General features: G+C 36.7%; 1 protein-coding gene across 1 annotated transcript; it reads left to right on the top strand.

The window, feature by feature from the left end:
• Positions 1-39647: 39647 nt before the first annotated feature.
• LOC308622043 (ubiquitin carboxyl-terminal hydrolase 14) lies at positions 39648-41707 on the top strand. Its single transcript, XM_081243095.1, has one exon. It carries the CDS (start codon positions 39705-39707, stop codon positions 41109-41111), a length of 1407 nt encoding a protein of 468 aa, XP_081099221.1. The 5' UTR covers positions 39648-39704; the 3' UTR covers positions 41112-41707.
• Positions 41708-72089: the final 30382 nt, after the last annotated feature.

The following is a 72089-nucleotide window of genomic DNA, read 5'->3' as shown; positions in this document are numbered from 1 at the left end:
ATGCAACCGTCTCTCTCTTTGCTCTGCCATCTCCAACCAGCCTTCACCACTACCTGAATCCCCAAATTCAATGTCAAACTCTCTGAGCAGTTCTCTTGATGCTTTTTCTCCCACTGAGCTTAAAGTGAAAGAGATGCACTCCCTCATCTCTTTAGGGTGAGGTTGCACAGCACGATAAAGCCCTTCTCTATAAAGTCCTCATTGCAGGCCACTTCCACCTCTTTTCATTAACTCATCTGAGCTTTGGGTTTTAGTTTGTAAAATGGAGACAATCATATCCTCAAACTTTCAGTAGTGTTCTGAGGATTACATGAGATTAATAATGTGTCAGTGCTTTGAAAAGCATAACCTGCTAGACACATTTCAATTATTACTATAACATTAATTATTTCTCATTGTAGAGTCATCCAAAAATTCAGCTAATTTTTAATCAAATATAGATCCGATATTTGCCCCCAAGCCTCTATCTCTTTACTGACTTCCTTCATTCTTGTTTCTTCCCTAAAATCCAACCCCATTTTAAATGTGCTAGTGGTTAAAGTACAAAGATATGGATGTATTGAAACAGTCTGTAATTTGCAAATCCCCACATAAATCTCCGATTTCAGGGTTTTCTAATTGAGCCAATGAAATTAGGATACTTGTTTGGCACAGTTAAGCTCAGCCTGGGACTAATCATTTTTCCCTTCATTATATAACATTGATGTATTTGGAGAATAGAAAAAAATGTTATTATGATTTCAGTTGTTACAGATGGTGTTTTCTTCATTCTTTCAAAATACTTTTGGTTTTGGAGTAAAAAAAAAAAAAAAAACCAATATAACATTACCCAACATGGCACAATAAAGAAGAAATCTAGTAAGATTCATGTGCTTTCTCACATGAAGTAATGAGGGTTAAGCAAATTGAGGAGGAAAGCCAATAGTTATATAATGCACTGGTATTATGTTTTAAGGAAAACATAAATATATGAGAAATTTGCTTTATATCCACAGACGAATCAGTGTTTAGCTCTACCGAGCCTTTAAAAGATAGATTGGGTGCTTGTAGACTCCATCATATCCACTGAACCCAGAGAATAAATAGCTTGTGCAAAGCAACTTCTATTTATTTCTTGTAGACCATCAGAGCTAGGAAACAAAGTGATTATCATTGACCAGTTGGTGGCAAGCTGAATTCTTTTATCCAGCTTTGGGTGGTGGTTAATAACACAGGCTCTAAAGAAGAACTGCCTGGGACTTCCCTGGTGGTGCAGTGGTTAAGAATCCGACTGTCAGTGCAGGGGACATGGGTTCGATCCCTGGTCTGGGAAGATCCCACATGCTGCAGAGCAACTAAGCCCGTGTGCCACAGCTACTGAGTCTGCGCTCTAGAACCTGCGAGCCACAACTACTGAAGCCCGCATGCCTAGACTCCATGGTGCGCAACAAGAGAAGCCACCACAATGAGAAGCCCACGCACCACAGTGAAGAGTAGCCCCCACTCTCCACAACTAGAGAAAAGCCCATGTGCAGCAACGAAGAGCCAAGATAGCCAAAAATAAATAAATAAATAAATGTATAAGAAGAGAAAAGAACTGCCTGACAAATTCTGCGTTACTACCTATGCGACCTCAGGCAAATACGTTAACCTCCTTGTGTCTCAGCTTTACCTGCAAAAATAGGGCTATAGGGCAGATAACACAAAACAATAGGCTCAGCTCTTTTGGTACTTACAGGTCTGGGAGACAGACACTAAAACATATATAGGGCTTCCCTGGTAGCGCAGTGGTTGAGAGTCCGCCTGCCGATGCAGGGGACACGGGTTTGTGCCCCGGTCCGGGAAGATCCCACATGCCGCGGAGCGGCTGGGCCCATGAGCTATGGCTGCTGAGCCTGCACGTCCGGAGCCTGCGCTCCACAGCGGGAGAGGCCACAACAGTGAGAGGCCCGCGTACCGCAAATACAAACAAAGAAAAAAACCCCACATATATAGAATGTTTAATATGTGTTAAAAAGAGAGATATAAAAGGGAGATAGTCAGAACCAGGAAGTTGGAGAAATGTTTCCTGAGTATGTGCTGACTTGGCTAAGATACGAAAGATAAGTAGGAGATAGAAGGAGAGAATATTCTAGGCAAAGGGAAAAGCCTGCGCACAAGTTCACTTGTAAGAACGTGAGAATGTGCTAGCTCAGGGGAACCATAATGGATTAAGGCTGATGGCAAAAGATATGGAAAGAAGTCAGTAATGGGACAGATACTTAGAGGTAAAATCTCTGGGACTTGGATTGAATAAGGTATACAGGGAGAAGGAAGTATCAGGACTTCTAAGACTCTGGAATATAAACCAGGTTGACTGGTGATAGCATTCACTAAAACGTGAAAGGTGATGCCTGAGATTTTTATTCTATTATTTATTTTTAAAAGGTATATGCTGAGACTATGTCTCATCCATTATATAGCCTTTACTAGTGGTGAAAGGGAATAGGTGATTAACACTATTTGAACCTCTGTACTATGGCCAGGGACCATGTTGGCTCTTTTAACACACAAGAATGCTGCAACTTTGAATAACAAAAAATGTGAGAAACAGTAGCTTTACCAGATAAGGGGCTATTGATTTCACATGATAAATCTTGAGAAAACTACTCTAGGTCAGCTCTAGCTGCTCAAGAGTATCATGAAGGAACCAGACCTTTGCTTGTTTCCTTCTGTGCCAGCCTTAGTGTGTGGTTTTATACTCATGGTTCTGAAATGGCTGCTCCACCTCCAGGCATAAAATCATCCTCCCAAACAGGAAGAAAAAGGTAGGACCAAATTTTTGTTATTTTAGGAGAAGGAAAGAGAGAATTCCATGTACCACCCATTGAAAGGTGAAAGGTGGTTAGAAAGAAGAGGATATTTGAAACAGCAGTGGATTAGCCAACCAACAGTTTCTGACACAGTCCTTTTGCATATTTTAGTTAATTTAATCTTTATATTACCCCAGTACATATTTGGAGGCAGAAGTTTAGAGATTTTAAGTATTTTACTTGAAATTAATCAGCAAAATAAGTCATAAAGCTGGGGTTCAAACTTTGTACTCCTCAACCCTAAGGCCCACGTGCTACCAATCACTCCACACTGTATAAATAGCTTAAAAAAATTCTAGGTCAAGTAAGTTAAAAAACAGAAGCAAATTATTTTATACCATAGTGTATGGAGACTATTTGAAGGTATAATCCTAAGAGTATATGATTTTTTTGTCTGGCCTAAGAACAGACATATATACATTAAGTACAATGTATAATGACATCCTGAAAAGCCCCCAGTGAGGTTAACAAGGTAACTTTGATGGTTTATGTTTTACCAGTTTTATTCCATAGTAAAATCTTAGAGGAAAGACACATTGCTAATACACCTATGTAATAAGAAGAGCTGAAAAATAGCATCTGTGTTTAGAACCGATGGACAACTCCTTGCAAAGCATAAATTGCTAAAAAGTAATAATGATAATTAATGTGGAGATTTAAAAGAAAATGTAAACTTGTAAGTGAAAGAGCAAGTACATATTTATTCCTTGTGTTTTGTGTCCTCTAAGGATATGTGTTTTTCTCTGGTATATAGAAAATGGGGTTTGCATTTAGCTTTTTAATGTAAAACTTGAAATGTGCAAATCACATTGTCAACTTAATGCCTGCTTTGAATGTGTATTTTGAAAGCTAAAATTACCATCAACATTCTCTACCTGACTATATTTGTGGTTTAAATCAGAGGGAATATTTTGTCCAGTTATCCCAGCTGCCAAGTGCTGCCATTCCTGCTGGGGAAAAAAATGTATGTATATATATATATATATATATATATATATATATATATATAATCAGAAATAATCCAATTTGTTTGGCTCCTATTTTTGTAAATGAAAACATTGTTAAGTAAGAGACAGGATAGGAAGGGAGATTTGCTAATTGCTATCCAAAATCAGTTTGATTCAGTTGAGATAGAATAATTCCTTCTACAAATCCGTGGGTGTCTAGAGCACAGTCTACATAGGAGGCTGTCCAAATCTTTACCTCATTAAGACAAAGCTTTTGTAAGTGAAAGTGGAAACTTCTAACATGGGGTAGAAAATACCTATAGGTAAAATTTTGTCACAGCAAGTACCATTTCAAAAAATAATTTTGCCAATAAACATTTTTTCCTTTTTTTTCAAGTTTTATTTCATAAGTGAGGAAGGTGAGAAGAGAGCTACCATTTTTTTTGAGTTCCTTCTATATTCCAGTTATTGCAACTCCTGGTTTATTCCCCTTTTATAGATAAGAAAACTGAGTCTTTGCTTATGTGACTTGTTTAAAGTTATGTGATTCATCAGCAGAAGTACTAAAAATTGAACTGAGGTACGGATGACTTCAAATCATTTTGTATAAGCAAGTCTAACAGATCTCACAACTTTCGTTAGAAGCGGTAGGGAAGTAAAGGTTAAATGTGTGAGAGTGAACAAGGCTATGGTGTAGGAAAAATGGGAATTTACCTAAGGACTAATAGTCAGAGATAGCTAGGCAGAGGTCAGAACTCTGGACAGCTCTAGACTGCATTGGAAGTTCCTTTCTGACTCTTTTCTCTCCCACACAATCGTTTTGTTCTTTTTATAACAATAGCTCTCAGTATTGCTTAAATTCTAATATTATTTGTATATATATACAATTGCAATTGCATATGCAATATAATTGCAACATGGGGATGCAATGTGGTATATTGGATATGGAGTTTGGGTTTGGGCTTGAATTTGTAACTTATAGTGAGATATTAAGCAAATCACATAACATAATTTTGTCTCCTCTATCCTCATAAATAAAGAACATATATTAATTAATGAAATAATAGAGTCTAATTTTAGGCCCAGCACATTGCAATAGGTACTTAGAGCAATATTACTTTCTCTTCCCCTCCCCCACGTACCCTTTTCAAGGAAAAATGTCTATGCAGTAGTCAGGCTTCATTTGGTTACAAGTGACAGAAAAACAGAAAGACAGTTGAAACTAGATTAAGCAAAATAAGGAACTCCATTGGTTCATGTAATTGAAAAATCAAAAGGGAATATTTTCCTTCAGGCATAGCTCAGTCTAGGGGTACATGGCTCTTGTGCTCTCCATCTCTCAACTAGGGTCATTTCACATGAGAAATCTTTCATGATTGCTCCAGCAGAAAAGGCAGGACTGTAATGGGGATCCCTTTGCTTTCTGCATTCCCAAGCCTTGGAGAAGTTGCTGATTAATAGTCATTCATTTACTCATCATCCACCAGTGGTAAAGCTATTTTTACCAAGAAATCTGTTTTTTATGGGAGTACTTATTCCTTTGTGGTAGTACCACAAAGAAAAAATGTGAGGGGGGACTCAGTTACTAGAAAAAGAGGAAAGGGATGCTAAATAGGTAGGAACAACCAATGGCCACTTCAAGGGGTTCCCTGTATATCTCTGATTTGGAGGAATTTGGATTACTTTCAGAAAAATAAGAAAATCAATAACTCTTGAATATCTTAGATTTTTAAAAACTTTACCTTTGATATAATCCATTAATATTTGAATAAGTAAATGAAGTCCTCAGAACCCAAAAGCACACTGTAGTTCCAGTGAAGTGAAGCCCTAGTAGAAGAAGGATGATGTGAACTTGACAGGAACAGCATGGCTAGTGTTATTATCCCTGAAGTCCCAGCTCTCTTTTGATATAAGGACCAGGTCCTGTGAAGAGTCAAGCCCTGATGAACTCTTAACAGATCAGGTTACATCCAGTTCTCAGCAACAGCCTTCTCTGATGCAAGCTCTTTCCCTAAAGGACTTAACACTGTGATGTCATTTTGGTTGTGTTTCATAGCAGTAGAAAGCTCAGGCTAAGAAAATCTGAGATAAACCGTGAAATATTAGGCAAATCACATAACCTAATTTTGTCTCCTCTCCCCTCACAAAAGGCTAAGCTTAGTGTCTGGCATATAGCTAAGAGCTCAATAACCTTTATCTCCTTCTTCCACAAAGCTATGAAGTTATCATCACTTACTCTTGGTGAGAAGTTAGCCTCTATGACATCACAACTAGAGCAGGCTATAAACTGTGCCTTTGCTATCACCATCTGTGAGTGTAAGGTATCATTCTGGTAGAGATGGTCCTGGGAACAGAGCTCTCACCACAAATTCTTAATTTGGTGCTGCACTGCATCCACCCACCCACCCAATAAGTCATTATAGCAAGAACACATTTTTCATTTTTAGTCTTTTTTTCACTTGATAGCATTTTGCAAAGTTTAAAAAATATGTAAACCAGTCAAATAAGGACAAATACTGCATGATTCCACTCATGAGTTACCTAAAATAGTCAAACTCATAGAAGCAAAGAATAGAATGGTGATTACCAGGGGCTGAGAGGAGGGGAAAATGGGGAATCGTTCAATTGGCATAAACTTTCAGTTATGCAAGATGAATAAGTTTAGAGATCTGCTGTAGAGCATAACACCTATCAATACTACTATATTGTGCACTTAACAAATTAAGATGGTAGAGATCTCACATTAAGTGTTCTTATGTCCCTTCCTCAAAACAAACATACTAACACAAAAAACAAAAAACAACAAAGGCACTCAAAACGTTTAGAGGCGTTGGGTATGTCTATTACCTTGATTATGATGATAATTTCGTGAATGTATATAGATGTCCAAACTCATTAAATCATATACATTAAATATGTGCTTGTATACCAATTAGGTTGTTAAAAAAATAAAATAAATGAAAATATCTTAAAAAAAAGAAAAGACAAGTGCATAAGTTTATATCTAGATACCAGGCCTGGACAGCCATTCTTAAAATCTACCATCAATTTGGATATGCTTTCAGGATGAAATTCACTTATATAATTACCTAGTTCCATACTGGACTTGCCCTTTAGTGCATTTCCTAAATACCTAACTGGGAATTCCCTGGTGGTCCAGCAGTTAGGACTCTGTGCTTTCACTGCCGAGGGCATGGTTCAATCTCTGGTCGGGGAACCAAGTCTTGTGGCATGGCCAAGCAAAAAATAAAAACAAAACCCACAAATATTTACCTGTTTTCAGGTAATCTTCTTGCGAGCCCTTGTTCAATTGTCTCTCTACCTGTTAGCCCAGATTCCTGATTCACTCTGGATCCCATTGTTCTCCAATTCTCAGAAATAGAAAATTATGTCCCGTTTTTACCACCGATCAACTTGTCAGCAGTATACCTCTATCCGCTGGAAAAAGTTAATATAATGCACACATAGAGACTAGCATTAGGTATAGGAAGCTGGAGGCAATCCACATATTCTTCAGTGCCCCTTCAGTCTGTTCAGGTTTTTGGCTGGTAGGGAGATATGCCACCCTGTCTCAGAGCCCCCTTTAGCTGTGGGGAGTGTACTCAGCAGACAGTCTCCAGTTGTCAGCTCCTTTAGAGTCTGTCCTGACTTCAGAGAGCCTCTTTGCCCAAAGACAGACTCTTCCCAGAGTCACCTGCGTCTGGCCCAGTGCAGGGCCAAGAATAGTTAATACTTGCTCCAGAGCTCCCCCTCCGATTGCCAAGACTTTGTCAGGCCTGCATCAATGTTCAGCTTCATTGTCTGCCCATTTCTTCTTCCTCTTGTTTCCCTTCTCATGTTTTGATGTCTAATTTTTCACCCCTTACTCACCTCAGTGTATGTTTCTGTTGAGTCCAACTGCCACAAACCTCAGTCCTTTTGACCACCTGACCAAAACATCACACCCAAATAATCCCTGTACTTTCCAATTCTTAATGAAATTCCATTATTTTCTAAAAAGAGTAGTTTAGTAAATCCTATAACATTTGCTATATGGAAATTTTATCCATATTTGGTAGTACGGTTTCTGCTCAGTAAGTCAATTCTAACTTTTCAGTGTAGGGATAACACAACTGGCACTTGTATTTGCATATTGTATAATGCAAAACAAACTAATATTCAAGCCATGGCTGTATCTTTTTAGTGACGATTAGAAACACAGATTCATCATCATCATAATCAACATACGATATTTCAGTCAAATGTCTTAAGAGCCATAACTGCAAAGGAAAGCACAAATATCTTTTTTTGTGTGAAAAAAATGTCTTTTTTTACAGCACACATATTTCTGTAATAATCTTTTTCCAAATATCACCCTGGAGCAACATATTATTTCTGCTAGGAGTCTAATGTATCTTTTCCAGTTTTAGTAATGAATGCAGAAGCAATTATGTTAAAGCTGAACAATTTGGCCCATCATTAGGTAATATAAGCAGAACCCATCACAATAAACATAACTAGAGTAAAAAGAAAATTCTAAGCAAGAGAAAACAGTTTCAAAGCCATGGATTGTCCACTTCTTTAAAAAAAGGAATTAATCATTAAAGCAAATATCCCTGAGATCACAGGCTTCAGCCACTTAAGAATTCCTTTTCAGCTTTTGAATTTGTTTCACCATATCATTTAGCCTCTGCAATTCTCTATGCTTGTTCTGATGGTGTTCTTAAACCCTCATTTAATTGTGATGAACACTGTTAATAATAATAAAGAAATAACACTAGACATTTATATGGGGACTTGCAATTTACATTTTCACAAATATTACCTCATCAAATATTTTTGGACCTGAAAGTCATGAAGCTCTTTGCTTGCCTCAACACAACATGCAAAGAAGTGGTAAAAGTGTTCTTCATGTTCATATAGTTTGTCCAGATCATACTGCTCTGCTTCCTTCTCACAACTATCATAGCACTTATTGAAAGAACTATTTATTTTTTCCTTTAATCATTTATTTTCTGGTATTCCAACTTAAAGGATACACTGAGTATCCTCACCTCGATAAACCTAAAGGGGACAGGAACTATATCACTGGAGACACATTTTTCTTTTCTGTTTATTATTGCTGAGTTCATTGTAGAGCTTGAACTACATTTCCTCTTCTTCTTGACCCAACTGCCTACTTTTTATTCAGGATGCTCTGCTAGGGACTACTTTTATGAAGTTTCTTCAATGCTATACCCCAGAGTGGCCCTGGTATGTTATCAATCCAATTCTCTCATCCAGTGTTCTCATTTAGTGTAGTGAATATTAACTGTCTACACCATTGGCAAAGAGCAAACAATGGTGTCAAAAACATGTTGCTTTTGCCATTCTCTTCCTGAGTGATGTATATTGTAAAGAAACTAATAAGTTCATTACTTGTCATTTAGTGTATTATTAAGGAGAAATACTTCAATAATTTAGTAGACACATATTAAAGAAAAAATCTGTAAATTTTTACCTCCTTTGTGGATTTATTACATTTGGTGAATGATTTTGGGGGACTTAAATTTCAACTGACTTAAGATGGAAAATTATTTAGGAAAATCAAGGTGGTACTCAAAGACAGAAATAAAGAAATGCCCCATAAACACATATAATATACAGTTTAAATAGGAATGATGATTCTCCTCAGTGGCATATCTTGGTTAACTGTTCTTAGCACCTGAGATGAAAGTCCCTTCAGGGGTCTAGACTCTTCCAAACATTCATCCCCATTGAAATTATTTATTTCACTCCTTTAGCCCAACTTTCTTTTTTTATTTTTTTCTTTAACTATGCCCTCTGGAGATCCCATTTCATCATAGCAAACCAAAATTGCACAACCTTATACTCTTCATGATGCAGTCCTCTCATATTCTGCATTAAATGAAACATGGCATGCCTCAGAAGACTCCACCCCCGAAGCTGCCTTCTTCCCTGGAAAGCAACATTCTCACTGCTCATGGTAAGGAAAGGAGTCCACTTTTCTTCTTCTTCAAGATGGCTTCCAGACAATTATTCCTCCATCTTCATATGAAACCCTCTATTCCTTTGATGCTCATGCCACAAACTACCTTAGTTCGAGTCATGGCACCTTGCCAACAGTCTTCCTCCCCCCCCAATTCTTGCCATGATTTGTAAGTTCATTGTAGAAGCTTGAACTACATTTCCTCTTCTTCTTGGCCCAACTGCCTACTTTTTATTCAGGATGCTCTGCTAGGGACTACTTTTATGAAGTTTCTTCAATGCTATACCCCAGAGTGGCCCTGGTATGTTATCAATCCAATTCTCTCATCCAGTGTTCTCATTTAGTGTAGTGAATATTAACTGTCTACACCATTGGCAAAGAGCAAACAATGGTGTCAAAAACATGTTGCTTTTGCCATTCTCTTCCTGAGTGATGTATATTGTAAAGAAACTAATAAGTTCATTACTTGTCATTTAGTGTATTATTAAGGAGAAATACTTCAGTAATTTAGTAGACACATATTAAAGAAAAAATCTGTAAATTTTTACCTCCTTTGTGGATTTATTACATTTGGTGAATGATTTTGGGGGACTTAAATTTCAACTGACTTAAGATGGAAAATTATTTAGGAAAATCAAGGTGGTACTCAAAGACAGAAATAAAGAAATGCCCCATAAACACATATAATATACAGTTTAAATAGGAATGATGATTCTCCTCAGTGGCATATCTTGGTTAACTGTTCTTAGCACCTGAGATGAAAGTCCCTTCAGGGGTCTAGACTCTTCCAAACATTCATCCCCATTGAAATTATTTATTTCACTCCTTTAGCCCAACTTTCTTTTTTTATTTTTTTCTTTAACTATGCCCTCTGGAGATCCCATTTCATCATAGCAAACCAAAATTGCACAACCTTATACTCTTCATGATGCAGTCCTCTCATATTCTGCATTAAATGAAACATGGCATGCCTCAGAAGACTCCACCCCCGAAGCTGCCTTCTTCCCTGGAAAGCAACATTCTCACTGCTCATGGTAAGGAAAGGAGTCCACTTTTCTTCTTCTTCAAGATGGCTTCCAGACAATTATTCCTCCATCTTCATATGAAACCCTCTATTCCTTTGATGCTCATGCCACAAACTACCTTAGTTCGAGTCATGGCACCTTGCCAACAGTCTTCCTCCCCCCCCAATTCTTGCCATGATTTGTAAGTTCATTGTAGAAGCTTGAACTACATTTCCTCTTCTTCTTGACCCAACTGCCTACTTTTTATTCAGCATGCTCTGCTAGGGACTTCTTACATGAAGTTACGTTATCATCATATGATAAATATAAGTTATCATTCTAGATGATTTTATCTGAACTTTCAAGACTCTGAACTTTTAGTTACTTGACTTCTTCACATCTAATGACCTTCTCCTCAATTCTATGTCAACCATTTACTCTCATGGTCATAACCTGGATCCTGTCATCATCCAGAAGTTTCCTCACTCTGAGATTAGAAAAAAAAGACAAAAATTAGTTATTTCCCTCTCTGACAATAGTCAACTCTCTACTCAGCTTTCTCATTCAACTACTCCAAAGATCTTGCTTCTTATCAGAACCTCTAATACATAGACATTTGTTATTCTTTCATATACTTTATTCTATTTCTGCTTTCACTTTCTTTCCTCTGTGGTTTAGAAGGCAAGATCACTGTGTCAATTATGGTATTGGATGCATTCATTTTACAGCTCCAGGTTCATCTTCTATGTTTCTCCATCTTTTTGTATTCCTCAAGCTGTATCAGCCAAATAAGGGATGGCCACGGAAACTGGTAAAAAGACTGGTGATAAACATTAAATTATTTAATGATGGAACTAAATTTTTTTTAAATATGGGATTTAAAGTGACTGACAAGAATAAATGTATTATATGCCCTGACAATATAGAAATTATAACAACTAAAAAAAATGGAGGGAAAGGGGGAAAGACATTGAAGGCAGAATAAATTCGCTGATGTATTATTTGTAAGAGTTGTGTGCAAAAGGATCTTATTTAAAGCCAATAAATCAAGTAATTAAGCTAAAAGAATATTTAATAGTGCAAAATCAAATAGTAAGAAAAACGTTATTGATTAAAACAGGATGGCATTCATACATGAACATACAGCTGACCTATGGACCAGAATAGAAAGCTCAGAAATAGACCCAAATACATGCCAGAATTCAGTGGTAAAGCTGGACCCTCAGATCATTGGCAAAAGTTTAGGTTTCACTCTGATGTTATACATCATTTCACTGTATTTTAAAAATAATTTTTAAACCACATGGATATAATACCTGGTTAAAAATTAAACAAAATAATCCAACATTTAAAATTTTTTTCAAAGTTAAAAAAAATGCTATGAAAGAAAGTAATATAATGCTGTAACATAAAATGAAGGAACCTTAATCAATTTGGGATCAGCAAAGTCTTCCCTAAGGAAATGACTTGTAAGCTGAGCTTCTATGGAGGGAAAGTACATCCAGGATCTGAGATGTACTTTTGCTCCAGCAAAAGCAGTGAGAGCAAGAGTGATCTGTGATGAAACTGCTGAGCTATACATGAGTCAGACAAGGCAGGGCCTCATAGGACCTTGACACATTAAGGACTTTATCTTAGGAAGCTATGGATGAGAACCATGATCAAATTGAAACGATCACACTGACTACAACTTGGAGACAGTTTGGAGGGTACAGGAACAGATGTAAGGCTATTGTAGTCATCGAGGCAAGAGATAATTATAGTTTGTGTTAGACTGATGGCCACAGAGGTAGAGATAAAGTATAGATCTGATAGATGGTCACCTGAATTATTAAAGCTACTGCTTATTGTCTGTTATATTTTCATTTAAGTAGGGAATGGGGAAAAAAATCTTGCCAGACAAACTACTACCATGTTGAACCAAAGAAAACTGGCAATATGTTCTTTGGGAAATTACTGAATCATACCAAACATATAAAAATATCTTATCCCAAAATTTTGTCATTTTTAATCATGTGCCATATCTTGGTCATTTATTTTTTAATGCTATGCATGATATTCCAGCAGAATTACTCAAGCTAATGGGGTCTCTGCTGTCTTCCAGACATAGCTTTCAAGATGGGCCTGAATAAGGACAGACTGAAGAATGAAAGAAGTGAGAAATAAAAGATTGATTGGAAGGTTTATGTGCCAGGCTTGAGAAGGGCATATATCACTTCCACCCCAAGTCCACTGACCAAAACTGAGGCACAATGCCTCATCTTGTTGAAAAAGTGGCTAGGAAGCCTCTTTCATTATAGGAGAGCACAAATCTGGTGAAGTATTATCTATCTCCAAGAAAACATTATTTTTGCATCCTTGGAAAATAAATGTATAAACATCATACTGAAGGGCATAGATATCCATTTCTAATTCAATCTGACTTCAGGAAACTTTCAATTCAAAACCAGCAGCCTGTAGATACATACAATTGTTGGAGATACATACAATTGTTGGAGCTCCTGATAAAATGCTAATTACGTTTCCAGGCATGTCATCTGACATTGTTTATCTTAGGTATAAATTTCCTCTGGCCAGTGTACAACAACAGCAAGTGTCCAACAGTGAATATATTCAAGACTCTCAGCTAGAAATCACAGTACACCCTCTGACCCGAGATTCACATCTCTCCCATATGCAAAATGCCATCATACTGCTCTCAAAAATCACCAAAATCCCATCCTGTTATAGTGTCTGGCTCATGCTTAATATTCAGGATCTCATTACCTAAATCAGCCCAGGTGTAGATGAGACTCTTCAATGCAATTCATCAAATCCAGCTCCTCCTGGAAATTCCCTGGTGGTCTAGTGGTTAGGATTCCATGCTTCCACTGCAGGGGGAACGGGTTCCACCCCTGGCCAAGGAGATCCCACATTCTGGGGGTACGACCAAAGAAAAACAAATACACCTTCTCCAGTAAAGTTCTTCTACATCTGCATCCCTCAGATGTTAGAGACAGGTTATCCACTCTCCACACCCTCAACATGCAACGCTGAAACATGCTGGAACTGCAATGGACATTCTTACTCAAAAGAGAAGAGGAAGACAAGGGGCATGTTGTAGTCACTGGCCCATAGAAATTCTAAAATCTAGCCACACGCACGTTACTGTGTGTTTGATGAGCACTCAGTTCTCCCTCAGAGTGGTTCTTTGTATCTCTTCCCTTTGCCTTCTGGTCTCTTGGCTCTGCTTTGCTGAGTCATCCACCCTTTATTTATAGGAAAGGTCTGTGTTCTTAACTGAGTAGTTTTCTCAGCCTACTGCCTGTCCATAAAAGGGTTGGGGCACTGAAGCCTCTTTTCATCTCGGACTCTTTTTGCCCATGTCAGTCCAAGCTGATAGTGCCAAAAAAAGGTAGGTTGAAAAATAAGATATTTTCAAAAAACGTATTAAATTAGCATGGAGAAATGTGTCTTAGATCTCCAAGCACCTCCTTCAAAGTTTAGTGTTATTTATAATTTGTATTTCATACAAAAGGGAAGACAAAATAATTTACTCTATAAATTATGAATTATTTAGATAATCAAAAATATAAAGTATATTAATGCTTATTTGCTAATCATTTTAATAAATAAAATATTTATACAAATATAGATGAGGCCACTCCATCTATACTTACCCTATTTACCTTTTCCCACTCTAATTTCTTGTTTCCTTCTCCCTCCCTAGGCACCATATAACTTAGTAGTTAAAAACATAGAATGATTTCTTTCCATATTTACCTTTTCCAAGCTGTGTAGTCTTGCACAAAATACTTAACCTCCTTGTGCCTCAGTTCCCTCAGATGCAACATGGAAGTAATAATACTTACTGTATACACTATATATATGGTATTGCATTGGCACTCAGAAAGTACCATATAAGTATAATTTAGTATTATTGTTCAGTGCTTAGGACAACTAAAAGCTTCTAACTGGACCTGTTAGTGAGATAAGAATTCCTTTCCCAAATAGCCAGTGAGGAGTTGGAATGGAGCAAGTCTACCAGTTCTTTACCACCCACTCTTCACAGTTCTACACTTCATGGTCTGCCAATATATGCTAATTGTCTCACTGAATGGTTAGAGTCATTTCAGAAGTAATTCTTAGTATAGAAGGGGAAAATTATAACTCTCACTAACTTGTACTTACCCTGACAACTCAAAGTGAATAGACCCATGACTCTACCCATCCCGTGAGGATGACTCATCCTTCCCCCTAACAGAGAACTTACTACCTAAGGCCATCATCTTCCTTTCATCTCCATGCAATTAATCTAGAGCAGCACCCCCATAATTCACTTAGATGTCTACTCAGTGTTGACTACATCATAGAGCAATCAGTGGGGAAAAAGCACTCTGGGTCTCAAGGCCAAGGATGACAAGGGAGACCCTAGATTATGTTTTCTTTTCAATATCCACATCACTGTGGCTTGTAAGAATATCTGTTATATAAAGTAGTGGACTGGTTAGCTTAGCATACTTATACATTTGATATAGAGAGTCAATTTCTGAACTACATCTAAATCCACACTGGGAAACAAAAATATCTCTTCTGATTAGAATTTTAAAATAACGCTGGTGCTACAGAGATAGTATCACATGTAAAATTCATTTAATGTGTAATTCATGAGTGAACGATTACAGTGAAAATTTGAGTCAGGAGGTCCAAAATGTTACAGGTCACCAATGATTTGTAAATTTTACCAGAAAAATACTTCTAAAAGAGACTAAAGTATTAATAGTGTTTGTAAATAATTGGGAAATGACCAGAGATTTGCTGGTTATTCCAGGTAGTTTAGTATAATGATTAAGAGCATGGGGTCTGTAGCCACACTGCTTGGGTTTAATCTTGGTTATGTCATTTACTAGCTACAGTAAATGCTAACAGCAATTCACTTAGATCCTCTTACATACATTTGAAAGGTTCTTTGTGCATAGCCTCCAGCTGCTATGTGCTTTTCTTTTAAAGACATGTGCTTGTGACTCCCTTTAGAGAAAAGGGCCCAAGAAGACTACAAAAGCCTCCTTCTTACCAGACCTGTTAGAAAGCTTGCTTAAGAATTCATCTTTCTAGGTGGTGGACTTACTGAGTGGACTAGATTATGAAAACCCACATCTATGCCTTGAAGTTGAGCAAACTCTGAGCAATTTATACTCAAGAGATACCTTCATAATCAGACGAAGGCTGAGATTTTGTTGAAACTGTAACCTTCTTGGCTTATTTTTCCTGCTTCCCCCACTCCCTTACCCATGAGTCCTGGGAACACTTTTTTAATGTCACTTGCACAAACAAATCTTCATCTTGGGGCTCTTCAACTGAAAAATCTGACCTAAAACACTCTCTAGGTGATCTTGGGCAAGCAACTTAACCACTCTGCTAAATCCAGTTTCCTCACTTGGAAAATAAGAGGGATGATAGGGTAATTATGAAGAATAATAGGAGATGAAGTATATAAAGAACACACTGCACTGCCCGGTACATGGTGAGCACTCACAAAATGTTAACTATCAATTTTATGGCAAAGCATTTAAAGGTTATTGAACTTAAATATGAGTCATGATTTTCTTTTGCTCAAAATGATTAGTATTCCAAACTTTCTGACCTTTCCTATAATGGCAAATGGCTTCTAACACTATGTTACCTTGCAGATATTTCTGAAAAATATAAACACATTCTATCTGTCTTTTCAAGGTAAAGACATTTTAATAGAAAGGGGAAAACTTAAGTAACAGAAAGATCATTTTGAAAAAGAATGTTTAAAATATTTTTATCACTATGCTGAAAGTAAATTATGACTCATAAAAATGTCACATCTGAATATTTACAAACTTGGAACAGAATTTTCAATTTAACAATTTTCAAAAGAGTTTCAATGATTTCTTCATTCAATTTTAACAATATAGAAATGTAATTCCTTGTGATTAGTGCTCAAGGACAACATTTACATCATGAATGAAGGAAATTTACTCTAAAATTAAAAAAAAAAACTTTGTCTAATTTAATGTGGGAATTAAAGTGAGCATTATTATTCAGCAAGCACAATCAGTAATGTGATTTTTTTCATTTTTATCTAAATTTCTTCATGAGATATAATTTTTAATCTATAGCACTTATTAAAACAATTATTAAACTTCAGGAACTTCAAATTCTTATATCAAAAGTATTAATTCAAGATTTTAAGACATATTTAATCCTATTTATTCCACTTAAACATACTTAATAATATCTTAGTGAGAGCAAAATTTATTTTATAATATAAAATATAATTTACTGTATTATGATACTGTTTATTTAATCTTTATCCAGTTCTTACTAAATTTAATTGTTGTATATGGCTTATAATTTTAACATAGTTATATAAATAAGATTTGCCAATTATTTATATAGAGACGTAGTTAAATAGATAAAGAAAAAGAGAGAAAGATTTTTTATTCCTCGAAAGTTTGTGTGATCAAAAGTTTGGTGGACTAAGCTGTTTCTAAGATTCTAAAGATCCAAAAGAATGACCTCAACACCCCAGTGAAAAAACAGGTTGTCAGAGTGGATGATAAGACAATTGTCTACAGCAAATCTGCTTTATTTATTTATTTATTTAAAACTTTTTTTTTCTATTCTTTTTTTTTTTTAGTTTCTGCTTTATAACAAAGTGAATCAGTCATACATATACATCTGTTCCCACATACTTTCCCTCTTGCATCTCCCTCCCTCCCACCCTCCCTATCCCACCCCTCCAGGTGGTCACAAAGCACCGAGCTGATCTCCCTGTGCTATGCGGCTGCTTCCCACTAGCTATCTACCTTACGTTTGGTACTGTATATATGTCCATGCCTCTCTTTCGCTTTGTCACAGCTTACCCCTCCCCCTCCCCATATCCTCAAGTCCATTCTCAAGTAGGTCTGTGTCTTTATTCCCGTTTTAACCCTAGGTTCTTCATGACATTTTTTTTTCTTAAATTCCATATATATGTGTTAGCATACGGTATTTGTCTTTCTCTTTCTGACTTACTTCACTCTGTATGACAAACTCTAGGTCTATCCACCTCATTACAAATAGCTCAGTTTCGTTTCTTTTTATGGCTGAGTAATATTCCATTGTATATATATGCCACATCTTCTTTATCCATTCATCCGATGATGGACACTTAGGTTGTTTCCATCTCTGGGCTATTGTGAATAGAGCTGCAATGAACATTTTGGTACATGTCTCTTTTTGAATTATGGTTTTCTCAGGGTATATGCCCAGTAGTGGGATTGCTGGGTCATATGGTAGTTCTATTTGTAGTTTTTTAAGGAACCTCCATACTGTTCTCCATAGTGGCTGTACCAATTCACATTCCCACCAACAGTGCAAGAGTGTGCCCTTTTCTCCACACCCTCTCCAGCATTTATTGTTTCTAGATTTCTTGATGATGGCCATTCTGACTGGTGTGAGATGATATCTCATTGTAGTTTTGATTTGCATTTCTCTAATGATTAATGATGTTGAGCATTCTTTCATGTGTTTGTTGGCAGTCTGTATATCTTCTTTGGAGAAATGCCTATTTAACTCTTCTGCCCATTTTTGGATTGGCTTGTTTGTTTTTTTGCTATTGAGATGCATGAGCTGCTTATACATTTTGGAGATTAATCCTTTGTCAGTTGCTTCATTTGCAAATATTTTCTCCCATTCTGAAATCTGCTTTAAATAAAAAGACTTATATAGTTTAAAAGTAAAGTAATGGAGAAAGATGTACCATAGTAACACTAACCAAAAGAAATCTAGATGAATTACATTAATTTTAGTCAAAGCTAACTTTAGAACAAAGAAAGTCATCAGGAGTAGGAGGACCATTACATAATGATAAAGGAGGCAATTTTTCTAGAGTATATAAGAATTATAACTTTATATACACCTAACAACAAAGCACCAAAATATATTAAGCAAAACTGATTGAACTGAAAGAAAAAATAGACAAATCTACTGTTAAAGTGGAGACTATAGTAGCTGGAGACTTCAACCATTTGTCAGTAATTGAAAGATCAAACTGGCAGAGAATCAGTATATATAGGTGACTTGGCTATCACTATCAACCAACTTGATCTAACTGATATTTATAGACTACTCTAATCAATTATAGCAGAATACACAATCTTCTCAAAATGTTTTGGAACATTCACTGAGATAGACAGCATTCTGGGCCATAAAACACACCTTAACAAATTTAAAACACTAGTAATCATATAAAATATATTATCTGGCTAAAGTGGAATTAAACTAGAAATCAAGAATTTTAAAAAAATAGTTGGAAAAATCCCCAACTATTTGGAAATGAAACAGAACTCTCCTAAATAATTCATGGGTCAAAGAAGAAGTCTCAAGGTAAATTTCTAAATATTTTGAACTTAGTAAAAATGAAAATACAAATTACCAAAATTGGTGGGGTGCAGTGAAAGCACTTCTTAGAGGGAAATTTATAACATGCAATTAATATACTATAAAAGAAGAAATATCTAAGATCAATAATAATCTTATACTTTAGAAAAGTAGAGGAAGAATACTTAAAGCATAACATATGTAGGAGAAAAGATATAATAAAACTAGATCAGAAATAAATGAAATTTATAACAAGTAAACAATAAAGAAAATCAATGAAATCAATAGTTGGTTCTTTGAAAGATAAACAAATTTTATAAACTTCTAGTTAGACTAACCAAGAAAAAGAGAAAGGAGACATAAATTACCAATATCATAAATTAAAGATGGGTCATCACAACTGATCTTATGAACATTAAGGAATAACGTGAATAATGTGAATAATGTGAATAAGTCTATGCCCATAAATTTGATAAATGAAATGAGCCAGTTCCTACACAAACTACCAAAATGCACACAAGGAGGCATAGATTACCAGAATAAGTTCTTTATCTATTAAATAAGTTGAATCAATAATTAATAATCTTCCAAAAAATAATGCTCCAAGCCCAGATTATTTCACTGGTGCATTCTACTAAACTTTTAAGAAAGAAATAGTACCTATTCTCTACAATTCATTCCAGACAATAGAAGCAGAGGCAACATTTTATAATTCATTTCATGAGCCAGCATTACTCTATTACCAAAACAAGATAAAGAAATTACAAGACAGGAACACAGACTAGAATTTCTCATAAACAATCAATAACAAAATCCTGGAAATAATAAGTGACATAAGATACAAAGCAAGGTCACAGGATATAAGGTTGATAAAAGTTAGTTGCTTTCTTATATACCAGCAATGAACAATTAGAATTGGAAATAAATAAAAAATTCAGTAGCACCAAAAAGAAAGGAAGAAGAAAGAAAGAAATGAAATGAAAGAAAGAGAGAAAGAATGAAAGAAAGAAAGAGAGGGAGGGTGGTGGAGGGAGGGAGGGAAAGAGAAAGAGTGAAAGTGAAATATGTACAGGACCTGAATGAAAAACACTACAAAAAATGATGGAAGAAATAAAACTAGATCTAAATAAATGCACAGAGATTACATGTTCACTTGAGTTGTGACATGGAATAGTTAGTAGAAGGCTAAATATCTAAGATGTATTCTTTTCCAACTCAATCTATAAATCAAAGCAATCCCAATCAAATTTCAGCAAGCGTTTTTGTATATATCATCAAAATGATTCTAAAGTTATATGGAAAGGCAAAGCACCAAGAATATCCAACACAATACTGAAAAAGAACAAAATCAAAGGACTCATAACCTGACTTCAAGACAGCACAAAGATTATGCATGAATGACAGTGTGATACTGGCAAAAGAACAAGTGCATAGATCAATGGAAGAGAATTGAGAGGCTAAAAATAGACCCATATCAATATAATTAATGAATTTTGGCAAAGTGCAAAGGCAATCCAGTAGAGACAGAATAGTATTTTTTATAAATGACACTAGAATAATTGAATGTCCATATCCAAAAATATAAACCTCAACATATATCTTACACAAAAGTTGTGCATCTTACACAGGATGCTTCATAGATCTAAATGTTAAATGGGAAGAAAATATAGATCTCTCAGGCAGAGGAATTACAAATAATTTATGTAGATGGGTCACCCTCAAGGAAACGGAGCATAAAGCTCCACTCCTTAAGTGTGCACTGCATATATTGACTTCCTTCTAAAGATGACATTTGGAAATGGGGGGAAGTGTAAGTTTACAAAGAAGGAATCTGACAAACACTACCTCAGCCAGTGATGAGGTCAACATCAACAATAAGTCATATTGATGGTATGCATCCTTGATACACTGCGATAAGAATGGTACTTTAACTCTGTGGTCTTCCCCCTCACCTCCAAATAGTCCCTGTCTAATCCTGAGAGAAACATCAGACAACTCCTGATTGAGGTACATTCTACCAAAAACATGACCAGTACTCCTAACTGTCAGGGTGATGAATACATGGAAATCTGAGAAACTGTCACAGCCTGAGGAGACTTGTTGACTAAAAATAATATAGTATCCTAGATGGGATCCTGAAGTAGAAAAATTACATTAGGTAAAAACTGAGCAAATCTGAATAAAGTGTGGACTTCAATTAATAGTAGGGTTACAAAATTATTTCACAAATTGTGACAAATGTACCACAATAACACTAGATATTAATAATAGGGGAAAGTTGGTTCAGGGTATGTGGAAACATTTTGTACTGTCTTTGCAATTTTTCTGTAAATCTAAACTGTTTTTAAATACAAAGTTTATTTTAAAAACTTTTAAAAAGCTAATAAAATAATAAGTAGAAAAATACTTTTGAAAATTAAGCAACATACTGCTAAATAACTCATGGATAAAATAAGAAATCACAATGGAAATTAGAACATATTTTGAAATGACTAATAATTAACATAACTACATAACTAACATTGTAGGATGTAAATAAAGCTTTGTTTTATGAGGTTAAAAGAACAAGAAAGTCTGAGAACAAGTGCTTAATCTAAATATCCATACAAAAATTGTGAAAAGAAAAATAGAGAAACAAATTCTGAGTAAAAGGGAGAGAATAATAAATAACCATGGCAGAATTTGTGAAATAGAAAATTAACATATATTAGAGGCTCAATAGAACCAAAAATTTGGTTTTGAAAAAATTAATACAATTTATAAACCCTTAACAAATCTGATCAAGAACAAAGAAGAGACAAATAACAAAAATCAGGAGTAAAAAATGTGTATCACAGAAATCCTAGACATTAGAAATATAAGGGATTATTCTGAACAACTTCACGCCAATAATATTTAAAATGTAGATGAAGTAGACAAATACCTAGAAAAGCACAAGTTTCTAAAACTTAAGCACAAGAAAAAGAAAATCTGATCTGTCCTATAGCTATTAAACAAATTGAATTTGTAATTAAAACTTTCCCACAACAAATCAGCAGGCCCAGATGGCCTCCCTGATAATTTCAACAGAACATTTAGGGAAAAAAATAACTCAAACACATCAGGGAATTAAGAAAAGAAGAAACATTTCTCAACTAATTTTATGAGGTCAGCATAACCTTGATTCTAAAACTTGAAAAGACTTTACCAGAAAAGAAAATTAAAAACAAAGATCTTAAATGAATATAGATGCAAAAATTCTAAACAAAGTATCATCAAATAAAGTACAATAATTTATAAAATCATCACCAAGTTGGGTTAATTTGTTAGCCACATTTGGCTTAATATTTTAAAGTGTATCAATATATTTTACCACATTAAAATCAAATAAAAGCAGAAAATCATATAATAATTTCAATTAAGGCAGAGAAAAGCACTTGCAAAATTCAACACTGATTTATAATTTTATAAAAATACATAAACAGGGAAGGAAATTTTTAAATCTGATAAAGAAAACCTACATTAAAAAAACTACAACACTAACAATGAATTATTTGAAAGAAAATCGAGAAAATATTTCATTTGTAATAGCATAAAAATAATAATTACTTAGGAATAAACAACAAATGTGAAAGAATGTATACTGAAACTGTAAAACATTGATGAAAGAAATTAAAGTGCACACAAATATATGAAAAGATGGAAGAATTAATATGTTAAAATATCCATATTACCCAAAGAAATCTACAGATTCAGTGTAATCCTATCAACATTTCACTGGCATTTTTTCACAGAAATAGAAAAAGCAATGCTAAAAATGTATGTGGAACCACAGGAGACCCCGAATAGTCAAAGCAATATTGAGCAAGAAGAACAGAGCCAGAGGCATCAAACGTCTGACTTCAAAATATATTACAAAGATTCAATAATCAAAACAGCATGACATTGGAATAAAACAGATGTAAAGATCAATGAAAGAGAATAGAAAGCTCAGAAATAACCCCATGCATATAGAGTCAACTGATCTTTAAAAAGAATGCCAAGAATACACAATGGGGAAATGTTAGTTTCTTCAGTAAATGATGTTGGGAAAACTGGATATTCATGCACAAAAGAATGAAATTGGACCATTCTCTCACAGTATACACAACAGTCAACTCAAAATTCATTAAATACTGAAACATAAGACTTGAACCTGTAAAACTACTAGAAAAAAAGGGGGAAAAGCTTCTGGACATTGGTTTTGACAATGATTTCTTGGATATGAGACTAAAAGCCCAGGTAACTAAACCAAAAATAGACTTCTACACAGTAAAGGGTAAAAAAAAAACTTCTACATAGTAAAAGAAACAAATAAAATGAAAAGGCAATTTATAGCATGGGGAGAAATACTTGCAAACCTTACATGTGATAAAGGGTTAATGTTCAAAATATATAAGGAACTCCTACAATTCAATAGCAGGAAAACAAATAACCCAATTTTAAAATGGGCAAAGAAACTGAATAGACATTTCTCTGAAGAAGGCATACAAATGGCCAGCAGGTATATGAAAAGGTGCTAAAAATGTCATTAATCGTCAAAGAAATCCAAATCAAAACCATGAGGCATCACCTCACACCTGTTAGAATGGATTTATCAAAAACCAAAAGATAAATATTGGTCAGGATGTGAAGAAAAGGGAACCCTTGTTCAGTGTTGGTAGCAATGTAAATTGGTGAAGCCATTATGGAGAACAGGAGGTTTTCTTGGAGGTTCCTCAAGAAACTAAAAATAGAACTACCATATGATCCACAAATCCTACTTCTGGGTATAAATTCACACGGATTGAAATCAGGATCTTGAAGAGACATTTGCATTTCAATGTTCATTGCAACATTATTTGCAATAGCCAAGACTTAAAAACATTTAGCATGGAAACAACCCAACTGTCCACTGACTGATGAATGGATAATGAAATGTGGTATACACACACAATTGAATAGTATAAGAGAAATAAGAGAGGGCGATTTTATGGAGTTTGTATGACAAGCAAGCATATCATTGAACTTGAAATACTCACTTGTTGACCCACCCCTCCCTTTTTTTTTTTTTTTTTTTTTTTTTTGCGGTACGCAGGCCTCTCACTGTTGTGGTCTCTCCACTTGTGGAGCACAGGCTCCGGATGCACAGGCTCAGCGGCCGTGGCATGTGGGATCTTCCCGGACCGGGGTATGAACCCATGTCCCCTGCATCAGCAGGTAAACTCTCAACCACTGTGCCACCAGGGAAGCCCCTTGTTGACCCCTTTTAATTGTGTATGAAGCTTGAAGAACATGTCCAAAGCTGGAAGCTTGAGCACCTGGGCACATGTTGATGGGCAAGAGTTTAAGACAGTAGTTGGCTGGCTGCATATTAAAATCATCTTGGACCTCATTATTGGAAATTTTGAACGAATTGCTTGGTATGGGGTGAGACACAGTAGTTTTTAGAAGTTCCCAGGTGATTTGGTATAAAACTGGTCTAAGAATGCTGTTCTCCTTTTGCTTCATCTCCCCCAGGAAGACTTGTGCTATGGGGACATGGTGAGAAGTTCTTATTAATCAGGTCTTCTGCCACTTGCCTGCATTCACTGGGTTTCTAGTGTTAATGTTTTTATTCCTTAGTTCTATCAAGAGTTTCTGTATTAATTTAAAAGATAAGTAAAGCCATAAAACAAATAGCATTAAGTTACCTCTGCATTTTTTAGTATATTTTGGTGTGTAGATTTATTTTGCTTTTGTTTTTCTTTCATTATTTCTCCTATATTTTATCATCTGTCTTCATTTTAATGTCCCAAGTTTCCTGATTTGAAACTCCTCATTTTTATTATTTATTCATTTCATGGTACTTTTAATGTTTATTGTGTCTTGTTTTAAATTATTTTACAATCTTCTGGTTTCTTACAATCTAGTTTTGTATTTTCTTTTCATAACTCAAAAGTTGATACTTTCATTATGTATCTTGGGCCCCTTAATTTTTAATAGCTCTGGTTTTAGTTTCTTATGTCCTTTTCCATTTAAGTTGCATTTTATTCTCAGCCATTTTAAGTGTCAATCTTTATTTTTTCTTACTTTTCCACCCCTTACCCAAGGAAGGATAGAAAATATCTTCATTGTGGTTATCCCTTTATTTCCCCTTTAAAGATTTCCCACCTGGTCCAATATTGGCTCTACAAAATATCTTACTCCTCATTTCTCAGGATACTCATGACAAGCCAGTTACTCAGGATAACTGTGATTCTACCCATTTGATGTGTCAAAAAATACTGGAACAGTGCTTTCCTTGACATCTTATATTTACCAGTCTTTTCACAGAGTACTAAATTTTGGAACCAATGGTCTTAACATATGGAACTATTAAACTTAGGAGAAGGCATGCCACCCAAAAGGAGGTGGAAGAGGCTGCAGTTTGATTACATGACAGTAAGAAACCCAAGGCAAAATTTCTCCTGGCTTTCATGAAGATTCCCTGCTGGTACATTTCCCCAAGAGAACAACAGTATCAGCTTCCTACTATCAGGTTCCTACTCTCTGTTATACATTCACTGGCCTTTACTATATATCTAATTTGGTTATTTTTTTTTCCTTTATAAAATTATAGGAGAAGCTTTCTGGTTTGTAAGTCTTCTCATTTCCATCCTCCAGTACTGGTGTAGTGGGAATGCTTGTCAGAGCTGACGTAATTGCCAGCAGGTTGTGGTTTTAGATGAATCCATCTGGACTTTTGCAAAGTGATTCTCATTGTTCCATTTTCTCCTTAGTTGAGATTCCATGACTGATAAGACTGCTGGAGTCCAGGGAGAAGGGAATGATCATCCTAGCCTTTGGCCCTGGGTCTTTTCCTCCTTTGGAAAACATCTCAAGACTTTGGGGAGTGGCTGAGATGGGCTTCTCCTATTTGTTGTCCATCTTCCCAAGGTGGAGAAATAGTATTGGGGGAAACATTAAAGTCTTTAAATGTAGACTTAGTCATTCTTCAGGCTTTGGGTCATTATAGCCTGTGTTGTGGAAACCTTATTGCTAACAATACATTGCTTTAGTTCAAGAGGTATGTCACAATCAAGAACACACAACGCAGCAGCCAAAAATAAATTTAAAGTAGCTGAAATCATTTGCTCACACTTAATATAAACCACAAAGGAACACAAAACACATGTTTAACAGCAACACTCTTATTTCTCCCCTTTTTCATACATATCACATCCCACAACTGCTTGGACCAACTCTCTCTCATGGTTTCAACTTCCTTGCTACCTAATGAGTGTTACCTCCTTGTTACTTAATGAATGAAGATGTTCATTTCTTTCATTTCTCCCCTCTCCCTCAACTCCTCATCCCCTTGCCTTTATTATGTGGAAAGGCATAGCCTCCATTTTAAGGAGGTGGTAACACTAGTCTAGCAATTATGACTCTTCTTGGAAAGTTGAAAGAGGCATAGGAGAGAAAAAGTATGAACACTCAAAAATGAGTTGTTTTTATCTTGTCACAACCCTTTTAATTGGGGAGAGCTTGTTTGTTCTATATTGGCAAATACACGAGTCTGTTTTTTCTTTCCCCTTTGGTGACATTTTCTCCTCAACCACACAATAAAAGGGATGAGATTTCCCACCCTGTCTCATAAAGCGACTCTTTCTCGGTTCCTTCCTATTGAAGTCCTCACCTGCCCCCTTTCATTTTACAAGGGCAGTCTGTGAGAACTCTCTTCACCTGGCTGACTAACCAAAGAGCCTTGCCCTGTGAAGGTGACTTGATCTAGAACCTACTCCATTTTGAGAAGATGGTGACTGTGCTATGTGCAAAGATTAATTTGGTCACTCAACTGTCAAGGATGGGTGTAGCTTATGCTATGATACAGTGGAATGTATGCTATATTAACTAGAATGTACTAAATCATGAGAAGGCCATGATTGTAATATTTCTGGTCTGATAGATTCTCTGGTGCATCCTTCCCAAGGACCAAGACCTCTCCCCAAATGTGGTTAATTGAACCTTAAATGTACGATGGCTTTTCTCATTTGAGGAAGAGTAAGGGCATTTCAAATGGAATATCTTGCTGGGTTATCCCAACCACTGAGGTTATTGGAAATGTATTTTTGTCATTTTAATTTTCAGATAAGAATATGGAGGGCTAGGAGACAGAATAAATTGTCAAAATTAGAAGTTACAGGTAGCAGAGGAGATATTAAAACCTCAGCAGTCTGACTCAGAGGCAACATTCTTACCAACAACCTACACTGAACAGGGTAACAATTCTGATCTCTCATAGTCCAAGAGGTTGCCTCCAAGCTCCTAAGCTGGAATCCATTCCATTCCTTCTAAACCTGATTTCTTTCTTAAATTGGATACTATTTTCCTCAATACTCCATATGCACATTCTGCCTCCTTAGGTATACAGTAATATTTCAGTAACGTTTTATTCTCCAGGTTGGACTAAATTTCAGTTCTTTTGAGGTAATCAATGAAGTAGAAGTTTCAGGGCAACAAGAGACCTAGAGACCAAGTGGTCTGTTGTCTCTTTATTCTCTATTTAAAACAGCATTACATGATATTTAGTTACCACCTTATAGACTTTAGGACTTGGCTTTCTTTTGAAAAAGTTTTTTCTTACCTGAGAAGAGATGGAACACCACTTCACATCCCAACTTTTAGAGGAAGAACACAAGATTTTGCCCTTAGCTGAGTATTTTATTCCACAGTGGGACATATTCTGGCTCCTTTAATCACCCCAATTCCAACAGAAATGAATGGCAGTAATGAGACCAAATCACAGTTCCATTAGTTCTCTTGAGAAGGGTTCTTTCAGCAGATCCCTCTCTGGTTACTTAGTACCAACATTTTAAAAGCAAGCTGGCATGATTTTTGGATAAAGATTACTCAAAGGAACTTAAAGTACTGACATTTCATTCATTGAGATAAGAACTCAGAGTTCTTGGTGTGAATAAATTGAGAATAGTACCTAACTATAACAATTTGTCTTTTCCATCTCTCTCTTTTTTTTTCTTGAAAGGGAAACTGTAAAAATCATTAAGTATAGGGCAAGTGACAACGGGTCTTCATGCCTGTGACTAGAAATTTGATGAGTGCTCTTGGGAAAGTATCATGGTGAAACTATCTCTAGAACCCTGGAACTTAAGATCTTGGCAGATGTTTTGAGCACAAACTTGAAGTACCTACACAATGGATATTTGATTTTCTAGGGAAAATTCCTCCAACAAAGTTATTCAAAGTGCGATCCAATAAACACCCATCTTAGGATCACCTGAGGGTCTGGTTTCAAACATAGATCCTTGGACCCCTGCCCACATATCTTGAAACACAATCTCTGGGAGTGGATGTTAAGAATCTACTTTTTTTTTTTTTTTTTTTTTTTGCAGTACACGGGCCTCTCACTGTTGTGGCCTCTCCCTTTGCGGAGCACAGGCTCCGGACGCACAGGCTCAGAGGTCATGGCTCATGGGACCAGCTGCTCCGTGGCATGTGGGATCTTCCCTGACCAGGGCACGAACCCGTGTCCCCTGTATCGGCAGGCGGACTCTCAACCACTGCGCCACCAGGGAAGGCCAAGAATCTACATTTTTAGCAAAAGTTCCTCAGGTGATTCTTCTGCACATTAAAATTTGAGAAACCTTTTCTTTTTTTTTTTGGAGGGATAGTGGTGTCAACTTAATGGAAAATCCCTCACTGTATGTACTACTAAGGAAAATGTGGTAATGAATGGAAGTGTGTCCAGGGGAAAATCTGGAAGGACCTGTGCTTATTTCTCTAAGCTTCAGCCTAATGTCATAGTCCATGGTTAAGGTAGATATTTTGGCTTAGTTAGAAAGTGATTATTTTCTTTAGACCTTAATTCTTACTTTAATAGTTGGCAATTGTTAGTATTGATGGTGAGAAGGAGCTGAGAGGAATGAGATACCAGAGTCAGGTTTTTAACTCTACTGATAGATTTCCTGCCTGAGGAAAGTTTTAAACTTGGTATAGTAAGAAAAAATTTCCCCTCTTATATGTCTTAGCCATGGATTATTGTAAAATAAAATCATTTTTGTGCATTCCATGTTTGGGCAAATGTGGAGGTCACCTAGTTGATAAGAACCACTGAACAGCTAATATGAAATCTTGGCCAGGTGAAAAACACTTGTGAATCAAAACTCCAAAGTCCCAATGGGAAATTACCAAATTTAAATCTTATTGTAAACTCACTATTGGGTACTCAAACTCCATTAAGAAAAAATATTGTGGGAGAACAATATCAGAACGAGTAATGTGACGAATTCTGAGAGGTGTTTACCCATTTGTGATTCTGGAGAGTGGAGAGTGGAGTTTAAGGTTACTTAATGAGAATTATGTCAAGAATATTATAATAATGCAGAGGTTCCCAAAATTTCTCAGTTCAGCATGCCCTTCATGTCTCAGTAATTCTTTCATAGTGTTCCTGGTTCAAAAGTGTACATAACACTTCTGTTTATAAAGTAGTTAGGTCCAGACGACTTGATAATAGCTATCCATCAGCATTTGACAGATGTTGCTGTGTTTCTCTTGAAAATGTAAAAAATCCTCCAGCGCCCCTGTGTGTTTGATGCAGCACCTCAGGACCCCCACCTCTGACAGATCTGAGAACCACAAAAATAGTGTTTACAGCATTTATTGTTCTTTTCCTGCCTTTGTGAATAACAGGTGAATATGATCAATTAAAGACATTTAACTGATGAGAGTTTATAGAAACTTCTCCTTAAACCCACTCCAAGTAACAAGGTGCATCACACCATTGAACAGTACAGAGTATAAGTAATGACTTCTGGTCCTTCTTCTATCCTACTGGCTTAAAATATTTTTAAGTACTTTACTCTCATCCCTTTCTCCCTCATCTCAGGAAATTCAACATGTTCAAAACTGTCTTGCTTTTTCTTCTGTATTCCTAATCTTGGTGAATGATACCACCATCCACCTTTGAAGCTGGAATCCCTGTGCTCACCTATGCTTTTCCTTCCCCAACATGTTCTACACTGGTGGACAAGTCTTGTTGATTCATCTTCCTTTAAAATGCTTAAATCCATTCTCTCATTTTCACCCTTAGTTTATCACTGTATAAGTTTCCAGTTTTGGTGTCTTCTTGAAGCCAATTTTATCTCTCTACAATATCCTTTTTATAAAAATTGCTAGAATGAAGCTTTCTAAAGACACAAATCTGATTATATCACTCATTCTCTTACTTAAAGCCCTTCAGTAACTCCTTGAATCTACCTCTCTACTGGTTGAATCTAATTTCCTCAGCATTAGCCATGCCTTCATCTTAGGCCTCATTTCTAAGAAATCTGTGCACTGCCCTTCCTCTCATCACCTCTACTTGTGCGGTGACCCCATTTGAACTCTGCTACCAATTATGCTAATCCACTAACAGCTACTATTAGAGGCCAGGCCAAGCAAGCCTCTTGTTTTGCTCATTTTGTCCCTTGGCAAGGCCTTCTTTCCTCCATGTGCTTCCCATTTTGCCACTTATGATTCTTTCTTTTAAATACACATATTTAGTATAAATATTTCTGTAAGTCTCTCCTTGTCATCTTGGGAACAAGATTGATTATAAGTAATAAGCATACAAGCTCTAACTTATTACTAATGCTTCCCAGATACTATGCCAAGAGAAATAGACAGCTGATAGTAGCCATGAATATTGACTAGAAAAAATAATGCTTTTGAGTTATAAATTAATCAATAGGAAATTCCCATCCTGGAAGTTAGGAGGTAGGAGAACAGCCTCACACTGTTGCTTCACCCTTGGACCACAGGAGCCTCACTCAGGGCATGTAATCAGATTACGTCTGTTTATCTGTTGAGCCATCCAAGAGGGTAAAATTTTCAATGCAATAAGCATTTACTGAGCACCTGTGCTTTGGCAGGTACTCTGCCAAGCACTGGCAACACCGATCTAAGATGCTGCTCCTGCCTTGAGCAAAGTCACATGCAGTGGGAAAGAAGATGTGTGTCAGTCAAACCAGCCTTAGCCCGGTAGTTGGCAAGGGGAGTCAGTACAAAGAGTAAAGTCCTTGAGAAATGGAAAGTTAGCTCAAGATAGTTCAAAAGCACTTTATTGTCCATGAAAAAAAACATTCGGCATTTCCTTTGGAAACCTAAACTTGTTAGTACATTTTAAAATGAATAGCTGGAGAAAGAACATCCATTTGTAGTTCTATTTTTATAAGCAAATCTCAAATGCAGGTTAACAAAGATTGTAACTTCCTTAACTCAGTTATCTATGCCTTTGGGAGAACTTTCTTTTCAAACCACAAAATCACACATATTCTGGGCCCCGGAGTGTCTAGGAAGAAATTATGTAAAATACAGCCTTGAAAACATACTGCAAAATCACACCAGAGGTCAGAGATCCACAACATCTAGCCTAGTTTCCAATGTTTATTCCTTGCACCACCCACTTTGGTCTAAACACTGATTGTTGTAACAGTAATTCAGAGCATTGTTTCACTAGGATTAGATTTAGAGGGTCAGTGTGATTCAACAATAGGAGGAAGAATTTCGTGTACTTTTTTCCTTATCCCTCTATAATCCCTGGTAATTCGTAATGTGTGACCCATTCCCAGGGCACTGAGCTCTCTCCTCTTGAGGTCCCCGCCCCTTTTCAGACACCAGTGTGAGTTTTTCATTTTCTTCTATTTAAGGTGAAACCCTGTAGAAAATGAGAGTCACAGGTTTCTAGCCTGAGATACATGAAAACAGAGAAGAGTAGAAGTCACACTGGGAAGAGTTAAAGGGCAGATTATCACCAGTGGGTGATGGGGGAAAAACCAAAAGTCAGCATCTCCTGCCTCATGAGAGGGACTGTGTATGAAGGTTTCATTTTCATCTGCATTAAAATTCTGACTTCTCCACAGTAAGGCTTCTTTCAGGCTTTGAATCAGTGAGAGTTTATAGTCTCATAAATAACTGAAGTAGAAAGAAAGAGATATTGATTCTAGCTTCATATCATGAAGTAGAAAAAACATCAATAAGAGTATCAGGTACATGATCTCTAAAATATTCATTGTTAACAGACCAAGGGAAGAAGCTGGGATAACCATAGCAACACTGAAACATACAAGCCACAAATTCTGCAAAACAGATAAACCAGCAGCAGCTGATTACAGTGGAGAGCAAAAAAAAATTATTCTAAATTATGCTTTTAGCATGAGATTGTGGCGTCAATTATTTTCTCAGCTAAATAAAGAGGCTGCAATTAGGAATTAAGAACTCAGTTTAATGAGTTCATCATCTCTGTGTTCTTCCAGATTGGAGAATGAAGGGAAACATATGTTATGGAAAGATTAGAATGAAGGAGAAATTGTAAATATTAAGTTACTTCCATGTGAATCAACTTTACATTTTCTATGCTGAAGAAGGTCTTGCTTACTTCCCTGTGCCTTTTGTAATCTTTTACTCTCTTTTGTTGGCAGATATTCTGCCTCTTCCATGAAAATTTCCCCAATTCACCAGCCCACCTGAGGTCTCCTCTCTCTAAACACACATAGTACACACAGTCCACTCTATCCATGAAACATTAATTATACTATACTTTGGATTGGAGAGGTCTGCAAAGAAATGGAATGAGGGCAATCGATTTCTGGGAGTAAAAGGATTCAGAGGAAATTTCAACCCTCCCACCCCTGATTCTCAGTCTGGTCTGCATTCTTCTCCCCAGTGCTTTTTTTCCCAAGAAAAGTATCTTTCCAAATCATTAAGACACTTTCCAACATCTTATATTCTTGGCAAAATTCTGCATCCTGTTTGAAATTAGAAAGTGTCATAGTCTTTTATGCATGATAAGCATAGAGCCAGAGACGTAATTTCTGACCTCTGCTTGGTCAGGACTATGCATCTAAGATGTTTGTCCTGTGTATTAATGCTAGGTTTTGAGGAGGAAGACATGTCTACTGAATAGGATCATTGGCACCAAGGTGTTGGTGGCAAGCTTGATTGGCTAGAAAACAAATTTTCACTTCTCAGGATGACTTGAGGTCACAGATTATATCAACAAAGCCAAAAACAGTGTTTCCTTTTCCCTTATGGCAATGGCCTCTATTGCTTTTTATGGGCTATGCGTCATTATGTAATGGGCAAGGGGAGTTATTGAATTGGAAGGGGAATATGAAGACAGTTATGATAGAGAGGAAATCTTATCTTATATTCTGAAGTTTATAAATCTTGGAGATTTTGTATACTTCATTACCTTAATCTTGTAACTAGAAGATTACCACTACTGGGTACAGAGCTGGGAATGATGACTCCTGTGATTAACAGCATTTTTCAGCAATTTATAAATGTTCTTATTGTGTTTCTTATGTATGATACACCTTCCTATTGTGATCATAAGCTTTAAGGATAGGGATACTATCTCTGTTATTTTAATAAGGTCTTATCTTTAATAGAGTTCAGGAAATATGGTTAGACGGGCAACAGATGACTGAAGGTGATAAAGAATGGGATGATAAATTCTTAACAACAACAAAATTTTAATCTGATCTCCAAGTCCTCATCTTAAGTTTTTTTATATCCTACAGTACAATTTTGGGAATGCTTAAATTTTGATGTGGACCCATATATAGGAAATGGCCATTGTAGTAGAAAAATCTTCTCCATTGTAGCTCTGGCTTTATCACAGAGAACAGAAGGATCCCTACATGAAGTTAAACTATTAGAATGATCACCTGGAAAGATAAATATTTATAGAAGACCTTATTTAAATCATGTAATTACGAAGTTTAAATGCACAAAGTAACTTCATCAGATCTCGGAGGAACAGAATTTGATGATATACTTTCATTAAGTTAGAAAAAAATAGTTTCAGAAAAAAATATAGAGAAATATTACTTTGCAGAGTGGATAAATGGAAAGGAGGGTTTGATATTTGTGAAATGCTTCATAAAATTTCTCATTTAATTGCACAAGAACCCTAAGAGTGCAGAAATTATTCTTTCCTCTTAGGAATGAGACAACAGAGATTCACAGAGATTAAAAGCCTTGTCCAAGCTGGTAGTGAAGAACAATTTTGAACCCTGATTTAGTGATCCCAAGTCTAATTTGTTTTGTGACATGCACAGCTACCAAAAACTCATTATCTCAAAAGATGGTTCACCCTTACAACATAATTGTGTGTAAAGAGGTTTTGGAAAATTTTCTGAAAGATAATTCCAAAATGGATTCTTAAGGAAATTTAGGAATATAGTGTTAATATATACTCTTATGATGTCACAGAGGAAAGCCATAAATTCCCATAAAGCATGCCTTGGTGCTACTGAGAAAGACTGAGTAGCATGGCACCACTTGCCCAACACAAGATGACATTTCTAAGGCTCTTAGAAAGGATCATAAGAATGAGCTTCAGGGGGGCTTCCCTGGTGGCGCAGTGGTTGAGAGTCCGCCTGCCGATTCAGGGTACACGGGTTCATGCCCCGGTCCGGGAAGATCCCACATGCCATGGAGCAGCTGGGCCCGTGAGCCATGGCCATTGAGCCTGCATGTCCAGAGCCTGTGCTCTGCAACGGGAGAGGCCACAACAGTGAGAGGCCCACATACCACAAAAAAAAAAAAAAACGACTGAGCTTCAGAACTTTTTCTAGATGAAGTCAGAAATCACTTCACTATCACCTGAGACAAATTCCAAACATAAGTCTAATTATCAGAACAAAGGGCAGGGAGGTGGCAAAGCGAGGAAGGACTTGGAAAGGAAAGGCATAAAATTGGAGGGACCCTCTCTGCTAGGTGTCCATCGTGTTTGTTCTTCAGGCAACACGGGTGTTATTACTTCTTAATATCTATACTAGGCTCCTAGATTCTGCATTTTTGCTACCATTTCTGTTGTATATTCTAGAGCCTCCTGATGCCATGCAATTCGGAGTCATATTATTTCTGATATTTATAGTTTATCTTCAGTGTTTCCTTTTTGAAAACTTCTAGTCTTTGTCTTCCAAAGCCTTCATTTTTGTGATATTTGGAAAATCCTGATGGATGCCATTATAAAACCTAATGTAATACAGTCAATAGATGTTCTACTATTTACTTAAAACTCACAATATTGCACTGGGGTTTCCCTTCCTGTTCAGAGCTAAACCCCACCACCAGCTGCTGCTCAGGGAATGCTCTAGTCAGAAATACCCTCAGGTTTACTCAGCTTTGAGCCTGGAGGAGGCCCAAGGGCTCCTGAATCAGCCCCAAAATGGAGTCCCACAGGATCCCAAGAGAATAATACCTCCTAGTCATGAGCCACTTGGGGTCACGAAATGCCGTAGCTCATTTAGTGCTATATTCTGTTAAAAAAAATTTTTTATTATAGAAGTAATGCATATTCATGAGAACATTTTGGAAATAGTAAAGATGAAAATAGGAATAAAATTAAAACCATGCATAATCTCACCATCTAGGGATAATTACTGAGAGTTTGTTGATGGATGTTTATATTTTTAGTATGTATAATATGTAGGGTTTTTTTTCAGAATTGAAATTCACCTCACCTATCATTCAATGGTATTTTTCTATAACATGAATTTTAGTGGTATATAATATTGCACTATACAGGAAACACAAATAGTTCATGTAGCAAAGCTACTTTGTATAAGGCATTTGGCTGGAATGGCAGGATGCCATTTTAACCCTATGGCTTTCCCTACAAGGATTTTCCAGATACGAGAATAAAAGTATCATGTTTGAGATGACAGTTCAAAAGCCTCCGCCTAGTTATATAGAGTATATGGAAGAAAGATATTGAATGATTACTTGCCAAGCCAGTTTTTACTTTCACTCCTATGCCCTCACCCCTACCTCTCAGCCCACAAAAGCAAAATACTCTTTTAGACCAGAGAAGGATGGGAAGCGTTAGATGCTGGTGAGAGTGGAAAAGGGGTCTGCCCCCTGCCCCCATCTCACAGCCTGTAGTTAGCCTCAAGCAAATGAGGCAACCGAATTTAGAAAAGTTTGTGAATCTGAGAATTGAGGAGTCTGTGCTCCTCTCTCAGTCTAGAATTTAGAAGTAGCAACCCCAGCGGATGGAATTCCCAGAGCCACTTTGGCTACAGAAAGGCCAGAGGCAGGTATCCTCAGCCTCAGAAACATAAAAAGACACAGCCAAATCTTCCCTGTGTCCTGAGAAGGGGGTGAAAGACCATTATTTCATAATTTCCATGTCCTTTTTGATTGTTTTGTTTCCTAATATTATGATCCAAAATCTGGCATGAGGCAAAGGATGACCAGATATCTGTTTTTTTTGTTTGTTTTTTTATGTTTTGTTTTGTTTTGTTCTTTGTTTTTTTTTTTTTTTTTTTTGCGGTACACGGGTCTCTCACTGTTGTGGCCTCTCCAGTTGTGGAGCACAGGCTCCGGATGCGCAGGCTCAGCGTCCATGGCTCATGGGCCCAGCTGCTCTGCGGCATGTGGGATCTTCCTGGACAGGAGCCCAAACCCGTGTCCCCTGCATCAGCAGGCGGACTCTCAACAACTGCGCCACCAGGGTAGCCCGACCAGATATCTTTTTAATATCATAGCAAAACATTGAATAACACTTGCTCAAGGATTATTTAATTCTCTAGGGAATTATACCTACGTCTGACTTACTATTTGCTATTGGTTAGGGCTCAGACTCAGTGAAGGTATATGTTAACTTGTAGATGCCTGTCAAATCTTACATTAAAAGCTTAATACATATATATTTTCTCTTTTGTACTATAGTTACTGAAAGTAGGCTTTTACCAGATTGCTACCAATCATATCTTATAGGCTTTGCTCTGATGGTGTTTTTACTTTTATTGTCGGCAATTGTTCTAAGCAAGTGTCTAGGCTGGGTTTCTCCAATTGCGATGCAGACCCTGGAGTGCTCACTGGTTTACCCAGAAGGTTTTAGGGATGATGTCTGCTTCTCTTGCTACCTTCCATTTTCTTCCAGTTTCAATCTTTCCTTCTCTTCCAGCTTGCCCACTGAAATAACTGTTTCTTCTCTGCAGAGTGCCTGAGAAATATTAGCTTATTTACAGAGGAAGCTAAGACAGGCATGAATTCATTAACCATTACTAAGCTCAGGTTACCTGTTCTTATCATATCTCCTATCCTCAGGGAATCTGGATTCTTTCATTAGAATTCTACAGAACCAAGATTCCTTGGGCACATATTTTAAAATAATGATCAAAAGACAGACCAAAAAGAAGGCAATTTATTACCCATCATGTGAGAGCAATCAGTGTTTTGACAAATGGCCATGTGACCAGTGCCTCTGAAATATAAGTAATTCACAAAGCAAGCCACAACACTACCCTCGTGTGTAATATTATCTCCAGTGGCAACTTGAAAAGGATATTTCTCTGTGCAACGTTGAGCCAGACGCAGAGTCAGACAGATCTGACTGCAAATTCTGGCCTCACTACTTACTATTTGCTTTTCAAAGGTTTGAATGAAAAGTACATAGCTCAGTATATGGCCCTTTCAGGTGCTAAATAAATAGTAAGTATAATTGTCTTTATTCTAACATTAACATGTTGGTGGCCTGCATACATAAAATATACCACGGAGAAAGCTAAGCTCTGCAGCATAAATGTCCTTTTGAAATGGTCATGTGACTCAAAACTCTATTTTATAAAAAATGAAAGGAAATTTACTAGTGTGTTCTTTCTTCCATTAAATGAAAAATCACATTGAATCAGACTTCAACTCCCTCCCTCCCCTTCCAAATTATAATAGAAGATAAGGTGCCTTTCATCTAAACTAGAAAGAACATTGGAAAAATGGATATCCAATTTGATGGGGCAATTTTTCTCTTATCTTGTTCTAAACAGCAGTAGTTATTAGGACCACAAAGTAGCTGCTCATTAGACAGAAAAGAGGATCCTGATCTGAACTGTCACTAAGAACTTGGCTCAAAAATGGGCACTAAGAAAAGTGCCCATGTGGCTGCTTGCAGTTGAGCATAGATTGGCATGATGCTGTGAGAGCGTCTAAGGAACTTTATAACCTTTTGGGATGCCCTTAGAGACTGTTATCTCTATTCACACAAAAGTTCCAGGGTGGAATCATCATACTTGAGTCAAGAAAGATATCCTAGTCCAGTTTTCTCATTTCATAGATGAAATAAATAAAAAGTTAAGAAAATTGCCCAATGTCACATAATTAACTCCAAAATGTCTCCACGATTACACCCATCAATGTATGGCAATTCACCTTTAGAGTCTTTACTTTAGTCCTTATTAAAATGCAGGTATGCCCAGGAGGCATGATATTTTCAATTTGCATAACTGAAGAGTGAGTATTCAATGAAACCTCCAAGAAAGAGAATAGGCTGTGTGAAATGAGCCACAGACCATTTGTGGCAAAGGGATGGGCAAAACTGGAGAGAACAGTGATGGGGAAAAGAAACAGACAGACATCTGAATGTGAGCAGAAGCACAATCAAGGAAGAAGCCAGAAATCCCATATCTTCTTTGTAAGTTCTCCGGGATGACTGTGATGATTGATACTGATTTTTCTAAGGACTTCCTAACATTTTTGTATGTCATCTAAATGTCTGACTGATTTACTTTTTTCTTAACACTGGCTAAAGAAAATGCAGAAGCATATCTTTGCTTTTTCTAAAACAGGGTAAAACATAAAATGCACTGTGGTTCAAAACTGCTAGTATTGCCTGAGCTCAAATTCCACTTATTATGTATTGTGGTCGCTTTGAAACATGTCTGAAACTTGTTTGATATGTCTCCCATTAAGAGGCAAGGTTTATGCCCCCATCTTGGTCAATCTCTGCTGACTTCAGTGACTCCTTTGTGAAAAATAGACTGTGGTGACAATGGCTGTGTGTCACTTCTGGGGCTGGGTCAGAAAATGTTGTGCAGCCTCCATTTGATTCCTTCCAGACATTTGCTTTAAGTGATATCAGTCACTATATAAGAAATCCCTCTTCACCAAGATTAAATACTGATGAGATCATGTGCAGGTGCCCCAGCTTCCAGCCTACAGTAAGCATCAATTGCCTGCCACATGAGTGCACCATCTTAGATGCCCAGCTTAGTGAAGCCTTCAGATGACCACAATGCCAGCTGATATGTAACTCCAACAACATAAAAGACCCCAAGTGAGAACTGCTAAGCTGCATCCTTCCTGCATTCCTGACATACAAAATCATAAACAGAAAAAAACAGTTGTTTACACTACTATGTTTTGGGGTTATTTGTTACATAACAGTAGTAACTGAAACAGATACGTTTCCTTGGGTTGTGTACATTAATATTCCTAAGTCTCTCTGTCCTTATGAACATAAGAAGGATGATCATTGATCTAGAATACTCCATCCATGTTTTCATCTGCTCCTCTCTTAGACCACCTTTTATCATTAAAAATAAATTCTCTACATACCACACCTTCCATTCACAATAAAGCAAATGAGGAAATGAAAAAAAAAATCATCGAGAAGAGTTGCTGGGAGGACGGAAGCTGAGGTCGGAGTGATGCCTTTGCTGGAGCGGGGCCATGAGACAAGGAATGCAGGCAGCCTCTAGAATCTGGGAAAGTTACTGTGAAATGGGGAAAGGAGAAATTTGAAGGTGTAGAACTGAATACTGATGAACCTCCGATGGTGTTCAAGGCTCAGCTTTTTGCACTGACTGGAGTCCAGCCGGCCAGACAGAAGGTTATGGTGAAAGGAGGAACATTGAAGGATGATGATTGGGGAAACATCAAAATAAAAAATGGAATGACTTTACTAATGATGGGGTCAGCAGATGCTCTTCCTGAGGAACCCTCAGCTAAAACCGTCTTCGTAGAAGACATGACAGAAGAACAGTTAGCATCTGCTATGGAATTACCATGTGGATTGACAAACCTTGGTAACACTTGTTACATGAATGCTACAGTTCAGTGTATTCGTTCTGTACCCGAACTCAAAGATGCCCTTAAAAGGTATGCAGGTGCCTTGAGAGCTTCAGGGGAAATGGCTTCAGCACAGTATATTACTGCAGCCCTTAGAGATTTGTTTGATTCCATGGATAAAACTTCTTCTAGTATTCCACCTATTATTCTACTGCAGTTTTTGCACATGGCTTTTCCACAGTTTGCAGAGAAGGGCGAACAAGGACAATATCTTCAACAGGATGCTAATGAATGTTGGATACAAATGATGCGAGTATTGCAACAGAAATTGGAAGCTATAGAGGATGATACTGTTAAAGAGACAGATTCTTCATCTGCACCAGCAGTGACACCTTCTAAAAAGAAAAGTTTAATTGATCAGTTCTTCGGAGTTGAATTTGAAACTACCATGAAATGTACAGAATCTGAAGAAGAAGAAGTCAGTAAAGGAAAGGAAAGTCAGCTTCAGCTTAGCTGTTTTATCAATCAAGAAGTCAAGTATCTTTTTACAGGACTTAAGTTGCGACTTCAGGAAGAAATCACCAAACAGTCTCCAACATTGCAAAGAAATGCTTTGTACATCAAATCTTCCAAGATCAGCCGGTTGCCTGCTTACTTGACTATTCAGATGGTTCGATTTTTTTATAAAGAGAAGGAATCTGTGAATGCCAAAGTTCTTAAGGATGTTAAATTTCCTCTTATGTTGGATGTGTATGAACTATGTACACCAGAACTTCAAGAGAAAATGGTTTCTTTTCGATCAAAATTCAAGGATCTGGAAGATAAAAAAGTAAATCAGCAGCCAAAGACAAATGACAAAAAGAGTAGCCCCCCAAAAGAAGTTAAGTATGAACCCTTTTCTTTTGCTGATGACATTGGCTCCAATAATTGTGGATACTATGACTTACAAGCAGTGCTAACGCACCAGGGAAGATCTAGCTCTTCAGGTCATTATGTATCATGGGTGAAAAGGAAACAAGATGAGTGGATTAAGTTTGATGATGATAAGGTCAGCATCGTGACACCAGAGGATATCTTGAGGCTTTCTGGTGGTGGAGACTGGCATATAGCTTATGTTCTACTCTATGGGCCTCGCAGAATTGAAATAATGGAAGAGGAAAGTGAACAGTAATCTTCATTTTAGCTATTTATGCTTAGGTGTGAAATAAATGTTGTTTGTTGATCATTTCTATAACCCAGAGCTTTAAAGGAAGATTTTTAGGTGGTTTTACATGTTTCCCCTCATGTGGAACAAAAGAGGGCAGAAGCAGACCACTCTGTGTTATCGACCTAAAAAATAACAGAAAAGAGAAAATTGCCTTTGGACTGTGCTGCCCTATATAAAGGTGACAGGAAGACATTTTTAAAAAGCTTATTTCTTGGATTAATTTTTAAAAATTATGAGTTGAAATGCCTTTCAACCATTACCTTCTGTGATAATTTTTCTTCCTGTCTTTTTCAGCCCAAGATTCAGCATTCAGATGTTTATTGCACACCTATTACTCTATTACTTGTTGTTTTTGCATGGTTCAAACCACCAGTGATTCAGTAGCTGCCCCTCCTTTGCATTATCTAACAAAAATTTTGCCAGGACGGTGGAAAGGAAGTTAAGTGTTGATCTCATTGTGTAACTCAGTGCTGCTGTCCCCATCCCATGGAAACATGGATACAATCAAGTATTTGTCCAGCCTGTTGCTGGCTTTTCATGACTTTAAAATAAATTGTGATCAATAAAAAAAAAAAAAATCATCAACAGATTGATATAACCAAATTTACTTTGACATTATAATCAAAAAGAAAAACAATTTTCAAAAGAAAGAACCCCGGAAAGACTCTTTAGAATTCCATGACATTTCATGTGATGGTTGGATGTTCTCTAGGTTATGAGGTGAAGACTCTATTGTGGGTACAGATCCCAGGTGATGCTGATGTGCTGGTCCCTGAACCATACATTGAGTGGAAAGACTAAAACAGCACTGTGCAACTGATTTTCTGAAAAAATAGTAGAAATATTCTTTATCTGCACTGTTCAGTTCAGTAGCCACTGGCCACAGATGGCTATGAGTCCTTAAAATGTGGCCAGGCCAACTGAGGGACTAATCAGTTAATTAAAATTAAAATTTAAATAGCCATATGTGGCAAGTAGCTACTATATTGGTAGCACAATTCTAGAATTTGATTGCTAATCAAGTTCACAGCTTGGTACCTAAAGTGATAAGGAACTTTCTGCCTGACTCAGCTCGCTCCACTCACAGCATTATAATTTTAACCCAACTGGTAGTAAATCTTATCTGTAACTACAGAGAATAGGCATAGTAGGCAGAATAATCACCCCTCACCCCTGCAAAATAGCCACTTCCTAAATCCCAGGATGTATCAATATGTTATTATTAGGCAGCAAAGGGAAATTAAGGTTGAAAATGGAATTAAAATTGCTAATCAGCAGATAAAAAGGTTATCCTGGATTATATATGCTGTCCCAATATAATCACAAGGGTCGTTAAAAAGGAGAAAAGAGGAAGAGGATGGTCAGAGGATGGCAGTAGGGTCAGAGAAATGCTACGTTACTGACTTTAAAAATGAAGAAAAGGGGACATGAGCCAAGGAATGTGAGCAGCCTTTAGACACCAGAAAAAAGAAAGGAAATGGAGTCTACCTAGAGCATCCAGCAGTAATGCAGCCCGGCCGACACTTTGATTTTAACCCATTAATACCCATGTCAGACTTCTAACGTCCAGCACTGTAAGTTAATAAATTTGTATGGTTCTAAGCTGCTAAGTTGTAGGTAATATGTTAGGGCAGCAATGGAAAGTGAAGTACATAGTAAAGGTAGCCTCTTATCCAGAGGGAAATCTTTGATGACTCTGGACAGCATTATTCTGTTTCCCTGATAGTTTTCTTCTCACTTTAAACCTCCCTGCATTCTCCAACAACTGCTCAAATGTCATGGATCCATCTCCCCCAACCATTCTGATCGGTGTCCTTTGGACAGAAATCTGCTTGGCTGACATGGCACTTACAGCATGTCACCCAGCATGGGACACAAAGGTCCATCTGTGGAGTCTATACACACTACCTGGATCTTATTTCTATCTATAAAGGCTAAGAATCTCTTAGCTTTGGGGGGAGACATGTTATTGAATAAACAGAGCTTTCAGTTAACCAAGTCCCTCACCCTCACACACTCTTATCTCACAAGTAAAACAATACCTGCCCCAATTCTCTAGTAATATTTTGTCCATCATCTAGTGTGTAAAACGATTATGGGATTTGGATTCCAAGGTATCTGCTCTCTCTTTCAACTTTTTGTTTTCTACAAATTTGACTTTTGTCCTATTCATATCCTCATCCAGGTAATTAACAAAGCCCTGGAAGAGGGCAGGCATGAGGACAGGGTTCTGTGACACAACGTTCAGACTCCCCTCTGGCTTAATTTACTCATTCCTCGAAATAGATTGAGTACCTGGAGTTGGGTGACGAGTTGTCCCGACTTGCTTGAGGTGGAGGAGTTTTCTGGGATTAGGGACTTTCAGTGTTAAAACTGGGACAATCTTGGGCAAACAGGGGTCCTTGGCCACCTTACATTTCAATGTGCCTCATTTTGTGTTGGGCACTAGAAAAGGAACCCAAAATAAAGTGTAGTCTCTGCTGTCAAGAATCTCACAAGCTAGAATCCAGTTTTCCCCAAACTTTCTTAAGATTTCCTTTTATGTTCTACTCTTCCCTGACAGCCAAGAAGACTGATTTAGTTTTACTCTCTGTAGTTTATGTTAAGAAAAAATAGATATGTCCAGGTTTTTCCTTTTCAAAGTATACCCACTTACCACTTGGGAATTATATTCAGCTCCTAGTTGCAGTAACAAGAAACTTCAAAATAGTGAAAAGTTGCCTTTTTCTCATGTAACTAGAAAACTGGAAGAGGCTGCTTAGGGCTCTTATAATAGTTCCATGATGGAATCAGGGGTCCAGACTCTCTCTCTTTCAACCCAGCCATCTTTGCTTGTGTTTTCTTCTCGTGGTTATAAAGGGGGTGATCCATGTTTTTGTTTTAGGTAGGAAGAAAGAAGAGAGCAAGGGACAATTAGAGCATGCCAGCCAAAGAGCCCTCCTAGTAAAGATTTTTCTTTTCCTCAATGCCCTACCCAACAAATTTCACTTACATCTCATTGAGCAGGATTTAGTTGTTTAATGGATTTTACCTGCAAAAAGCCTGGGAGATACCGTTTTTTGTAGCTGGACACATTGCTATCATCACCACCACCACTCCCCATAATTAATTATACCATTGAGAAAGAAGGGGGAATTAGATATTGGGTATTCAGCTATCCAAAGCAGACTGTCTCTCTTAAAACTGTGACCCTGTTCCTCCCCATGAAATCTCTCCTTGTCAAATGCCTTTTTGAAATCTGTTTTTACAGTGTCAGTGAGATACTGCTAATCTACTATTGTAGTTATAATTATATCATCAAGATCTGTAGGCAACTCCAGCTAAACTAATGGAATTTCATGAATTTATAAATGACCAGAAACAGGATGGCTATCACTTAATATTTACAATCTAGAAACTAAAGTAACCAAACTATTTTTCACAGCTCATTTATTTTTTTTACATTTAGAGTTATATTATTTAAGGAAAACTGCAGCTATTAAACCAAAGTTATTATTAAGCAAACATTTTAAATTACATATTTAAAGGGAATATAAAGACATTTTATTAGTCTGTTTTGAGTAATGTGTATCATATCATTAAAACAGAAATACTGTTTTAGACACTGCATTTCTTTGAGGTTAAGCTAGCACCATTCCTTTCAAATGTACCCACTAAAACAGGGACATTACCTGACATTTCTGTGAAAGCTGAGTACTTACTTGATTATAAAGCATCAAGTAGATTAGCTAGAAGCTGCAGTCATGGGCTTGTGCTATTTCAACACTTAACTAAAGATTTTTAAGTAGAGCTGTTTTAACTAAAAAGGTACTTGGTATGTGGAACCCATTGTTAAAATACACTTGTCATGCTTCAGTTGGAATAAAAGTGAAGTTGAGGAAGAGAGTAATGAAGTATGGTTCCTGGACCTCTTGTTCACACAGGTAAACAAACCCCTTATAATCTACATCTAATTTAAGTAACGCATTCAGGTAATGCATTACTGATGCTATTGGTACTAGTGATTATAACCACCTTTCATTTTGATGTGCCATGCATTGTGAGAGGAATGTTAATCCATTATCTCTAACCCACATGGCACATGTATGGCAGAGACATAATCTCCATTTTACGATTAAGGAAACTAAAATCAGAAAAGTAATGTAACTTGCCCAATGTCATGATTCAAACTTATGTGCATGAGTCTCCAAAGCATAGCCTGTCTTTCCAGGACACTTTTCTGCCTTATTCACTGGTCCTGTGAGAGACCTTCAGCTAACAGATTGTCTGAGTATCTGTTGTTTCTCTTTTAGAGCCTTAACAAAGCACAAGACTTAGAGAAGGAAAAGCCAATTGAGAATCTTGATTTACCTCTTACCAGCTGTGTGTGCCTGGATTTGTCTTTTCAGTTCTCTGAGCCTCAATGTCCTCAACTGCAAAGTGGTATTATATCTAGAAATATCAATAGTAGTATCTACCATATAAAGTTGTTGATAGAATTAAAGAAGATAACATGTTTAAGATAGGGAAAATAGTAGTTACTCAATAAATATTGTTTGAATCACATACTTATCACTGCAGGGGAAAAAGAGAGGTAAAGAGATAGAACCAAAATTTACAGAGTTTATAATTAAATGACTTACATTTATGTAACTTATTAGGAAAGTCAACATAGTGGAGGTTAATTTATTTGACTAACTTCTTAACTGTCTTTATGATATCAGTGAGGTCTAAAGGAATGGGATTTTGGAGAAATGAGTTTTATTAGGACAATGTGGTATAATAGAAAAATCATAACCTTTAGAATTAATGGGTGGGGGAACCAGGATTTGAACTTAGGATATGAACTTCAGTATGAAGTTCATAGGGTGGTGGGGCACCTGGTGGCAATATAGAAATGGTGACCTGGGATTTAAGGAGAATGTAGTTCTGAAAGACAGTATAAAGAAATACCAACTTTATAATATTGTTTAGAGGAGACAGACTTAATGGATTAAGGGGCCAATCAAAGCTTGGGATCTCTAGAAGCAGGCATTTAGATGGAGTTTGGGATGTAAGCTATTTATTAGGGATCAACACCAGTGAAAGGAAAAGAGAATAAGCAGAAATGAGCAGAGGATGAAATTAAACTGGGTTCAACTGGGTTCAAAATATTGGCAAATCCAACAAGTATGGCGTGTCAGATTGCCCCACATGGAGCAGAAATGGCCAGGCCTTTCTACATCCCACAATGTAGAAGCATCCCTAGGAAAATTGTATCTCATTTGAGGTGCTTATTTACAGACCCTAAAAAGTTAATCTGCCTGCTATTACAGCAAATCCTTCCTTGGAGTGGGACCTGGGTGGCATAGCCCAGTTTCAACCTCAAGACCATATTTAGTTCTGGACTTATGAGACCAGGAGGCCAAGAGCACTAATTTGGGATCATGAGATTAGATATGAGTTTTAGATGCTTCTCCATCATTCTACCATCTCTGACCTTGAATGTGTCACTTGAAGATGTAATCCTTAACAGTTTCCCTATCTATAGGGATTTGGCCTCCATGATCTCTGAATTTCATTTAGTCCCTAATATTCTACAGTTCTATGGTTTTATTCATTTGTTTATTCTACATGCATTTACTGAAGGCTACTATATGGTGCCAGCCTCTTCTGGACATGTAGGGCATACCAGTGAAGACCATTGACAAAGCTCTGTGCCCTGGTTGAGTGGATATCCTAATGGCTTTAAAGTTCTCTTCATTATGAGAGAAAGCAATGAGGTAAGAACTAAAATTCTTTAGTTAAATCACTATAACATTCCATAATACTGCTTCAAAGCAGAGGAATTTTGTATTGAAGGTGCCAGGGAAAATATATTATATTCTAAAAGTAATTTAACAACGTATTTACTGGGTCATATCGTAGCTTCCACACACTGTTCAATCAGTAAGATATTCTTTCCACCTTTTTTCTATGAGAGCTAATAAAATTATTGACAATCTTTCCTTGCTGGCAAAGGTCAGGAAGAAAATTAAGGTCCAGAGGGAAGAAAATAAAATACATTTTCAGAAATTTGGACAGAAAACATGTCAATGCTCTTCTTAGTGATTCATCCAGAAAGTTATTAAAACCACAATCATAACACAATATATGGCAACATGTGAAGAATATTTCACTTTATCTCATTTGTGCCTCAATATTACATTTTTCATTTCTGCTGTTGTGATGGGGGGTGGGTGGGTAGAAAACATTCCATGAACCTGTCATTTTAACTACTGCATATTCCTTTTAAATTAGACCAACAATCCTATTTGTGCTAGCTAGTTGATTAAAAAGTTAGGTAAAGCCAAGAATATTTTTTGAGGGAAGGGGGGTCTTGATTTATTAGGATTTAATCACTCAACTTAAATGAATGTTAAATTAACGAATGGGTTTTTGACAGCATGATTGTAATGTGTGATTCAACAATAATAAACTCCTTTTTTTCAAAAAAAAGATAAAAGCTCATGACCTCAAGTTATGAACCAGATTTAGGAAAATCATTCTAGCATATTTCAACATCTTATTGAGTTTTTGTTTTCCTAGTTGGAGCAGAGGAGACAGCATGAACTCTGCCCAAATGTTGCTGCTGTTTCCTTGGTTCATGTCCCAGTGAAACTCATCTCATTCTCTGGGCCCTGAAGAACTTGATTCTGGCCCAGAAATGTGTCCTTCTCTGGCAGAAGCTCAGATAGATCTGAGGCTGACTGGGTTTCTAGTCCTGTCCGTGATTAGTGGAATGCATCAAGATCACACATATGGAGGAATCCAATTCTAGAAATGGCAGACTGGGTAATCCAGACTGGCTTTCCTGCTGAGAACAACTAGCAAAGTTGAACAACAAAAATCCACTTGAAGGTATTAAACAGCTACTAAAACAGTGAAGAACTACAGAGCCAAGAGCCCAGAGAAGAAGAAAACTCAGAGAGGTGAGCCAGGCAGGAGGCAGCTTGTGCCAAGAGATGTGTGTGAGTCCCTGGGAGACTGAGATGTGGATAAGAGCATCAGGCAGAATCACACAGGGCAGGTGGATCAGAAGTTAATTTCAGGTTCCACAGAGGAGTGGAGGCCTGAGAGAAACACCCAGAATCATGGTTGGGACCACAAAGGGCTATCACCCAAGACAGAATCATAAATAGAAGTCCATAGTCCATAGAGAGTAAAGACCAGCATGGAATGTGTTCCATCTCTGATTGCATGAGGTAATGTGAGAGATTGCCAATGCCTTTCTTCTCCTTCCAGAAACAAACTCATACTACAGAAGACACAGTGCAGGCTTCTATTTATATGAAGTCCCAAACAGGCAAAGCTCATTTATGGTATAGGAAGTCAGCACGATTGTCTTGGAGGATGAGCAAGGGTAGTGATTGGAAGAGGAATTAAGGCACTTCTGGGGAGCTGATTAGTTTCTATTTCTTAATTTGGATGGTGCTTACATGAGACTAAGAATTTTGTGATAATTCTCCAAGCTTCCAGATCTCACTGACACCACAATGAGTCTATCCAGTCGAGCAGATGAAGTTCCCTGCAAACTACTCCTACTTAGAGTAGCTTTGTGCAGTTTCCACCTTGCTGTCCTGTGAAGATGAGCAGTCTATCTGCCTTGCCCATGAGCTTAGAGCTTCTCAGACTTCCCCTGACACCAAGAGGGGCTATTCCTTTCTCTGTTAGGCAAAGAGTACAAACCAACTCCCCAAAGCGGTTCCCGTGCTGGTCTCCCAGCTAAGGCTGCTATATTTAGCAACTAAAAATCTAAGATGCACAATTAAATTTAAATTTCAGATAAACAACTAATAATGCCTTTAGTATAATGTGCCCCAAATTTACATAGGGGACATATCTATGCCAAAAAAATAAATTATTTATCTTAAATTTAACTGGGCATCCTGTATTTTCTCTGACAACCCTACTCCCAGCCCATTTCCTTTGTTCTTTGGATGGAGGGAGGTGAGGCTAAGAGGGAGGAACAATAAAGCATCTGCTAAAGGAAGCACACACCACTTTAACTGTTTTTTTCTCTTTCTGCTATATTGAATTAAACATTAGTTTTAATGAACATGCAAGAAAATATGAATACGATTTTAAGATTCAAAACCAGTGACATGTGCTTCCATTAGCATTATGATCTAACATAGCAGAAATTATCTAACCCCAAAAGTAGGGAGGGCTGCTTATATTTTTCTCCTTCTTTCAAAGATGGACAAGATCCCCTTATGGTCTGGCCTGAGTTGTCAAATATAGTAACCACTAGCCACTTGTGGCTATTTAAATTTAAATTAATTAAAGTTCAACTATATTAAAAAGTTCGTAGTCTCACCAGCTACATTTCAAGCACTCAGTAGCCACATGTGTCTAATGCTACCCTATTAGACAGTGTTAATTAGAAAACATTTCTATTAATATAGGACATCCTATTGGACAGCACTGCTTTAGATTATCTTATTAACACCTGATTATGGAGACCGAAGTGACAAGTGGGGTGTCAAGCACTGTATTTTTGAGGCTGCCCAGGGAAGATGTCTTCCCATTGAGCAGCACCTAGCTTCACCTGGAATCTTTTCTTGGGGCTTTCTTTTATTGTCTGCAGTGGCAAAACTGTGTCTAGATTTAACACATATTAGATGCATTTTTCACTGAGGTTTCCTTGGGAACTCACACATATATTACCAAATTACAGTTCTTGGTCTGAGACTTCTGGAGAGGTCTCCGGGGTGAGAATCAAGAGATGAGGGTTCTAGTAGCTTCTCTGCCATTGTCCATCCTGAAACCTGGATCAAGGCACTTCCCTCTCTGGGTTTCACATTTCCTTCCATAAAGGCACATTTTGTTCTCATTAAAATAAAACTCAAAACTGAAACTTGAGAAAACTAATATTATCATCTCCAGAGTGAAATTCAATCTAAGTGATTTTTTCATTGTGTGATTACCTCTGAAAACACCAAGTCTCTCCCAGTGTGAATTTCCCAAAAGTAAAGCAATATTCACTCCTCGGAACAGTAATGGCCTCAGAATTCAAAAACTGGGCCTGATACTTCCAGATTTGGATTTTGGTTTATTATTTCAGTCTGGCCTGAGTGTCCTGGAAAAGAGCCTGGAATTGAAATGTGAAGGCATTGATATAAACCTGACTGTGAAATATTAACTACAGTTACTTAACCACTTTAGACTTCAGTTTCCTCTTTAGTAAAACAGAGGTAATAACAGCAGTATCATATATTTATTAAGATGATTAAATTAGGTAACATGGTGAGAATGCTAATGGGAATAAAGCAGTAGAAAATATTAATAAATAGAATGTTATTGATAATGATTTTTCCTCTTGTTTGTGCAATATGAAAAAAAGATAAAATAGTATTGATTCCATTAATTTCAACTCAGCTATAAGTGCTGCCCAATATCAAGTATTATTTACTATCTAATTAGGAAAACACTTTTATATTTTTAAAATATTGAACTTAATATTGACCAGAAAGGTACACAGTATCTGTTTATCCACTAATGTACTCTGTTGATGAAAATTTGTCACCTTCTAAAAATTTCTCAGATAAATATTTCAGTTATCAATTGCAAAATAAACCATCCACAAACTTAGTAGCTTAAAACAACAATTTATTATTATTTATCACCATTATATATGCTATTTATCTCAACTGGAAGGTTCCCACTTTTGGTCTCTCATTGTGTTGCAGTCAGCTGTGGTTATAGTCAGCTGAAAGTTCAACTGGGTTGAAATGTTATTAATTTCAGAACCTGATAGTAGTTAAAGAAGTAAAAACAGATTTGTTTATTAAGAAACTATTGCAATGGGGAAAAGAACCCTTGGTAGAGAATTAGATTCAATTCCGAACACTACAAGAACAAGTGTGGATTTGTAGTAAATTGTGCGACCTGGGTGAGGGGAAATTACTAGGAGGTTACTGGAAAATTACTAAGAGAGGATATCAAGAATAGAAGGAATTCTTGCTAAACTGACCAAACAGGATTCTTTCTGAGGGCAGACCAGAGCGATCAGATATCAAGAGTAGGGAATGAGGAATTTGATTAGATATCAAGAGTGATCAGATATCAAGGCAGGGGGAGGAGGATTCTCTCCAAACTGACTTTGCAGTATTCTTGCTAATACTGGGTTATGCAGGTCTGGCAAGGATGAGGCCAAGGCTGAATGTTGACCTAGAAGAGGACTCTGAAGAGCTTGACTAATATTTGGTTAAGGAGAGTCTTTGCCAATGTCCCAGATGGGTCACTTGAATGACTGTCAGTTTGTGATGATTGTAGGCTGGGAGTCCAACAGGGACAGTTAAATCACCAAAAGTGGCTTCTCCAGGTGGCTTGAGCTTCTCACAGCATGCTGTCTGGGTTCTAAGAGAGAGTGTCCCAAGATCAATCATTCCAAGAGACTTGGGCAGAAGCTGCAAGTCTTCTTATGACCTGGCCTCAGAAGTCTTAGAAAGTCATATCCAATGCATGTTACTGGTCAACAAGTCACTAGGATCAGCCTAGATTCAAGAGGAAGGAAATTATCCTCTTCACCTCTTGAAGTGAGGAACAGAGGGAAAGAACTAATGCCAGTCATCTTTGGATACTATCACGATATCCATACTTCAGCTTGTACACTGTCCAGTGACTTCTATACTCTAGTGTCTGAAACTTCAGAAACAGAAGGGAGAGGAAACTCAAACAGTTTATCTATATCCATACAAATTAATAGGAAGTATTCTAAAAATCATGTTTCTTTTGGTAAATGGGTATGGATGTTCCAATGAGAGCTAAACAAAGTTGAAAATATGATAAAGCTGCTCACTACATCAGAAACATACCTCCCACATCTCTGATCAAAGTTTGAAATATATCTAGTTAGTTCAGAGAAACACTCAAATACATGTCAAAGACATCTCATTCCTTGCCCCTACATAGAATTAAGCAGCAGATGCTTTTATAATTTTAAATGTATGTATCCCTTAGTAACATTGCCAGATAAAATGTACTATGTCCACTTAAATTTGAATTTCAAATAAATAACAAATATTGTTTTAGAATAAGTATATTCCAGTTATTGCATGGAACATGCTTATGCTAACAATAATCTACTATTTTTCTGAAATTCAAATTTAACTGGGCATCCTGTAATTTGTATTTGTATTTGCTAAATCTGCAACACTATCCCCAAATAATATTATGTTTTTTTCAGACATTTTCCTCAAGTATATCAAGTGAAGAATAACTTTTGCATTTAGCTTCAAAATTACAGTATTTTACTAAATCCCCAATATAATTTAATCTTTCCCTGCATCTAGGTAATCTATACCTAACTAAAAATAATAAAGGGCAAATTGATTATGAGCTTTCTGTAGGAATGAGGCCAGGCAGATAGATATCAAGGAAACACAGAACGCTTTCTTAAAGACATTGAGGTAAATGTTATTTAACATTTCCCAGTAACTTTAGCACCATGACACATTTGCAGAATTAGTAAAGACATTTTTCCCCTTGGCAACCATAAATTCCACCTTGTTACAATTAATGTTATTTTCTTCTCTTTTGAGTAGAGATGAAAACAGCTGGTCACCACATGAAAATACTTCATCTATTTAAAGGCAAATGTTATCTCTGAGCTTTCTCTTTTTCAGGCCAAATTATGTCTGCTCATTTATCTTCTTTGGTTCTAGTTCCAACCCTTTTATCATTTCTGTTTTTCTCTTCTGGCACCCTGTAAATTTTCCACATTTCTAAAACTATACAGATTGAAATGAGATTTTATAATTTAATAAGACCTTAGTAATAAATATAACCATACATATTGCTTTGCTTATATAATTCTGATCTTTAAGTATACTATTTTAAATGCATAAATTATATTTAAAATGCATTGACCAAATATAGCTAAAAGCCAATAGATAAACTAAAGTGGAATTCTATAAAAGTCAAATAATACAAAAGAAGTCAGTAAAAGAGAAACAGGGGAACAAAAGACAGAATTAATGACTGAAAATAAATAATAAGCCACCTAAAATAATAAGATAAAAGAAGGTCTAAATCCAACCATAGCAATAATTACATAAATATTAATAGACTAACACTCCAATTAAAAGGTAGAGACACTCAGAATGAACCATAAAGCAAGACTCAACTAGATGATGTCTATAAGAGATACTCTTTAATATAAAGATATCAGTAGGTTGAATAAATGGATGGAAAGATTATATATAGTCTATACTATACATGCTATACAGCATGAAAACAGAAAGCATAAGAAGGCTGGAAGGGCTATTTTAATATCAGAAAAAAGTCTTCAAGACAAATATACAAGCTATAAAGAGGAATATTTCATAATGATAAAAGGGTAAATTCTTCTCAAGACCTAAAAAATTTAAATGTGTTAGCACTTAAAAACGCCCTTCCTATATATGAATCAAAAATTGACAAATTAAAGAGATAAGTAGACAATTCCATGACGATAGTAGGAGACTTTAACACCCATTGTTCAACAATTTATAGGATTAGTAGACGAAAAAAATCCTGTAAAAATATAGAGGATCTAAACAACACTGTCAACAATCTTGACCTTATTGATATTTACAGAACACTACACTCAACCATAGAAGAATACACATCCTTTGTACTTTCACCAATGTAGACCATATGCTGGGTCATAAAATCGGTCTCAATAAATTTAAAATAATTGAAATCATGTAGAGATTATCCTCTGACAACATGATTAAGTTAACATGCATAGACATTGCCTTTCAGAGATTTTGGTTATCATTCACATTTTCCCACTTTTATTAACACAGTTTACACTTTCCTCTGGGTACAGCCATCCTGCTTATTTGGGCATTTGTTCAATGAACCCAGGCTCATTAATACTTTCAGGTATCTTCCTATGGGACACTCGCTTCTATTTGAATGTTCTTTATAAATTAAAGAACACAACTTTCTTGATAGTGCACAGTCAATGTGCATGAACTGGCATAAAAGAAAACACCAACAGTCTCTTAAATTGCAGCTTCAATGTCCTGTCTCGGACCACATCAAACTCTGCAGCATTTGGTACGTGGAAGCATCCTTTTCTTGGACACTCTTACCCTTGACCATGGCTTTCATAACACAGTGTTACCTACGGTCTCTTTCCCTCTCTACATCATGGATCCCCACCCCATGATTCTCTCCTTGGAACTCTTCTCCCTGTGTATTTCCCCAAAAGGATCTCATCATCCCTGTACCTTCCACCCTATTTATGCAGATCAATTTCATTTTTACATTTAGTTCCAATCTTCTTCTTGAGCTTCAAGTTCATAATCCCCATGTGGCTGTGTTGTGCATATACACTCTACACTATAATTCCATATGTGGAAGAAATAATTATATTTCTAGATTTCTCTTCGTTAAGTTGCCTGAAGCTTACTCAGAGTACCCAGGCCTGTGGGAAATCAATCTCAGTCATTATTGCCATTTCTTGCTCCACGAAGATAAGGCACAGTCCCAAATCATCTGGAAGCCTTTCCAGTCATCTCTCATAAGGCTTTTGAATGTCATTTGAATGTGAGATGCCTTTTGAATGCCCTCTGTCTCAGATCAGAGGTTTCATCAAGTAGAGCTGCATTACTGTTTCCAGTCTACATACACTTCAGGCAGAATAATATTTAGTAAGTCTAGATACCACCCCCCAGTCTAGGTCCTACTTCCTCAGGCAAATCTTGTCCTCCACCCCAAAGTGATGACAGATAGCAGCTCTAGATCTCCAACTCTCTGCACGATCCATAAACCTTCAACTTCTTCCAAGTGTGAGGAACAAAATCATTTATCTTCTTTTCTTGACCTCGAAAACACTTAATCCCTCTATTTGTTCTTTCTCTGGGACAGTCAGCATTACCTCTTCAATAAACTTGGGCTTTGTACAATAAAGAACATGTAACAGTTTTTGAGCAGTATTTGATTTCTGCTGGACAAAAAAAAAAATTCTGGGGCAAGGATATGCTGAAGTTTGTCTGTTTGCTAGAACAAGAAAGTGAGGAAAATACATGGTGGGCACTTATAGATTAATATCTCAACAAATTATAGAGTGCTTTCTTGATGACTTCTCCTACCATAAGCATTTATAGACAATTCACTATGCACCAGATATCTAATTTATTCATCACACCCCTCTTCTGTAACATAGACATACTTCTATCCTTTTACATCATCATTTTTTTTTCAGCTAACAGTTATTGTGCATCTCCTGTGTGTTAAAAATTTTATGAGAAGTAACTAATTTCATGCTTGCAACAACCTTATGTCAGAATTGCTATTATTATCCTTATTTTGAGATGGGGACATTTAAGTTTAGAAAGACTAAGCTACATACACAAGCAGTAAGTAGCAGAGTTAGGATTTTAAGTTCAAGATGATTAACACCAGCAACATCTCTCTTAACTCTTGACCACCATGCAATATTGCCCTTCTCCTTCATATGTTACATATATTTTAATGCATGTTCAGAATTGACCTGAAAACAATTCTTTTTCCTGTCTCCCTGTTTCTGTTATCGATACCACCAATTCTAGGTTCTTGGAGTTCCCACTCTGAAATTATGTTTGACTTCTCTTGCTCCATCCAGATTCAGCCACCTGATAAGTCTTAGAAGTGCTACCTGAACCATATCTCTTCAATTTTTCCTCTTCTCCATTTTTTTCAGATTCTTATGATATATTTATTCAACTGTTCTAATATCTTCCAAATGCTTTCTGGGTTTCTCATCTCTCCTTTCTCTAGTTCATCCTACATACTGTGCAAAGGAATCTCACTAAGACACACATCCGGTTACTACCCCATTGTCAACTAAACTTGTTCTACATGTTTTGTTCTAGATATCAAGTCCCTGCAGTGCTTCTAAGCCTGCTTTTCCATTCTGATCTCTTGCATTATCCTCTAACCACTTATTTCATGTCACAGTGAATGTTGGCTATTAACAATTTCCTGAGTATAATCTTCAGCCCCTCTTCATTCTTTGCTTGTGTACATGTTATTTTCTCTCTCTGAAATATCCAAGTATCCATTCCCTCTCCAAGGATCATATTAAATCCCCAAAACCTACTTCAGAAAAAAGTTTTTGGAAGAGATTGCTGATGCTTGCCTATGTCCAGTGCTCCTTTCTTTTCTGGACACACAGAAACACTATATTCACCAGCCTTTTGCAGTTAACCAGCCACACGACTAGTTCCAGCCAGCGAAATGTAGGTGGAAATAAGATCCCACATGCTGTGCGGTGCTGCCAAAAATTTTTTTTTAAATAACAATAGAATAAAATAAATTTTAAAAAAAATCAAGGCAGATGTAATGAATCATACTTCTCTTTTAAAAGTCTGACTAAGAGGACTTCCCTGGAGGTCTGTGGTTAAGATTACAGGCTTTCACTGCCAAGGGCCCAGGTTCGATGCCTGGTTGGGGAACTAAGATCCCACAAGCCATGTGGCCATAAGTAAACAAAACTTTCTAAATTCACCTTTTCTAAGTATAATTTTCTCTCCTTTAAATCCAGAAATTAACTTAAAGTTTTCTCACGGCAAGTCTTATGCCATGTATGATAGTTATTTGTTTAGTTATCTAATTCTCTATATGAATAAGTAAGTCCCTATTGGTCAAAGTGCTGTCTCTTAATCACTTTTTATTGAATTCCTACTATTTGAAAGGCACTAAGCTATGGTGTCAGTGATTCAGTGTTCATTATATGAATAATAGTACACAGTTAATGAATGCTTCTTAAATTGAAAATAATATGATATTTGGAATAAGAGAAAGAGGATCCATAATTCATTCAGGTAAAGTCATAATCTCGGCAAATTAAAAGAAACATTGCCTATTTCTTCTTAAGGCTGTGATTTATATTCAACAAAACTGAATTACAGAACTATCACAATTTTAGATATAAAAATATTTGACACTATAGGTTTTGCAAACTATCAAACTCATGGAACTCTACAATGTCAAAATCTTTCTTTTACTCTCTAGAATTTAACTCATAATCCTAAGTATAATTATCATCTCAGGTGGCATGCACATAATTAGATAGCAAAGGCAGAATTAGACAATGAACAAGAGATAAGAAAAGGAACAAAATCACCCTCTAGTTTGATTGAGATCCCTATGCAAGCAAAATGTATATGTGATATTCTCTTAAATGGCTTTAGTGAGATTGATTTCACTCATTTCTGCCTTTTCCCAGAGTTAGGTGTATTGAGTATGGTTCAGGGCAGAATCTAATAGAATTTGTGACATGCCAATTCAATCACCTACTGCTGTAGTTGTAAACATTCATCCATTTTGAATTGCCTAGAATTTATTTAGCTGTTAATAAGAGATCAATAAACCAATAAATATTTATTGAGCACTTGCTATGTCAAATCTGTACAGGAACATTGACTCCGGGCAATTAACAGGAATTGGTGAATTACTAGCCCTTGAAGAAAAGGCCATAAAGTATTGAAATAACCTGATAGACAATTTTAGAGGGGAAAAGAAAATTCTGTTGCGAGATGAGAACACAGTGTCCATAGAAGTTAATTGAGATATATCTTCTGTTAAGAAAAAAAACTCTTCACTCTGAAGTGTCAAGGTGATCTGTTACCCCAGGAATGAATCAGAAAATTTAAGATACTAGGATAAAGCAAAGACCATAAATGATTAAATATAATGTATGTCTATAAAGCTCTTTAAAAAAAAAGAAGTAGAAGTAGAGTGTTTAATTCAGGTCCTTGAGAATCAGGAGGCAGGTTTTTTCCACCTGCTGACTCACTGTGGGACACTGGTCAACTCAATTTGCTGATTCTGGGTGTATTATGTTCTCTGTTGAAAGGCATGGAAACAAACTCTGGAGTTTCTTAAGGAAAAAAATAAATTTAGTGGAAGGATACTGACTACCTCTAGAATCAAGAAAAATATTGAGCCAACAGGGTTTAAGAGGAAGAGGACTTGGGGGTAACTGCCAGGGTCACAGGAGCAGGAACTCAGAGGCAGTGTCTCTAGAACTCTGACATGGAAGGGCTTGGTCACAACCAGCTTCCATCCTCTTGTCACCCTGGAATGGAGACCCTTTTCAGCCTCACTTGGGTCTAGGTTTGAGCTGGTAAGGTACCCATTTGACATTCCTCTGGATATTCTGGTTACCAAAGAAGGACAAAAGGGGAATATTGGGCTTCCTAAAACCATACTGAACCCCAATTTTCTCATCTCCTTTAAAGCAATGAGTCTAGACTAGAAGAGTTCTTGGATCCCTTAAAACTCTCATATTACTTGATTTCTTTCATTAAAGACAAAAAGTCCCATACACCTAAGATCTATTTTAGGAGGTACATTAATCAATGGCAATTGAAAGAAATACCCATATTTGAAAGAACCAAACAGACACATACTACAAATAGTAATTTGTCACTAATTAGTTGTGTGATCATGAGTAAACCCCTTAAGAATTTCAGTGTTCAACCAAAGTATGAATATCCTAAATAGATTGATATGAAGCCCATTACTCATCTAAGATTCTACATCAAATCGATATAGCCTTAACCATAAATACCTGACTTCCTATAGGGTATTCTAGAATAAACATTTTGCATCCTAAGTTATTTTCTGTTTTGATCCCAGATTTTAAGCACTTCTATTTAAACTATTGGTAAAAACTCTCTAAAATTAGACCACTTTTTCTAATAAAATGAGGGATTAATTGCTTCTGCAGGTAACAGCTACAATCCACACAAGCAGAGGTTTTAAATTCAAATGGTTTTTATGAGAACACAGCTCTAGATAGACCATGCAGTCTTAAGCATATGACAGCTAAAAATAGCATTAAGTGCACAAGGGTAGAGGTTTGATGTTTGGAGGTAAAACATCAGAATATATTTTGAATTGAATAATGCCATCTGTTCTACATCAAACAACCATAAAACACAACATTTTGATGTTTTTATGTTGTGTTCACTCACCTTTCCTCTTCAAACCATCTCAATTATAATGTTCCTTCCAGAAGCAGGGATTGTTCCTCCCCTCAATTCTGCCAGGCCTATTTTAGGCTCTGTCTTTCAGTGTGAAATTATCTGGCTGCTTTTGTATGCAAGGATCATCTACTGGGTTTGAAATTAGCCTTCAGAATAGTGATTTATACTATTTTTTAAGATAATAGATGATTTTTGTGATTGCAAAGCACATACTCATAGGAAATTTGGAAAGTAAGGAAAAACAGATCATCTCCAGTATTAATATTCCCTTCTACTAGTGGATGTGTATGTGTGTGTGGTGTGTAATATTTTAAAGTTGAATCATATAGAAAGTAGTCTTTATGTTTTTAATGGCTGTATGGTACTCCTTCTGAGGGATTATTTACTAGTTTTCAAACTGTTTTGGAAGACTCTTCTCGAAGTAAAAAATTGACAAAAACAAGCATTATTCCTAAAATATGAGCTAAATACATATTGAAATTAATAAAGCAGCTTATTAAAATCTTTCCATACTCCTCAGTTTTTCAGTCTCTGCCTAAAAATACTCAATGATAAAATCTGCTGATAAAATCTATGCTGAAGATTGGCCAACTCTTACTGTAAAAAACAAAAGAAAAGGAAAACATAAGTATTTCTTGTAATTTATTTAGTCAGTTGCCATTGGATGATAAGTTAACATTTTAAATGGGTTTTATACAAAGATCTGATTAGAACTAAAAATGCTGGTATATCTACCGTTTCACATCAAGCTTAAACTACTTACAGATGCTTATATAAGAGACAAAAAGGAAAAGGAAAAATAATTTCTGATCCTGAGAATTAGGAGAAGGGCACAAATACACACACACAACACATGCACACACACATTAGCAACAGAATTAACTCAACAAGACCTTCAAGGGATGAAGATCAATATGTGATTATTTCTGTCCAGAGGTATATACTAAAGCCATGAGTGATATTTGTTTAACAGACTAATTATTAATCTTTTACTATAGACGTCTTTAAAGTCTTCACCTCCTCCTCCTACTTCTGAAAAGGGTTATTGGTTCCTTTATTTGGCTACGAGGATAAATGAGAGATTTGGGCAGAGTTTTGAAGAAGTGGTTGGAAAACGGGATTTTGTTGAGGTTTTATTTTGGATTATGTGCTGTAATTTTCTTCTACCTTTGCTTCCCACCTAAACCAGATCTTTAGGAAAGATCTACATTATAACTAAAAGCTTTTGGATTCCGGTAGTTTTTCTTAGGGACGCATTGATGTACTGAATTGACCCTGATGCAAGAGTAAGTGCTCTCTGACTACAATACTTTTTTGAAATTTGGATGGTTGAGAATTTCCAGTAAATGTGTAACTCTGTCCCTGAGGAATGGTGCAGTAAAGTATAAACAGAAAACAGAAGTAAAAATCACAGAATGAGCAGTTAGAAAATTGAAAAGCCAGTGTCTTTGGGCACATCACTTAAACTCTTTGCTTCAGATTTATTATCTGTAAAATAGGGAAAATAATCTTTGAAACTTACTTTACCCTGATTTTTTTGTGAGTACTCAATGGGAGAATATTTTTAATTGCTTTGTAGACTAGTGAGTGCTTCATAGTGTAAATGTTTATAACTGTTTAAAATGAAGACTATCTGTTATTAGTATTTCCCAGTTGGGATCCCTTTGCTTCTCTGATAGTCTAATATCTCTTTTAAAGTGTGCTGCTCATATATTGGACAAGAGATGTCTTGAATAAGTATCTTCTGTTGGCAACCCTGTTTCTCCTCATTCACACTCTCTCCATCTCCACCCTACTCCATGCCCAGCACCCAGGGAGGTTGACCCAAATGGACTGTATCAATGGGCTCCCTGTCTTCTCTTCAACTTCTCTGCTTTCTGGAGACACCAGCAGAAGACCAGAGGGTGGAAGGAGAATGAGGGGACAGTATTCATTCACTGCTTTCCTCTGGCTGGTTATTGTGGGCTGACTGTGTCTCTTCTTCAGAGAACAGGTCCTGTCTGGGGGCCTCTCCATACAACTGCTCTTCCAGGGTCCGGTCATTGCTTCCTCCATTTGCCCCTTCAGACCTAGTGGTGTTTGCTGCCCCTCACTTTTACCAACCCCGAGGCACTTCACTGTCCCTTGTTTCCTTAAAGCTTGTCCATGCCTTTGTAAATAGTCTCATTATTAAATCTCTTCAAATTACTCCATTTAAATGTGCCATCTGTGTTTCTTCCCAAACCCCATTTGGTACAGGTCTCACCACCAAATATCTTTATATCTTCACCTGTTTTTCTCCCTTAATCTTTCATCATCAATTCCTCCAACCAGAGTCTGTATTGTTTTCCAGCCAGTGTTCCAGTTTTAGTTTCCAAAAAAGACAATTTTATTTTGTAATGGGGAAGTTTACGCTTTTCTTCTGTATTATACAAAAGTATACAAGTGAAAAGGTATAAAGGTAGAATCTCAAATATGAAACATTACACAAATGAAAGTGATTGAAAGTTTCCCCCAAAACATATAACCATATCCCTCCTATTACTTCTCCATATCCACTCTCACTAGTACAATCACACACACACACACACACACACACACACACACACACGCACGCACCTGATTTGAAGTAGGTGACAGGCCCAGAACAGTGGCTTCACTAAGTTGCAACCTTGGTTTTTAAGGAATAGATATGTCTGCTGCCTACCCAACTCTTCCAAATGCTCAGGAAACAAGGAGAAGAACCCTGCCAACCTAGTATGCAAATACACAGTCGGGAGTATGCAGAGAGGAACATACAAGATAGGAAGAAAGTGGTGGATACCACTTGTTTGTGGCTATACATGGAACACCTCCCAGAAACTTCCAGAAATAGCTAGACAGAATGATTTTGTTTTTAGCGTTCTGAATTGTCTTCAAAAGTAGAAGATCATTAACACTATAAAAATATCACCTTTCCAAAGAACTGGGAAAACAAAAGTTATATAAGTTTGAGATAGCAGAGGAAAAATAATGAGAACAAAAGAAGAATAGCATGATCCCTCAATACCAACGAACCTTCAGAAAGAAAGTGGGGAAAACTGTTCTATGATAGTTACTGAAATGGTCATTACCCACTCCAGAGTATGATATGGTAGGAGAGAAGGGCACATGTTTTCTCCAAAGCTCGCTAATGAATCATGTTTAGGTTTAGGATACCCTGGTCAGACTCTCTGGCTGATTTAATGATGAGTCTATTGATATTTAATGTTTTCATTACATTTTCAAGGAGTACAAAAGTTCATCCTTTTTAAAAGGCCAAGGGTGCACAGAATGTCTACAACACAATTACGAAAAGGACAAAATGGGAATATTTTTAAAGCCATAGGGAGAAAATAAGTTAACAAAGATTTCAAATTGTTCTACTAAAACTCCAGGACATAATTTTCTCAGTTAACAGACGAATAGAAGACTGATCACGATCAGTCTCTCTTCTACCTTATAAATGGGGATAAAACCTGAAATGATGTTCTAACTACCAAAACAGCAAAAAAGCCCCAACAAATAAACAGACGTCATATAAAATGTCAGGGTGATTGAGAATGAGAGCAAGCATCTGCTTCCATACTCAGAATTTAAAGCCAGTTACTAAACTCATCATAATATTCTCAAAATACTTGAGTTTCTTCAGCTCATGTGCATCCCACGTTGCTTCACTCTATCTACATGGATATTCTATATTGTGTATTGTACTCCGATGAGAATTGAATCACCTGTCACTACTTACTGTTGACTTCAGCCAAACATCCTTACCTCTAAGCCCATCTCAACACATCCCTAAAAAGAAAGTCTCGGTACCATAAATTCCACCTTCAAGCACTGATACCTTGGGCTAAGGACTGTACCTTCAGGAGTTCTCAATTCAATTGCCCAGTGAAGCCCAGGGCAGAACTTTTTTTTTTTTTTTTTTTGCAGTTCGCGGGCCTCTCACTGTTGTGGTCTCTCCCGTTGCGGAGCACAGGCTCCGGACACGCAGGCTCAGCGGCCATGGCTCACGGGCCCAGCCGCTCCGCAGCATGTGGGATCTTCCCGGACTGGGGCACGAACCCGTGTCCCCTGCATCAGCAGGCGGACTCTCAACCACTGTGCAAGGCAGCATTTTGTTCTACAAAATCATTGACATAAATTAATGAAAGAACTGGAGCTCCACGACTTTCTTTCTCTCCAAGCCCTCATTTCTACTGCCTTACCTACTCAGAGCTCCTAGGGCTTACAGCTTGAAAATCACTTCTCTAAGCCACTAAAATATTGATTTCTCACATTGTCCAAAGACATGAGGCTAAAATACAACAGATAAATGCATTAGGAATTAGAGATAGAAAAATAGGGAGAAATATCCAGAAGAAAATAAAACTAATGTTTTTGCTTTCCTAATACATGCCAAGTATCATGTTACTCACTTTATATACATAATCTCATTTATTCTTAACCTCATCAGGCAGGGATTTTTATCTTCATTTTCCAGGTAAAGGAAACAAACTCAGGAGATTTGGGTAAATAACCCAAAAGGCTACAGCTGGTAACTAAACACAAGAAATTGAGCCCAGGTCTATATCCCAAAGACTCTGTTCTTTCCATAGAGCCCTCCAGTTTCCCAAAGACTTTGCTATTACTTCTGGAGATTTAAAAAAATAAATAAATAAAATACTAGTTTCCAGTCAGAGAATATTCTTATCGATTCATTAAATAGTTAACTAAAAGTGAAAATTTTTAGTTTAAATTTGTATAATACTTTATAAAAACTCAGTTCATTTTGGCTTATAATTAGTTCTTTCAAAAAATAATACTTTAATTTAGAACTCAATGTGTTGGTTGTAGTTTAAGAAACAGGGTGCCAGGTCAAGAGTCAGATCTGAATCTTGGATCTCAGTCTATCATGTGCAGGTTGTATGATATCAGATAAGTAACTAGCTTCCCTAAACCTTAGTTTGGTGTATGAAAAATGAGGAGTTGGACCACACTAGAAGAATTTCTTGAAGCTGACTGACCTTGATTCATAGCTGTATGAGAAGTGGGAGCCACAGCACTGCTTCAGAAATCCAGTAAATGACTTTCAAAAAAATCCAATGCTTGTTTAGGATAGCATCAGAAAGGCCAATGCAATGGTGTATGGACAAAAATTAATTTATCTTGCTAGTCTTTTAAATGTATCTAGTAGAATATAAATCCCATATTAATTTGATGTATATCATCATCTGTTTTTAAATACATGAAAATGTTTTTCATTAAAAGGCAGAAATATGGTATGGTCCCTTTATAGCTTTGACTCCTATTCCCATAAAGAATTTTATCCCAAATAAATATATTTTGTGCTTAGAAATATTTTATTGATCATTATATAAATTTCCTCTGTAATAACAATATGTATATAAGTGAAATTTATTTTTTCCAAAGGTTCTTTCTAAGGTTCTGTGTGTTAAATTTTTTCTTCTGGATTGAATTGTCATTACAACTACTAGAAATACAAAATTAACCAAAACAACATGATCACATCATAAAATCTGATATTTTTTAAACATAAATTTTTACTCGAAATGCATTTACACGAATGATACATATATATGAGGTTTTTTCCTAATTAGTTCATGTATCTGTGAATGAGAATTGCTTAATTATAGAATAAATTATAGCCCAGCATCAATATTATTTCTATTTTTCATTTTTAGGAATGCAAGCCCTGAGAAATATTGTTCTCAAAAATATGTAGCTGAGAATGGAAGTTTCATTAGAACAATTTCATCCAACTCTTTAAACCCCATTATAGTTCCATACTAAAAATCTCACAGTAATATCTCATCAAAAATTGCTTTTATGTTCAATTAATTGGCAAGTCAGATCCCCTCCTTCAAGTTTGTTGAAATAGTTTAAAAATTGGGAACAATCTTACTTACAAAATTATTTGTTATCCATCTTTGGAGTAATTTCTCATTTTACCACAGAAGCTTTACTAAGTTCTGTAAAATGACTATTAAATGTACTCATGACTAGGAGTGATACCCAAATATTAGCTTATACTAAGATATGTAGTCAACAGTCCAATTGGACTAGATGCAGGCCTCAATGCTAGAGCAGGGTCTTACAGACACCTAATTGTGCAGGGTATTAACCTTACGGTTGCTGGATCATGAAGAAGTCTTACAAGTCCCAGGTCCCAGGGGAGGGCTGGGGTAGGTTCACTCTAGGATTCAGAGAGGTAAATATTTATCATCCAATTTGAAAGTATGTCAAAGTATGTCAATATTTTAACAAAAGAATGACTTCCTGTTATGCTTTCCTTCAAGAACAAACTGTTTATTACAATTTGAGTAACTGTTTATTACTCAAATAACTGTTTATTACTCAGAAAGGGTGGAGAAAATTGAAATGTTACATTTCACCTTTGCCAGTACAATTTTTTTTGCAAGATATACCAACTGATTTTAATGTTAAAAAATGTTACTTAGTAGAGTTTCAGATCCACATTACAACTTAGCTTTTTTAAAAATTAATTTTTATTGGGGTATAGTTGATTTAAAGTGTTATGTTTGTTTCTGCTGTATAGCAAAGTGAATCAGTTATACACAATTCACAATTTTGTAGACTCTTTTCCCATATAGGTCATTACAGAGTATTGAGTAGAGTTACCTGTGCTGTACAATAGGTAGTAGGTTCTTATTAGTTATCTATTTTATATAGTGTGTATTTTTTTATTTTTTTTATTAGTTTCTGCTTTATAACAAAGTGAATCAGTCATACATATACATCTGTTCCCACATCCCTTCCCTCATGCATCTCCCTCCCTCCCACCCTCCCCATCTCACCCCTCCAGGCAGTCACAAACACCGAGCTGATCTCCCTGTGCTCTGCGGCTGCTTCCCACTATCTATCTACCTTATGTTTCGTAGTGTATATATGTCCATGCCTCTCTTTCGCTTTGTCACAGCTTACCATTCTCCCTCCCCATATCCTCAAGTCCATTCTCAAGTAGGTCTGTGACTTTATTCCCGTTTTACCCCTAGGTTCTTCATGACATTTTTCTTTAAATTTTTTTTTCTTTATTTTTTTATTTTTTGCTTTATAACAAATTTAATCAGTTATACATATACATATGTTCCCATATCCCCTCCCTTTCGCGTCTCCCTCCCACCCTCCCTCTCCCACCCCTCCAGCGGTCACAAAGCACCAAGCTGATCTCCCTGTGCTATGCGGCTGCTTCCCACTAGCTATCTACCTTACTTTTGGTAGTGTATATATGTCCATGCCGCTCTTTCACTTTGTCACAGCTTACCCTTCCCCCTCCCCATATCCTCAAGTCCATTCTCTAGTAGGTCTGTGTCTTTATTCCTGTCTTACCCCTATGTTCTTCATGACATTTTTTTTTCTTAAGTTCCATATATATGTGTCAGCATACAGTATTTGTCTTTCTCTTTCTGACTTACTTCACTCTGTATGACAGACTCTAGGTCCATCCACCTCATTACAAATAGCTCAATTTCGTTTCTTTTTATGGCTGAGTAATATTCCATTGTATATATGTGCCACATCTTCTTTACCCATTCATCTGATGATGGACACTTAGGTTGTTTCCAGCTCCGGGCTATTGTGAATAGAGCTGCAATGAACATTTTGGTACATGTCTCTTTTTGAATTATGGTTTTCTCAGGGTATATGCCTAGTAGTGCGATTGCTGGGTCATATGGTAGTTCTATTTGTAGTTTTTTAAGGAACCTCCATACTGTTCTCCATAGTGGCTGTACCAATTCACATTCCCACCAACAGTGCAAGAGTGTGCCCTTTTCTCCAAACCCTCTCCAGCATTTATTGTTTCTAGATTTCTTGATGATGGCCATTCTGACTGGTGTGAGATGATATCTCATTGTAGTTTTGATTTTCATTTCTCTAATGATTAATGATGTTGAGCATTCTTTCATGTGTTTGTTGGCAGTCTGTATATCTTCTTTGGAGAAATGCCTATTTAAGTCTTCTGCCCATTTTTGGATTGGGTTGTTTGTTTTTTTGCTATTGAGCTGCATGAGCTGTTTATAAATTTTGGAGATTAATCCTTTGTCAGTTGCTTCATTTGCAAATATTTTCTCCCATTCTGAGGGTTGTCTTTTGGTCTACTTTATGGTTTCCTTTGCTGTGCAAAAGCTTTGAAGTTTCCTTAGGTCCCATTTGTTTACCTTTGTTTTTATTTCCATTTCTCTAGGAGGTGGGTCCAAAAGGATCTTGCTGTGATTTATGTCATAGAGTGTTCTGCCTATGTTTTCGTCTAAGAGTTTGATAGTTTCTGGCCTTACATTTAGGTCTTTAATCCATTTTAAGCTTATTTTTGTGTATGGTGTTAGGGAATGATCTAATCTCATACTTTTACATGTCCCTGTCCAGCTTTCCCAGCACCACTTATTGAAGAGACTGTCCGTTCTCCACTGTACAATCCTGCCTCCTTTAAAAAGATAAGGTGACCATATGTCCGTGGGTTTATCTCTGGGCTTTCTATCCTGTTCCATTGATCTATCTTTCTGTTTTTGTGCCAGTACCACACTGTCTTGATTACTGTAGCTTTGTAGTATAGTCTGAAGTCAGGGAGCCTGATTCCTCCAGCTCCATTTTTCGTTCTCAAGATTCCTTTGGCTATTCGGGGTCTTTTGTTTTTCCAAACAAATTTTGAAATTTTTTGTTCTAGTTCTGTGAAAAATGCCAATGGTAGTTTGATAGGGATTGCATTGAATCTGTAGATTGCTTTGGGTAGTAGAGTCATTTTCACAATATTGATTCTTCCAATCCAGGAGCATGGTATATCTCTCCATCTATTTGTATCATCTTTAATTTCTTTCATCAGTGTCTTATAATTTTCTGCATACAGGTCTTTTGTCTTCTTAGGTAGGTTTATTCCTAGATATTTTATTCTTTTTGTTGCAATGGTAAATGGGAGTGTTTTCTTGATTTCATTTTCAGAGTTTTCATCATTAGTGTACAGGAATGCCAGAGATTTCTGTGCATTAATTTTGCATCCTTCTACTTTACCAAATTCATTGATTAGCTCTAGTAGTTTTCTGGTAGCATCTTTAGGATTCTCTATGTATAGTATCATGTCATCTACAAACAGTGACAGTTTTACTTCTTCTTTTCTGATTTAGATTCCTTTTATTTCCTTTTCTTCTCTGATTGCTGTGGCTAAAACTTCCAAAACTAGGTTAAATAAGAGTGGTGAGAGTGGGCAGCCTTGTCTTGTTCCTGATCTTAGTGGAAATGGTTTCAGTTTTTCACCATTGAGAACAATGTTGGCTGTGGGTTTGTCATATATGGCCTGTATTATGTTGAGGAAAGTTCCCTCTATGCCTACTTTCTGCAGGGTTTTTATCATAAATCGGTGTTGAATTTTGTCAAAAGCTTTCTCTGCATCTATTGAGATGATCATATGGTTTTTCTCCTCCAATTTTTCAATATGGTGTATCACATTGATTGATTTGCATATATTGAAGAATCCTTGAATTCCTGGGATAAACCCCACTTGATCATGGTGTATGATCCTTTTAATGTGCTGTTGGATTCTGTTTGCTAGTATTTTGTTCAGGATTTTTGCATCTATGTTCATCAGTGATATTGGCCTGTAGTTTTCTTTCTTTGTGACATCCCTGCCTGGTTTTGGTATCAAGGTGATGGTGGCCTCGTAGAATGAGTTTGGGAGTGTTCCTTCCTCTGAAATTGTTTGGAAGAGTTTGAGAAGGATGGGTGTTAGCTCTTCTCTAAATGTTTGATAGAATTTGCCTGTGAAGCCATCTGGTCCTGGCCTTTTGTTTGATGGAAGATTTTTAATCACCATTTCAATTTCAGTGCTTGTGATTGGTCTGTTCATATTTTCTATTTCTTCCTGATTCAGTCTTGGCAGATTGTGCATTTCTAAGAATTTGTCCATTTCTTCCAGGTTGTCCATTTTATTGGCATAGAGTTGCTTGTAGTAACCTCTCATGATCTTTTGTATTTCTGCAGTGTCAGTTGTTACTTCTCCTTTTTCATTTCTAATTCTATTGATTTGAGTCTTCTCCCTTTTTTTCTTGATGAGTCTGGCTAATGGTTTGTCTATTTTGTTTATCTTCTCAAAGAACCATCTTTTACTTTTATTGATCTTTGCTATCATTTCCTTCATTTCTTTTTCATTTATTTCTGATCTGATCTTTATGATTTCTTTCCTTCTGCTAACTTTGGGGGTTTTTTGTTCTTCTTTCTCTAATTGCTTTAGGTGCAGGGTCAGGTTCTTTACTCGAGATGTTTCCTGTTTCTTAAGGTGGGATTGTATTGCTATAAACTTCCCCCTTAGAACTGCTTTTGCTGCATCCCATAGGTTTTGGGTCGTTGTGTCTCCACTGTCATTTGTTTCTAGGTATTTTTTAATTTCCTCTTTGATTTCTCCAGTGATCACTTCGTTATTAAGTAGTGTATTGTTTAGCCTCCATGTGTTTGTATTTTTTACAGATCTTTGCCTGTAATTGATATCTAGTCTCATAGCATTGTGGTCAGAAAAGATACTTGATACAATTTCAATTTTCTTAAATTTACCAAGGCTTGATTTGTGACCCAAGATATGATCTATCCTGGAGAATGTTCCATGAGCACTTGAGAAAAATGTGTATTCTGTTGTTTTTGGATGGAATGTCCTATAAATATCAATTAAATCCATCTTGCTTAATGTATCATTTAAAGCTTGTGTTTCCTTATTTATTTTCATTTTGGATGATCTGTCCATTGGTGAAAGTGGGGTGTTAAATTCCCCTACTATGAGTGTGTTACTGTCGATTTCCCCTTTTATGGCTGTTAGTATTTGCCTTATGTATTGAGGTGCTCCTATGTTGGGTGCATAAATATTTACAATTGTTATATCTTCTTCTTGGATCGATCCCTTGATCATTATGTAGTGTCCTTCTTTGTCTCTTCTAATAGTCTTTATTTTAAAGTCTATTTTGTCTGATATGAGAATTGCTACTCCAGCTTTCTCTTGATTTCCATTTGCATGGAATATCTTTTTCCATCCCCTTACTTTCAATCTGTATGTGTCTCTAGGTCTGAAGTGGGTCTCTTGTAGACAGCACATATATGGGTCTTGTTTTTGTATCCATTCAGCCAGTCTATGTCTTTTGGTGGGAGCATTTAGTCCATTTACATTTAAGGTAATTATTGATATGTATGTTCCTATTCCCATTTCCTTAATTGCTTTGGGTTCATTATTGTAGGTATATTCCTTCTGTTGTGTTTCTTCCCTAGAGAAGTTCCTTTAGCATTTGTTGTAAAGCTGGTTTGGTGGTGCTGAACTCTCTCAGCTTTTGCTTGTCTGTAAACGTTTTAATTTCTCCATCAAATCTGAATGAGATCCTTGCTGGGTAGAGTAATCTTGGTTGCAGGTTTCTCTCCTTCATCACTTTAATTATGTCCTGCCACTCCCTTCTGGCTTGTAGAGTTTCTGCTGAGAGATCAGCTGTTAACCTGATGGGGATTCCCTTGTGTGTTATTTGTTGTCTTTGCCTTGCTGCTTTTAATATGATTTCTTTGTGTTTAATTTTTGACAGTTTGATTAATATATGTCTTGGCGTATTTCTCCTTGGATTTATTCTGTATGGGACTCTCTGTGCCTCCTGGACTTGATTAACTATTTCCTTTCCCATATGAGGGAAGTTTTCAACTATAATCTCTTCAAATATTTTCTCAGTCCCTTTCTTTTTCTCTTCTTCTTCTGGAACCCCTATAATTCGAATGTTGGTGCTTTTAATGTTGTCCCAGAGGTCTCTGAGACTGTCCTCTGTTCTTTTCATTCTTTTTTCTTTATTTTGCTCTGCAGCAGTTATTTCCACTCTTTTATCTTCCACCTCACTTATCCGTTCTTCTGCCTCAGTTATTCTGCTATTGATCCCATCTAGAGTGTTTTTCATTTCATTTATTGTGTTTTTAATCGATGCTTGATTCATCTTTAGTTCTTCTAGGTCCTTGTTAACTGTTTCTTGCATTTTGTCTATTCTATTTCCAAGATTTTGGATCTTGGAAATAGAATCTTGGATCAGCTTTACTATCATTATTCTGAATTCTTTTTCAGGTAGACTGCCTGTTACCTCTTCATTTGTTAGGTCTGGTAGATTTTTATCTTGCTCCTTCACCTTCTGTGTGTTTTTCTGTCTTCTCATTTTGCTTATCTTACTGTGTTTGGAGTCTCCTTTTTGCAGGCTGCAGATTCGTAGTTCTCGTTGTTTTTGGTGTCTGTCCCCAGTGGCTAAGGTTGTTTCAGTAGGTTGTGTAGGCTTCTTGGTGGGGGGGACTAGTGCCTGTGTTCTGGTGGTTGAGGCTCGATCTTGTCTTTCTGGTGGACAGGTCCATGTCTGGTGGTGTGTTTTGGAGTGCCTGTGGCCTTATTATGTTTTTAGGCAACCTCTCTGCTAATGGGTGGGGTTGTGTTCCTGCGTTGCTAGTTGCTTGGCATAGGGTGACCAGCACTGTAGCTTGCTGGTCGCTGACTGAAGCTGGGTGCTGTTGTTGAGATGGAGATCTCTGGGAGATTTTCGCCGCTTGATATTATGTGGAGCTGGGAGGTCTCTTGTGGACCCGTGTCCTGAAGTTGGCTCTCCCACTTCAGAGGCACAGCACTGACTCCTGGCTGCAGCACCAAGAGCCTTTCATCTATCCGGCTCAGAATAAAAGGGAGAAAAAGTAGAAAGAAAGAATTAGTAGAAGAAAGAAAAAGAGAGAGAAAGAAAGGAAGAAGGAAGAAAGGAAGGAAGAAAGAAAGAAAGAAAGGAGGGAGGGAGGGAGGAAGGAAAGAAAAAGAAAGTGAAAGGAAGAAGGGAGGGAGGGAGGGAGGAAGGAAAGAAAGAGAGAAAGTTGGAAAGGAGGGGCGGAGGGAGGGAGGGAGGAAGGGACGGTAGGAAAAAAAGAAAGAGCAGGTAAAGTAAAATAGAATAAAGTATGAAATGTAGTAGCTTTATTAAAATTAAAA

The sequence above is a fragment of the Mesoplodon bidens genome (assembly GCF_964165515.1).
Source record: "Mesoplodon bidens genome assembly, chromosome: 8".
NCBI lineage: Eukaryota > Metazoa > Chordata > Mammalia > Artiodactyla > Ziphiidae > Mesoplodon > Mesoplodon bidens.
This window is presented reverse-complemented; position numbering and strand designations above follow the sequence as displayed.

Bases quoted from the DNA above. Each gene is read 5' to 3' on its own strand.
- LOC308622043 (XM_081243095.1), top strand. From the start codon at position 39,705: ATGGTGTTCAAGGCTCAGCTTTTTGCACTGACTGGAGTCCAGCCGGCC.